A 72089-nucleotide genomic window follows, 5' to 3' on the forward strand; every position below is an offset into this window, starting at 1 on the left:
TCCATTGTTGTTTTCCAACCATGATGAAAAAGAGCCTCCATGTAAGACTTAGTAATAGTAGTAGAGGATATAGATAGAGAACAAGCCTTAAAGGGAAGAGACAAATGATCAAGAGAGACGAAGTTTGTTATAGGATGTTCAGTACTTGTGCGCTTACCTCTGTGAAGAGCAACAGGAAAATGAATAACAGAGTCAAGATGAGGAAGATATGGATCTGTAGACATTGAGGCTGATGGGGGAATGGATGGAATAGACTCCACATTCTCATGGGCAGGAGTAACAGAGACATTCCACGGGTAACGTCGAGAGACATTCCGTGGCTGATGAGAAACATAGACCTGAGAGATAGAAGGAAGACCAAGAACAATGGTGGGGATAACGGGTTCAATAGAAAAAGGTTCCTCTAACTGACCATCCACAGAAAAATAGTATGGACTTTCTTCAAAGAAGGTGACAAGTAGGATTGTAGCACCTATACCCTTTTTTAGTATGAGAATAACCGAGAAAAATCCATTTGTTTGCACGAGGATCATGTTTGTCCCGATTGGGACTAAGATTGTGAACAAAACAAATGCAACAAAACACTTTTAGGGGTAGTGAAAAAATATTTTTATCAGGAAACATTATTTGAAAAGGTGATTTTCCTTGCAAAATACGAGAGGGCATTCTATTTAAAAAATATGCTGCAATCAAGACGGCATCACCAATCATAAGAGAACGTGCAATAGCAAGAACATGCCTATTCTTTCTTTCAGCAATTTCATTTTGTTGAGGAGTATCAACACAAGATGTTGGAAGGTGCTGAGACGATATTCAAGAGCATTATCAGTCCGAAGGGAAAAAAGTTTATCATTAAATTGATTGGTTATTTCAGCATAGAAGGATTGAAAAATAGTGAATAATTGAGAGCGTTCTTTAAGCACATATAACCAAGTCAAACGAGAATGATCATCCATAAAAGTGACAAAATAACGTGCACCAAATAAGCTAGTAGTTCTAGAAGGTCCTCAAACAACTGAGTGAACAAGTTGAAAAGGATGTAAACAAGGTGCATTAGGTCGAAGCTTAAAAGAAGCACGGCAATGTTTACTAAGTTCACATGTATCACAATTAAACTTAGAGACAGAAGGTAAAAAAGGAATTAAATGCTGTAAATTGAGTGAGAATGGGTGCCCAAGACGACAATGCCACTTGTACAGGGAAACAGTAGATTGGAGAGCTAAATGAGTCGAGTTTAAAGATGGCTGAAAATAGAAAAGTCCATTATTCTTAAACTCCCCACCAATTGTCCTCTTCGTCTTTAGATTTTAAAAAACACAATGAGTGGGGTAAAAAGTTACTGAGCAATGGAGAAAATGGGTAAGCTTGAGCACAAATAATAATTTGAAAGGAAAGTGAGGCAGATATAACATAGAGGAAAAAGTAAGAGTAAGAGTCTGAACAGTACTAATTCCGGTAACCGGCGTTTTAGTACCATTAGCAATAGTAACAAAAGAGGGAGACGTAATGTGAGAGAAATTGGAAAGAAGCGACAAATTACCTATCATATGATCAGAGGCCCTTGAATCGATGACCTAAGGAACAACATAAGATAAGAGAAGACAGGTATTACCTGAGGCAACTAGATTGGCAGCGGACGAGGGGCATGGACACTCCGAAGCAAAGAATCATACTCGGATTTAGTCATAACAACTTGATCGTCAGAAGTGCCAGTTGGGTATACATCATCGACATAAGCCTGATTAGCCCAAGCGGGCTTACCATGAAGTTTATAGCAAAACTCAATAACGTTGTTATTTTGACCACAATGAATACCAGTCTTGGTACCACGCCCGCCCAACAGGGGCAGCCAGAGCAGAGCGATCATCCTTCGTAGAGCCAAGAGGATGAATAGTGTAACACCCCCAAAATAATATAATAAACCCAACTCATAAATGGGGGATAACAGAAATAAAATACTTTCATTCATTAGAGTTTGTATTACAAAAGATAACACATGCAATATACATTCATAAATGTACATCCTGAATCTATAACATATAATACCAATTAATGACCACAAAATAAATGCCCTACGGGCTTACATATTTCCAAGACATTGCTTGGTTACAACAAAAGAGAATCATAAGCTCTGTACATATAAAACCCTCAGCTTGAATGAACATTTAAGCACAAAATAACAAAATAGAGCTTCTAGCTCCTAGGTCCTTCCAAGTCACGTCCTTGGAGGAAGCATGTCACCGGTACCTAAAAATGGTTTCCCAAGTAGGGTAAGCCAAAGCCCTGTAGAAACATTCTATCACAATATATAAGGTTTAACGAAGATATAAGTGTCAAGTGTATTTTCAATATTCATGACAAAACACACATTCTCCACACAAACATACGGTACCGATATTCACATCTCAATCCATTCCTATCTATTCATTTCAAGATTATTTATTTCATTACAATTCATGGGCCAAGTTTATAATTCTCCGAATAACCCAATTGAGACTACAACTCAATGGTTCTCAAATCAACGCAATCATCATACAAACACTTCAATCTTGCCATTTTATAGAAATTTCATCCACGGGATCGGCACCCATGTATACATACGATTTCGGGATTTTCACCCTGGACACTCCGACCAACTTAATTTCAATGGAGTCCATCCCCTATCTCCTTCCAAAACATGGAGTACATCCCATTTCTCCTCCCAAAACGTTATACATATACAATGTATTTAAAAGTACTGTCATATTCAATGACTATCAATTATATATATTCAATGCCATAACATACCGTCATATTCAATGACACAATTAAAAGATTAGTTTCAATTCACTTAATCCTCATGCAATTTCTACAACAATTATAGCTATCCTCAACCGATAGTCTAATACAAATATTTCTAAATATATGTTCTATCTCAAGACAGATAATTTATTCAAATCTCCATAAATATGAGATAATGCATATTTAATTCCACTATTTTAACCAACATCCATCCAATTTCATGTTTGCAACCCCAATTTCATATATTTATGCAAAATGAATATTCGAACTATTTAGGGAAAAATTCTCCCTTTTTGAAATAGCAACCCCTTGTTGTCCAAATCAAGCATTTGGCCACAATAGAACCTTACAATTAACCCCATGGCCATCTATTTCACATTTCTCAAAACCCCTATTTTGATTTTATATCCCAAACCCTAGGTTTGTCTATAATACTCCCAAAACCCACCATTATTACACAATCACAAATAATTAAGTTAAAAATCATAAAAAAGTGTAGAAAGTTCCTACCTCAAAGAGAGAAGATGAGCCAAGCAAGGGTGGAACTTCAAAAATGCTCAATCCCAAGTCTATTCGGTTCAAAGTGTAGATCTTGAGATACTCCAACTTTTTAACAAAGGTGAATGGGTGGGGAAACCACTAGAACTAGGTGAAAATGTAGAGAGAGAGAAAGGGTCTCAACTTTAGGGTTTAGGATGAAAAGATCTGAAAAAGTGATGTAAAAAGTCATTTTTGCGATATGATATATGCACAGTCCGCTCGAGCAGAAGAGTTAACACTCAAGTGTCAAACACAAAAAGGGTTCTCTGCTCGAGCACAATAAAGGCTATTCGAGCGCCAAGACACAACGAACGCTCACTACTTGAGCGCAAGAATTCTCCGCTCGAGCATAGAAAACACACATTTAGAAGTTTTGCAGACAACAACCAACGCTCAAGCATAGAAAGGCCGCTCGAGCACCCACCCGCTCGAGCGTAGAAAACACTCTCCTAATAGTTTTGCAGACCTGCAAAGTACTAAGAGTTCGCAAAGCCCGCACGAGCGCGAGAAGTGCCGCTCGAGCGGAGGGGCAAAGATTATAAAGCCTGATCGAGCATAATATTGGCTGCTCGAGCGGAGGAGCAAAAATCTAGGCAACATAGGTTTGGAAAAACAAGCAACCAACCTGTTCTAAACGCACAACTACAATCCAAAAGCCAATTCTAAAGAGATACAAGGGGAACAAGAGGTAAACAATAATATGAAAGCATTAAACCCGAGTCCCGGATACCACAAGAGTCGGGTCAAAATTGGGATCGCTATAAATAGAAACACGTCGAACCCAAGCAAATGTCTCACTGACAGTAAGGATGTCTTTCCTAGAAAGAATCTGAGAACTAGTGGCAGCATGTTCCGGATTAAGTCCGGAAAGAAATTTAGTAACCCATAATTCCTTCTGGTGTTGTTGCTAAGTCTTCAAATCCGTGGTCAACGGCTGATAGATATTGAGTTCGTCCCACATACCTTTAAGGATAGAATGGTACTCTTCAATTGAACGATCAACTTGCTGAAGAGAAAAGATGTCCTGATAGAGTTAGTAGATGCGAGAAAGATTCTGTTCAGAGGAATATAACTCCTTAAGAGTATCCCAAATATCTTTAGAGGATTCCAGACAAGAAACATTAGTGAAAACCTCTGGTGCCAAACTATTCCACAACCAGGTCATGATTTGTGCATCTTCTTACTCCCATAAAACAACTTTGGTTGCATCAGAGGGTTTGGTGGCCGTAAGATAAGAGGCTTTGCCACGTGCCTTTAAAAAAACAATGATAGTATGAGACCATTGAAGGTAATTAGAACCCTTCAAGGTGGTATTAGTCATGGATCTGAAAACAAGTCTTTGAAGGTATCTGTGTTGACTGTAGAGTCACCTATAGTAGTGGAAAGTCATAGAGGAAAAAAAATTAATAAAATAAAAACATGAGGCTATGAAGATGAGGCTATGAAAAAAAATTTAGTCCTAAATTTTCTATTCTAATACCATGTCGAGAGAGTTGGGAAGGAAAAAAAGCTTTCTTCATTGTATTCATCTCATAAGCAGGAAACCTATTTATACATCAATTACAAGCTAAAATAGGAAATAAAAAATACGGACACAATATCCCACTGATTATGCTCTATCACACTAATTATGTTCTATCATAGCTATACAGTATATACTAAAATATTTACTATATCAACAGATCTCAGCACTCTAATTTAAGATTTGAATTCTTCGTTTTTATTCGTTCCTTTTATGAGCTCTGTTTGTTTTTATTTGTTCATTTTATGCTCTCTCTCTGATTCCTTTAACATTTTCACTTTTCTCCAATGGATTTATCTTCTTCTAAGCTTTCTGTTGATTACTTTCATCTCTAACATGTTCATATGATCTACTATGTATGCTTTGCTTCTGTTTTTCGATTTATATATATATATATACTATTTCGTTGTAATTACACTATAACGTGAACATGTTGTGTGTACATACATATATGAATCTTGTTGACTTAATAAGAGATTTCACAAACAGATTTCATTTCCACTTGCACAAGTTCATTGAAAATTTTTATTATAAATAAATACTTTTCATTTGATAAATATTTGATTATGAAATCTATTTGGATTTGATTTTGAAATTGGTGGAGTTGATTTGTTTGTGTTTGATTTAAACAGATAAAAAAAAGTAGTTGATCTATTTGTGTTTGTGTTTGATCTGTTTGTTTATGTTTCATTTAAATAGATTTGTTGATCTAAGCCTTTTGGAGTGCAAATATTTCCAGTAGTTAGAACCCTCCAACTATTTCAACAGATACAAAGGCGCTGTTTGGGAAAAACAAATTGAGGCTATTGTAGCCTCATTTGAAAAAAAAGCCAAAAAGCATGAACAGTGCACGCGTGGGTGCAGTTGGGTTACAAACAGGGGTGGAATTACCATTTTACCCTTTGACTATTTCAAAGGGTATGGGTTATACACATTTGAAAATTTTAATAATTTTTATACCCTTTGACTATGGTGCTGGTTTACCTTTTTTTGGTAATTTTTTAAATTTCTGACAAATTTAATAATTTTATAAGCTGATTTTTTTTTATTTGTAGAAAAACATAAAAATTCATATTTAATTTTTAACAAATTTGAACAAAATGTTTGAAATTTTTTTGTAAACATCAACTAAAGAAAAGACTTTGCGTTCAAGCAAAAAATATATTTGAATTTAATTTTTATTATTTATGACAATGGGACCATACACATTATAGTTGGAACAAAATTACTTGAATTTTTTTTTTATTTGGAAAAAAAAAATTTGAAAACAAAATGGTTGGAAAAAAAAATTACTTGAAAACAAATTATTGGAAGAAAAAAATTCAAACAAATGTAATGGACACAAAATTTATTTGAAAGAAAAAGTAATTGAAAAATTTTTTATTTGGAAAAAAAATTAATTGACAACAAAATAATTGAAGAAAAATACGTATTTGAAAAAAAAAAATTATAAACTAATGATTATTAATAATTTATAAATTTTAAAAAAATATAAATTATATTAATGGGTCAGGTTTAACAAATGGCTGAAGGTTTGTTAATATATGTAATTAATTGTGCATTTTTTTTTGTGTACATGTTAAAAATTACAATTCAATTAAAATAAATGACAATCCTTTTTATTTTTTTGTTACCCAGGTCTGTTTTTTTTTTTCAATTAAAAGTACAATCTTTTTTTTTTTTTTTTTTTTTCAGTTAATGACAACTTTCATGAAGGTTTGTGAACTTTTCACCAACAAAACTCACTAGAAAGTGTGACTTCTCACCAAATTATTTCAGAAAGTGTGAACTTTTCACCAACAAAAAACATTTACTAGATCTAATGCCTTATGCTCTCCTTAAATTGGATATATCATCAATTTTCTCTTAAATTAACCTAATTGTTATTTTTATTTTTTTAGATTACATACACAAAAAAATATTGCAAAAATCAAAATACAACTCGTTGTGGGTCTCACGCTCGGACAATACCTTTCCATGGACTAGATGGAAGTTAAACCCTATTAAATGCATTTTTTTTTTGTTTTTCTCTTTAAACAAAATAAATATAAATATATTTGCTATTCTTTTTTTTTTTTCAAAGAAAATAAAAGAATAAAAGTTTTTTTTTCTTTATATAGTAGAAAAGAATAGGATTCCTTCAGTTCAGATTTTGGATTGGAGAGCATTGTTTGTGTAACAACCAGCTCCTTAATTAAGTATGTTAATTCTCTGATTTACATTGATTATGTGTTTATGTGCTATTATGAGCCATGTGTGAAATGGAATGTGATATTGTGAATATATATGGTTAGGATATGAATTGAACCTGTCTGAATTAGTAAATTTATACTGGATAAAATTAAATAATTGGATAGGTAATTAGAGCCTAATCCATATTGGTATAATTAAGCTTAATCTAGTTTAGACTAAATTAGATTATGATTAAGTGAATTTGTTATGATAAAGTTTAAACTTATAAAGAAATAAGCTTAGGAATTAGAGATTAATTACATCTCTTAAACCATTCATCAACCTAATAAGGAAAGAGAGGAGAGAGAGAGAGAGAGAGAGAGAGAGAGAGAGAGAGAGAGAGAGAGAGAGAGAGAGAGAGAGAGAGAGAGAGAGAGAGTTGGTGCCGTATTCTTAGAGTTAAAAAGTTGAGAGAAAGAGAGGAACCCTAGAGAGCTCTAGACGAAGAAGGAAATGAGAGGGAAAAGAGGAACTAGGCAAGATTTCTACAATTTAACCCTTTAAGGTAAGAATTTCTTGCTAATCTCATGAAATTAAGTCACTCATCATCTTGAAAGATTGAAGCTTAAATTGAATAGATTCATGGTTATTGAAGAGTTTTAAAGATAAGTTTAGAGTTGAGAACTCACCCATATGAGCATAAAAGAGAGGAATGGTAGGAATTAGTGCAAGATTTGAGCATGCATGGCATAAGTTTATGAAATCATGATCACAAACTTGTTTTCTTGCATGGCCTCTCATGATTTCAAAATATAAGCTTGAGTTGAAGCTTTTAAAGTTATATTTCATGATTCTACATTTTTTTCCAAAGAATTTGATCTTTTGTATGGAAATTGAGGTTGGATTTGAGGTTATGATTGTTGTGTAAAGTTATATATGTTATATTCAAGATGTTTTTGAAGAGTTTTAGGTCTTGAAATGCATAAAATTGAAGTTTGTGGTTGCAAAACTCAACTCAAAAAATGAAGTAGATTTTCGGATTGAAATTTTACCCATATTACACGTGCGGCCTAAGGCCCCACACGTGCTGCCAACCTTCTCCTATTCCAGTTTTGCTTCTGCTTTAGTTGCACGTGCAGTGGTGGTTCACCTTGTGCGGCCAGTGCTCCCGTACGTGTAGTTTTTAGAGAAGACTCGATTTTGTTTTCTTTCCATTTTTTCTAACTCCCGGGTCTCCATTTGCATGGTTTTCGTGTGTATTTCACATTCATATGCATAGCATGAACATGAAAGAAATAAAGAACAAATAGAAATAACCAAGTGAATAAGTAACGAATGAACCGAATAGGTTTAAAGATCGACTGGATGAATTGAAGATGATTTAAGATGTTGTGCTTGAATGTATTTGTGTAGGTTAGGCATTGTATTTTGATCACATGATTTAGGGAGCCAACTGTGAGTAACAACCTTATAAAGATATGTTTGACTTATACATATTTTCTGACTTATACTATATTATATTTTCGAAATGATATTGTTTGTTTTAATGAATGATTGTCCTACTGGTGAAATGTATTCGTGGTATCCTTAGCTATTGTTATTGTTACTGCTATTGTTATAGAGATCTCTGTCAGTTCTAAATCTTGGAGCTACTGTTTACTGTATTGATGGTCATCATATATGGTTGTGCGGTCTTTTAAGACCTACTATACTGCTCTGTTAATGGATGTACTACGTATGACTTCTATATGAATTGATATGTTATGAGATATTGATTTACTGATGAAATTGACTATTTAAAATGACTGAAAGGACATTATTCATTACTCCTTTACATCGTTGTTATTTATTGGGCTCTAGCTCACTGTTTATATATGTACATAGGTGATCAAGTGTAAGATTGGACTTAGTGGCGTCGACCTGAACTCTGCTTTTTGTCAAGCCAACTCTCATGCCTCAATGTGAGGTTTCAACTGGATTAAGCTTCTAGGCTTCTTGGGTGATTCTATTTGTTCACCCATTTGAAATGTAATTAAGTGTTTTGAATGTGGTTATGTTTTGTTCTGCTTACAGGATTTAATCCCTAAGTTTTGTTTTGTTTTTGGTACTTCAACTTGACACAGACTTATGTGCCTATGTGTTTATATAAAGATTTGTTTTGTACATTTAAGTCTTCACAGCTCATTGGACGTTATATTTTATTATTTTCTAGCTTCTGCTAGCTCCTATTATAACTTATTACTGGCTGGTCACTTCTCTAATCTCTTGGTGCGGGGGTTGGATCGTGACAGTTTGGGTTCGTGTAGCCCACCAAAGGTCCCGTTTCGATAATTCGAACTGTTCATTTTGTTAGACACTTTATATATTTCATCTATAAAAAAAAATTAAGTCGATCTGATAATTGTAACTTGTTTAATTTATTGCGTTTGTCACTAAAAAAATATGTGATTTATTTTAAAAATTCAAAATTTTTGGTTAAAAACATGATAAATTGAATAAGTTATAGTTATCGAAATGACCTAATTTTTTTGTGTGAATGAAATACATAAAGTACCTGACAAAATGAACGGTTTGGATAATCAAAACGAGACCCTTAGTAGGCCCAAACAATGCCCTCCAGTTCAAAATTTGTATTGGATCTTGCAATGATTATGGCAAGGATGATAGTGTTTTGGGCTAAAAACATCTACTTAGGCCATATTTGTTTGGCTCTTTGGGAAGGGAGATTGAACTAATAGTCTGCGGGACCCATCTCAAGAGTGTTTTGTTTAGTACATAAGTGAGGGGATTAGTTATCCCATTAGACTAGTAATCTCTTCCATTGGTAGGACTACCAATCCCATGGAGGAGTTGAGATTAGAAATTGAGTGAGGGGATTAGTGAATTTTTAAAAGATTTTTAAGCAAAATTTATTTATTTTTTAGAACAAAAAATAAATAAATTTATACTATTAAAAAATACTAAAAAGAAAAAATATTAATTTTATATACTAATACTATCTATAGTATTACTAATCTGGTACTATACAATAAACACTCGTTATCCTACATCTTCAACTTAATATCACCACACTAATAATGTCCTCCTTACTCAATTCTACCTCCTCCATCTTATGGAGCCAAACAAACATGACCTTAGATTACTACTACTATGTTTTAGGCTTAAACTAAACTACTCACCTAATTCGTGTTAATGTAGACCAACCCAACTGTTGTAGTGGCCAGAATATTCATATCATGCCATTGCCATCTGGCAGGATATGCTTTCCATGGCCAAAATTTCTGCACTACATTCAATGGACATAGTAATTCACATATACCAATTCAAGTTGAATTGTCATTCATATAAAAAACATAAAAAAAATAAATAAAAAATTCAACTGTGATTAAGAACTCATAATAAAATATGAAATTCTTATGAGGAAGAGACAAATGGATCAAATCAAACCAAGCAGGCATAGCATAAGAACTTGAAAGGAAACAGCTAGGGATTGAGATTTATACTTGCTCTCCAAGCTAAATTCACTACCACACAAAAAACTCACTGTTTTCTTCTTTTTTCTGTGACTATAAATAAATTAAAATCTTAATTAAAATCTCATATCAATCATCACCTATAAGTTATTTAAAAGTGCCCATTCTTTCTTGTTTGCTCTGCCATTTTTGAGTTTTAAGTGCCAAAGCCAATGACTCTATTCTCAGCTATTTTCAGTTTCTGCAAGCAGTCATCGTCGACACGGGTCTCTGATGAGGCCGGCAGCAATAAACTGAAGGTGGCTTCCGCAAGGAAATCGGAAACCAAATCATCATCGAAATCTTCTGGAGTTTCGATTATAGTGTCACACTTCCCCATTAGCTTGCAGCCCTCTCGCTTTTAATGACTGGAGTAGAAGCAGCAAAGCGAATCAGTTCAAAGTGGTATGGATATGCAAAGCAATTGTTTCGACTCTTTCACGCACAATAATGTTACGTGCACAGAAATATTAATGTGTGGTGGCATATATTCAATTCTGGGTGCGGTGGTGAAAACACTCAAAATAAATTTAGACGACACATCAATTTTGCTGCGTTTGTGATCTGTTTGCATGTTAGTAGCATAATTTTTTTGGGTATAGCAGTTTGGGTGTAGCCCAACATAGAGGGTTGGGTTTACAGGCAAAATTTCAAATGTTATTTCAGAATTGAAGTTGCTGAGACAGTACAACAGTCTTGGATTTGTTCACTGAATGTCAATGAAGTTTTTTAGCTTAGTGGGTTTATATTATATAATGAAGGCTGCAAAAATTTCATTGTAAAAGAAGAGAAATAAAAGAATGAACACTACAAAAAATTTGACTTTTTGCGACGGCAAAATGCCGTCGCAAATACTCAAAATGCCGTCTCAAATACTTTTTTGCAACGGCAGCTGACCTTTAGCGACGGCAAGTGGGGGGTCGCAACAAAGAGCGTTGCTAAAAGGTTTTAGTGACGGCACAATGCCGTCGCCTTTTTTTGTGACGGAATGCTGCTGTCGGCATTACTATGTAAAAAATCTGAGATTTTTTGAGACGACACTATGTTGCCGTCGCTAAAAGTGTTATTTGTGATGGCAAAATGCCGTTGCGAAAGTGTTTTATTGCGACAGGTAACCTGCCGTCGCTAAAAGTTTATTTGAGACAGCATGACAACGCCGTCTCTAAAAGGTTATTTGCGACGACAAATAATACCGTCACGAAAGGTTTTTTCAATCGTTGCCAACATCCTTTGCGACAGCATTGCTTATGTCGCAAAAACAATTTGGTTCTAATGTTTTTTGAGATGGTGTGGTGCCGTGTCAAAAAAAAAAAAATTAAAAATATGAAAATTACCTGTATTAAATGAAAAATAACTAAAAATAAACCGATAATTACATAATAGTATAAAAATTTCAGTAGAAAAATAACAATTCATCCATAATAAAAATATTCTTCCATTCATAACAATACATCAGCAAAATTATCCCACTACATAATGTTGCATAATACATATACAATGTTTAAATATATAATGTTGTTCACAATTCAAAATAACGTAAATTAAAAACAAAAGTTTTCACCATTCTTCCGTGGGTAACAAAAAGAAAAGTTAATCGCAATCTTCATACGCCTGCATTCTACAAGAAACAAACTGCTACTGGGGAAATATCTGAAAACAAAAAATAAAAATAATTAATGACAATATAATTATGCGTTAATTTCTTTAAATATAATTATGTGTTAATTTCTGTGGTGTGGGGAAGAACTGAAAATTGGCATTTTTATTTTCTTTAAATACATAATTGGTTATTAACAATTTCACATCATCTTCCCCATTTGCACTCCTATAATAGGTGGATTTCCCTAAAAGAGGTCCACTAGGGTATGAAAATATAAAATAAGAAAGACATCCAGTAAATTCAAGAAAAAAACATACAAGAAAGATACTATGTACAGAGTTGTAGCTGATCCTACCTTGGGTAGAGGAACCTCCCATTTTCCAGCTTTATATTTTCTTTTTTGCTTTACAGTGTTGCTAAGAACCTACAGACAGCATTATATGATAATCAGTAATGGTACATGGCCAACATATATTTACACTTAACATCCATAAAATGGAGAACTGTATAAAAAGTATTATCACCTTTGCCCGTGTCGTCGTTTCACGATCAAGCAGATAGGCAGGAATAGCTCCTTCCTGAACATCATCATCCACCTTTCGCCTGGATGATGATTCTTCATGCATAGCCAACCTGTAGACATGGTGGAAAATTAGCCAAAAGGTTGTTTATTCAAACCATAATGCATTAAACAAGTATAAATGACAGCAATCTACAATTGGAAAATAAGAAGAATGATATATATATACACACACAAAAGAAGAATGATATATATATACACACACACAAACAAACAAAGATATTAAGAAAATGTTTAAGTAAAGGAATGAAATAACTAAAATCACATGATTGACTTCAGAAATGTGTACTCGGGAAAACATTGGATAATTCTCAATTCCTTTTGAAATTTGGAATCACAAAAATAGTCCTCCATTTTTCATGAGTCCTAAACCCCAGACTAACAGGGGTGGCAATGGCTCCTGTGCTTTGGGGCTGTGTTTGATAAACTGGTTAATATTTATTCCTTCATACAAAAAAGAAGATTGTAAAGTTTCCACAATCTTCAAGATAAAAATATCTATCAAACAAATGTATTGACCACAAAAATATGCCAGCTGCTCTTCAAACTCATACAGAACCATCTAGATGAAAAGACTATCCCAGTGAATGCTGGAAACTTTCTTGCATTTGACTAAAATGGAGGGTAAGCTTGCTCAGAACTCATTAAGAAAGATGAGATGTTTTTTCCTCAAAAGATACTGTTAATTTCATCAAAGACAAAAAGAAACAAACTTATTTCCAAAAGCTGACAATTCTAATTCTAAACACCGCTACAGTTTACGGATCAATGCATCAATATTAAAATTCAGGATTCAAAAACAAGTATAGAATCAAAATCTTAATTAAATAAAATGAAAATACATGTAAATGTATAAAAAAAAATAAAAAGAAACAAAACATTCACGTTTTCTTCATTTGGACCTTCTCAGCATAGCGTTTCTTAGCAAACATCTTACCCTTGATACCCAAAGACTGCTCAATTCAAATTGAAGCACAAAATTAGAACTTCCACACAAAACTCCATAAATACGTACATGAGAAAAGTGAAGAAACTGAACCTTCTAAGCAATCTGAGATCGCTTGTGGACTTCATGAGCCTCTTTCTTTCGTTTGCGCTTGAAATGATCATGGCGATAGCCATTTCTCTTTCTGTGAAGCTCTATGTAATCTCCTTGAGGCTTAACAAATCATTTATCAAACAAAAAAACAACAATCAAATCAGTTCACGTTCAATTGAGATCGATATCAGAAATATACAATTATCAAACACACAAACAACAAAAAAACAAAGATTTAAGCTTTATCTTGGAAACGAACCATGGCGCTCAACGATTGTCCCCAATTTTCTAGAGAGAGAGAGAGAGAGAGAGAGATGGACAGAAACCCTAGCTTTAGACTGTACTAGGGTTTTAAACTCCTCTTAAGAGATTAGGGATTTTTGGTTTTGGCCGGGGGGGGGGAACAATGCAGGAATGGAAAAAAAAGAGGGGGGGGGGAAACAGAGCGGGAATAAAATAAAAAAAAATCAAATTTTTTTTTTGGGTCACAAATGAAATTTAAACCAAAAAATAACGCCGTTTAGCTCTTTTTTTTTTTTCTTTTTTTTTTTTTTTGCGACGGGGGTTGCCGTCGCCAAAAGACTTTATTTTTTGTTAAAATAATTTTTTTTTTGTATTTAATGAATTTTTTTTTAAAAATTCATTCTTTTTTAGTTACTAAGATTGAAAATTTATTTGTTCCATTTTATTTTAATGAAAAAAAAATTATTATTATTTTTTATTTGGTAGAAGTAGGGGTAATATTTTAATGAAAAATATTTTCCACTAAAATGAAAGTTAATTTTCTGTGGTCAATGAAAAATATTTTTCTACGGCCTTTTTTTTTTTGGTTACTAAAAATCATTAACTAATTTTTTGTGGTAGAGGGAAGGGAGCGGCAGTAGTGGTGAAGGTGGTGGATAAGAGATGATGGTGGTGGTGGTGGTGGTGATGGCGAAGGAGATTAGTGGGGAAGTTGTGGTAGTGGTAGAGTAGATGGTGTGGCAGGGGTGAAGAAGAGGTAATGGTAGTAGTAGTGGCAGTGGTGGTAGTGGAGTGGTGGCGATGGTAGTAGTAATGGTAGTCGTAGAGGCGAAGTGACGACAGTGGAAGTAGGACAGAGAGATGAGCGAGAGAGAGACAAAGTGGTCGCTAAAAGTGCATTTTCTTGTAGTGGATCGATAAATCGAGAGGGAGTTCAGTAAATAGAAAAGACGAGAGGGAGAGAATGAGCAACGCAAACACAGTGAGAGAGAGAGAGAGAGAGAGAGAGAGAGAGAAAGAGATAGAGAGTGAGAGACAGAAAAAGAGACAGAGAGAGAAGAGAGATGAACGAGAGACACAGAGAGAGATATAAAGAGAAGATTGATGAGCGAGAGAGACATAAAGACAAGAGAGATGAACGAGAGAGACAGAGAGAAAGATAGCGAGAAGAAAGATGAGCGAGAGAGATAGAGAAAGATGAGAGAGATAGAGAGAAGATAGATGAGCGAGAGAGATAAAGAGAAGAGAGATGAGCGAAAGAGACAGAGAGAGAAAAGAGATGAGAGAAGAGACAGATAAGTGAGAGACATAGAGAGAGAGACAGATAGACAGACAAATAGAGAGAGAAGAGTGATGAGTAAGAGAGAGAGAAAGAGAAGAGAGAGAGAGGAAGATGAAAAAATAGATGAAAAGATATAGACAAAGAGAGAGAGAGAAAAAAAGAGCAAAAAGAGATAAACGAGAGAGAGACAGAGAGAGATGAGCGAGAGAGCGAGAGAGATAAAGAGAAAAGAAAGAGAAGAGAGACAGAGAGAGAAGAGAGATGAGAGAGATAGAGAGAAGAAAAATGGATGAAAGACACATAGAGAAAGAAAGAGACAGACAGACAGACAGACAGAGAAGAGTAATGAGTCAGAGAGAGAAAGAGAAGAGAGACAGAGACAGAGACACAAAAAGAAAGAGACACTACTAAAAAAAACACTTTTTGCGACCTCTATAAATCGCTGCAAATAATAAAAAATAGTCGCAAAAGACTTTTTGTGACGGCCCATGCGATGGCAAATAGGGGTCGCGAATGTGGGGGTGGCAAAAACTTTTTGCAACGGCAAAACAACGGTCGCAAATTATTTGCGACCGCCTAAACTACTTATGGCGACCACTATTTTGCTGTCGCAAAAAACAAAAAAAAAAACACTAACATGATTTTTGGCGACCATCTTGTTACCACCGCAAAAATAAAATAAAATAAAAATAAATAAATAAATAAAAGTGTAGCGTTAAGCACTCTAGAAATAGCAATGACAAGAATTTAGACAGTATAGCATTATAGTTTAATTGAACATTCCATTTGAGTCTCAAAATTTGAGCCATATGTGAAAGTTATTACAACTAAAAACTTGGAAAAAGTTCTTTTATGAAAAAACTACAATCCAAAACTGGCCAATCTTCTCATCAATTTTCATGCTCGGGTGTTTCTCCACTCTATCGATGAACTGGCCAATCTTCTCATCAGTTTTCTTTCCAAGTTCCACATCACCACATTGCACCTATGCAACAAAAATTTTAGGCATTAATGATAAAAATTATATGCTGCCAAAATAAAAATTATCTTTGCATATCTTTGCCCAAATCACAATTTGAATGCCAAAATTTTGGCCTTTGTATGAAGACACCCTCACAATTTTTAAATCTGTTACTATTTTGGATGATGCTTTGCATACTTACCAGTCAAGAGCATGCACAAATTACACATGGCATCCCAGCAATAGACATGATATACACTGACTAGCAGTTACTGATCCTAATTGACTAATCACACTAGTTTGATTAGCCAACCTAACAGAAAATAACAAGAAAACTAGCATTGATTAATTTGGTGGCTAACCATAAATCAATTCAACAATTACCCTATAAGGCCTTATTGAGATATACAATCAAGGATTCTATTATATACATGTACAGTACATGTTTTCCATCATGCCTAAAAGTCTATTATTAACAATCCTGCTATTATATTGCTCCTTAAAAGCCTACTTCAATATACTTATTAAATTAGGTAATAAGGCACTTTGAACTTGGCAAAAATCTCTTTCCAAAACAAATTCAGTAGCAGAACATTGTTGAATGATTTGATTCAGGCAACCTTTTAACATTTGGTCATTATGCATTTATCACAAATTACCTAGATCTAAGGAGAGAGTCAAATCATCTAGATGGCAATGAACTTCTTATAATCATTGTAGAATAATTGCGTTGATTCGCTTTTTATGACACAGAGGAACCTTTAAGCCATGTGTCAGAGGATATTATGATTGCAATAAGCTTGGCCCATTCGGACAACCACAATTCTCAGCAACTCCAATTGGATGAATCTACTGGCACTCTAATGACTAACAGAGAAAAAAAATGTATAAATGAAAACAACAACAAAGTTAACCACACATATCAACTGGCAAAACCAGACCATATCGAATTGAAATCAACTCATTATAGATCAAATTCCCACTTAAACCTAGAAATGAGTAGCAACTTCATCAGTGGACTAGAGGTAAAGGTTTTGACTAGACCAAGCACTAGATTCGCAAATTTCAATTAAGAAAACATGTTTGATACTATATAAAATTCTTTTTCAGTTAGTTATTCTGAACCGCACACCTCAAATTCACTCACATTCTCCACAATGCAACTCAGAAAACAAAAAATCATCAGCAATTCACTTAAATCTAGAGAAAAAGTATCTAAAAACAAGGAAAATCGTAACAATACCTCTTGGGTGCCTTTATCAATCTGCACGATTCTCAGATGTTCCAGAAGCAGGTGAATCCATTTACGTCTACATCAATATATATATTGATCTCTTTCCCTTTTCATTTCTGAATCTGAATATGCCCTAATAAAATCTGTCAACTAGCATGGCTTAGATTTCAAATTACGATTCTAAAATCATATTTATCTATACAATGAAGATTTTTTACGGCTTTTGTTATTGGGTAGGAGTGCCCAAATCATTCTTTATTGTTTTGATGTGTAGCTTTTTATTTTTATTTTTATTATTTTTAAAAAGGGTGTAAATTTCATGCATGCACCATGAGATGTGGTCTATGCACTACCTAGTTCAAAACAAAAACAAAAACAAAAACAAAAACAAAAAAAAACTAGAAATAGAATTAATCAATGATTGTTGGTTGGAAGTGATGTATGCTAGTAATATCCATCATCCATGGAAGACATACGGAAAAACTGTTTAATTTATGAACTTTTGAAGTTGCTGCTATAGGTACACTCACTCTGTGTCTTTGACATGTTATTAAACACAATGCTTTCCACAACACCATAGAGATCACGATGTGTGACTTGGTAAGGGACATGTGTTCAGTCTCATTGAACTACATTGGGGAATAACACTTAGCAAATGTCTCTACCTTACACTATGGAAAGAGATGTGATGAGCAACCTTCTTGGCATCCCGCTTGAGCTATAACTATTAAGTCACCAATTTTTCAAAAAACTTAAACTATGTACTTGTTTTTAGGAATTTAGTTTTTTCTTGATTTTCAAACTTACTCGAAAACATTTCTATATTTTGTTTCTTCACTTGATTTTGCTTTCTGATTTCTTAGCTATGGTGTGGGACAAAAATATGGATTCAGGTTACAATAGTGACTTTCCAGGTTCATGACTATCTAAGACCTAAGGTGAAGTTTCTTATCCTATCTCTTCATGGAGTCCAGAATAGTTACAGCTTTTGTTGTCCGTGACATGAATTATTTTAGTTATTTGATCTCAACTCTGTGATTCATATGAAAATGGTTCTATCTCCGACAAGTTTGGGTTTTGTCTGTGTCGGAGATGGATTGTGAGTGGCAACTGGGTTCCTAGAGGTTTGCTTTTGAATCTATGGCCCTTGACTTGTTATTCTTGTTGAAAACCTTATCCATGTTAGCTTCACCTGAACTTTAGATATAACTATTTTGCCTGTGATCCAGCAATATGTTTCATGTGTTTAGTTGTTTTGAGGGCAGCACAGAAGCTACAAATCTAATACGACATAATACATGGTCCATATGATATGCTCTAGGGATAAATTTCAAACCTAATACGACATAATACATGGGGAAATATAGTGATATCCTTCAAGAACTTCATACCCAACAAATTTCATAAATACATGCAGGAATATAAGGGAAAAGAGAAGTATTCCAAAGAGATATTCAGATAAATAGGCAACCTAATTCATAATAAGCTGAAAAATTCATTAAAAGCAGAGAAATGCACCTATTCATTTTCTTTTGAAGCTTGTTGCCCACTAAATGCATCTGACACCTACAATATATTAGGCCACATGTTACACCAATGCAGACGGAAGTTACAGAAGAAAAGAAATAAGTTCCATGTATAAAAAGTTACTCTACTTAGAAAATACTAGCCATTACAAGTAGATCACAAATTTTTTAACAACAAAACATTACTGAACAATGTTGAGGTAATGATCTGATTCTGAATGTGAGAAAACCATAAATTCAAATTAGAATTCCAGAATTTGATCCACAAACAATGAAGACAAGTAGACAATGAAATTCATATCTAGCTTGCAACACTAGAGAAATTAATTCTATATGTAGAAACAAATCATTTCAGATTCAAACTCTCTAGATCATAATTCGGATATGAGTTACAGGAAAATTCAATGATAAATTACTGAACAAAACAGAATCCAGATTCAACGTACTATGACTTATTCAAAGCAATGATCTGATTTTGAATATGAGACAACCATAAGTTCAAATTATAATTCTAGAATTCGATCCACAAAAATGAAGATAAGTAGACAGTGAAATTTATATATAGGTTGCTATGATCATCTGTAAATGAAAATCAAAAACTGAACTGTACCAGTAGAATCGAGTCCTGCTCGATTATCTCCGATTTCTTCACTTTCTGTACAACAACCTGATCGATCGAGAAGATTGGAGTGAGATTAGTGGATAAGCAACAAGTTAATGAAGAAGGCATGAAGATGAACAAGAAGTGAATGCTTCGAAGAGATTTCCCTGATCTCACCATGTTTATTAATCTCACAGAGAAACTGAGACAAGAGAGAGAGCAATTCAGAGCACACTTTGTAATAACCCTCGTCACTGTTTACCGAATAACCATTGATTACCGTTAAACTGAACTGATTATGAACTGATTATGACTGATAAGTGAACTGAATAAACTACTGAATTGACTGACTGAAATTGAAACTGAATTGACTGAGTATATCTGTTCAATTGTATGTCTATCTGTTTGATTGATTGATTATCTGTTCGAGTTTTTATGTTTAAACTATTAATTGAAGGCCTTATCGGCGGCCGAACCGGAAATCGATTAGTGTTTTATGATCATCGTAATTTATGTGATTTTATAGCGTATTTATCTAAAAACTGATTAGGTATGATTAAATTAGATTAAAATGAGTTAAATTACAATAGTTGCCTTATTTACCACATTGCCATAGTAGTGGCCCACTACTTTACATATATTGAGCCTTGTATACATTGAGCAAACCTTCTCCTTTAGCCCTTTTTCTTGAGCCTTAGCCGACCAAGAGAGAAGAGAGGGAGAGAGTGAGAGAAATTGGATTCCATCTTGAGTTTTGCTTGCTAATTGAAGAATTGAAGGTTGATTGTTAAATTGAGCTTGTACATCTTGAACTACAAGACCTAAGGTAGATTCATTGCCTCTTATGTATGTTTTGAATTGATTCTTGCATGGTTTTGAGCAAGTTGAAGTCTAGAGCCAAGTTATGGCTCTTAATGGTTGAATTTTAGCTTAATTCATGCATGCATGTCTATACTATTGAATTTTGAGTTGATTCCATGGAGAATTGTCACATGCATGCTCATAGTTATGGTAAGTCCATGTTTCCATCATGTTTTAGAAAGAATTGGCTCCTTAGAGCATCAAAATGAAGCTTTGAAATGATTTAAATCCATGCATGTCATGTTCCTTGCATGCTCATGAAATTGGTTTGAAATTGGGTTTGAATTAAACACCCTTGGGCTTTGATTTCTCAAATTGAGTTTTGAACCATGTTTAACTATGAGTTTATAAGAGTTTTCCAGAAAATGGGCCCAAGAGGATCGGTTTTGATGCATTTAAACTTGAGTTTGAGCTTGGAGGTGCAATCTGGAATTTCCAGATTTTGCACTCCCGCTCGAGCGGGGAGAGTGACGCTCGAGCGTGGAATCCGAGCATCCAGTATCTCTGCACTGTTTTACAGTCCGCTTGAGCGGAGTATTGGGCACTCGAGCAGAGTCATGTGTCTCAAGCTCGAGCGGGCGTCGAGCGTCCGTCGAGCGGAGATTTCACCCATCCAGTACTTTTACAGTACGCTCGAGCGGGGGATTTGCCGCTCGAGCGTGTACCTTTGTTGCATGTCCGCTCGAGCGGGGAAACCTGAGCTCGAGCGGGACTCTGTTTTTCTGAAAATCCTGAAACTGTTTTCTGATTACATCTTTGCATCCTCATTCCATCCTAGGCATTCTTAGGTCTAGTTTAAGGCATCTTAATGAGGATATAGCTGTAGAACACACCGAGGCACATTAGGGATTAAGTTATTATCTCTTCCGACTGTGTAGCTTAGTGTGTGTTCAATCTGTTAACTGTGTAGGGTTGGCGAGGAGACACGCTCTAGCTTACTGTAGCCCAGAACTCTGTGAGTAACAACTGTGTAAAGATATGTTCGAAATGATTATCTTCTGAACAACTGAACTGTACTGCTTTCTGAACTGATTGCTGTTAATTGAACGAATGTATGTCCTATATTCTAAACTGTATTGTGGCATCCTTAGCAACTACTGTTTACTGTTACTATTACAGAGATCTCTGTCAGTTCCCTCGTTGGAGCCACTATTGTTTACTGACTGATGGCCATCATTTACTGTTCGATCTTTTAAGACCTACTGTTTACTGTACTGCTATGCTAAGGAATGTACCACATATGACTGTACTGACTGAACGACTGAAATACTGATTAAATGAACTGTTTTCGGTAATGTAAGGACATTCATTCTTAACCCCTTTACGCATTGTGTTATTCACTGGGCTTTAGCTCACTGCTTATATATATATGTAGGTGTACAGGCACCTGACCGCGGCTAGAAGCGTCGAGATAGACTCCAGTTTTGTCAAGCCAACCTATATGCCTCACCGCGAGGTTCCGAACCTGCCATGCTTTGGCTTAGGGGTCTTTTTATCTCCGCTTCTGTACTGTTTTGAGAACTGAATAGAACGTACTGTACTGTACTGTCAATAGGGATTGAGTCCCTATTCTGAATGATTGTAAATATTGTACATACTGTTTTGTTACTGACTGCTTATATATATAAAAAGTCTTTTTGCATACAGACTATCACAGCTCATTGGGCACTGTTTATGTACTGTATTGGCTTCCGCCAGGCCCTGTACTCTGTTTTATTGTATTACTGTTAAGCAGGCCTTCGGTAATCTCGGATTACTGGCCGGTTACGGTGCTAAACCCATAGGGCCGGGTTTGGGTCTTGACAAAGTGGTATCAGAGCGATACTTACCACGAGTTGTACCGCACACACGTGTCCAAATGAGCTATAGGATGTCCTAGAAAAGTGATTAGGGCATTTCATGAGCATGATAAGTGTGTGATATGACTGATTGAGTATCTGCTAAAGTGACTTACTGAACATGTTAATCTGTTTAAACAAATGAATGCCTATGTTGATAACTGTTATAACTGCTTATAGTGAGATGGATAATGCAAGAACTGCAAATGAAACTGAATCCTCATCCTCTGAGGCCAGAATGGCCAAACTGGAACGAATGATGGAACTGATAACTGAAAGGTTAGACCAACAACGGAATCAACAGCCCTTACCTCCTCTTCCGGCTGTACCGGAACAGAATGTGAATGTAAATGATGGGGATATAATTGCCCTGACCCAGAAGTTCAGCAAAATGAAACCGCCATCCTTTCAGGGAGGCCTTGAACCGTTAAAGGCTGAAGCATGGGTTCTTGAGACCGAAAAATTATTTGAGGTGTTTCCGTGCTCTGAAGCACACAAAGTACTGTTAGCTACCTTTACACTTCAAGAAGAGGCTAGAAGGTGGTGGATGCTTGTTCGTGATGACAACATTATTATGACTTGGGCTCAGTTCAAAGGAGCCTTCTTTGAAAAGTACTTCCCTCAGTGTGTCAGGGATAGAAAAGTAACTGAATTTGAATAGCTGAAACAGGGCACCATGTCCGTTGCCGAATATGAAACAAAGTTTACTGAACTTGCCCGTTATGCACCACACATGGTGGACACTGATTATAAGAAGACCAAAAAGTTCGAAGGCGGCCTTAATGTTGCGATTCTTGACAGAATAAATGTTTTGAAATTACTGAATTATGTAAATGTTCTTGACCGAGCCTTGATGGCCGAATCGAACATCGAAGCACTGAAAACTGAAACACCATCGTCTGAATGGCAGGGTAAAAGACAGGGTTTCAAGTTTAAGAAAGGCAAGCATAATCCAGTGAATAAGAAACAGAATACGGGGTCAACGACTACTTCCAGTCAAGGAAACCGTTCAATACCGCCCTGTTCTGAATGTGGTAAAAATCACAAGGGAGTTTGTTACAAAATATCTGGAGCTTGCTATAGGTGTGGCAAGATAGGCCACACAGTTAAAGACTGCCCCTCTGCTCCACAAGCCAGTAGTAAAGTTACGCCGAGTGTAGCAGTATCAACTGTTGCCCCAAAACCGAACCCTGGAGCTACCGGAAAAGAGGCTATGAGGCAGGGCCGAGTGTTCGCCTTAGTACCGGGAGATGTGCAGAATACCGAGACTGTTGTGTCAGGTATTCTCTCTATTTGTACTCAAAATGCTTATGTACTGATTGATTCGGGGTCTACGCATTCATATGTGTCGCATGCTTTTTCGCGAAAATTGAATAGACCCTTAGAACCTATGAACTATCTGTTAGCTGTATCTTCACCCGTTGGGGGATCTATGACCTGTGCATATATGTATCCTGCTTGTGAAATTATTGTTGGAGATGCACATCTATTTATTGATTTGCTGCCACTGAACATTGACCATTTTGATGTTATATTGGGGATGGACTGGTTAACGAAATATCATGCCACCATAGACTGTGTAACGAAACAAGTAGTTTTCCGTCCACCTGGTTTGCCTGAATTTGTATTTAATGGGGTTGGAGTAGTACCTCCCCCGTATTTGATTTCATCTGTGAAAGCTGTTAAATTGATTAGAAAGGGATGTAAAGGATATCTGTGTTCTGTATTGACTGTATCTACTGATGATAACGCTAATGTGAATTGTATTCCTATAGTCAGAGAATTCCCAGATATTTTTCCAGACAATTTGCCAGGGGATTTGATTGACAGGGAGATTGAATTTACTGTTGATGTGATTCCCGGAACACAGCCAGTTTCTAAAGCTCCTTACCGAATGGCTCCATCTGAACTGAAAGAATTGAAAGTGCAATTGCAGGAACTGTTAGATAAGAAGTTCATTAGACCTAGCACTTCGCCTTGGGGCGCTCCTGTTTTATTTGTGAAGAAGAAAGACGGCTCACTGAGACTGTGCATTGACTACCGCGAACTGAACAAGGTAATTGTGAAAAATAAATACCCATTGCCACGTATTGATGACCTGTTTGATCAGTTATAGGGTGCACAAGTGTTTTCTAAGATCGATCTCAGATCCGGATACCATCAGTTGAAAGTTAAACCAGAAGACATAGACAAAACTGCTTTTCGAACGAGGTATGGACATTATGAATTTTTAGTTATGCCTTTCGGAGTTACCAATGCGCCTGCTGCATTTATGGACCTAATGAACAGAATCTTTAAACCGTACCTTGATGACTTTATTGTTGTATTTATTGATGACATACTGATTTACTCCAAAAGTGCAGAAGAACATGAATATCATCTGAGACTTGACCTACAGACCTTAAGAGAACAGAAACTTTATGCTAAACTGTCTAAATGTGAATTCTGGCTCGATCATGTTATGTTTTTGGGGCATGTTGTTAGCAAAGATGGAATTTCCGTTGATCCACAGAAAATTGAAGCTGTAGTAAACTGGCCTAGACCAACAAATGTAACAGAAATCCAAAGCTTTTTGGGATTAGCCGGGAATTACAGAAGATTCGTCAAAGATTTCTCCAAAATTGCCTTACCATTGACTCAACTGACACAGAAGGGGATATCATTTGACTGGACTGACCAAAGGGATTCTGCTTTCCAAGAGTTGAAAACTCGATTAGTGACTGCACCTGTTCTGACCTTACCTTCAGGTACGGATGGTTATACTGTATTTAGTGATGCTTCTCATAAGGGTTTGGGATGTGTTTTAATGCAGAATGGGAGAGTTATTGCTTATGCTTCCCGAAAACTGAGACCGCATGAAAAGAACTACCCGACCCATGATCTGGAACTTGCTGCAGTAGTATTTGCACTGAAAATCTGGCGTCATTATCTGTATGGGGCAACATGTGAAGTATATACCGACCATAAGAGTTTGAAATATTTCTTCACACAGAAAGAACTGAACATGAGACAGCGGAGATGGCTAGAACTGATTAAAGACTATGACCTACAGATTTTGTACCATTCGGGAAAAGCCAACATCGTTGCCGATGCACTGAGCCGGAAATCGATTGAAAATTTAGCCTATTTGCTCACCGGCACTACTACAAATACAGATAAAGATCACACTTTTTTTGTGTGATGTATATTTTTTAATCACACTTTTTAATTTTTATGAAAGTGTGGTATTTGAGAGTGCGATTAAAAATGGTCATTTTTAATCACACTTTTTAAGTGTCATTAAAAAATGCTTTTAATCACACTTTTTAAGTGTCATTAAAAAATGATTTCATCACTTCTTTTAAGTGTGATTAATAATATTTAGATCACACCTTTTAAGTGTGATTAAAAACATTTAGATCACACTTTTTAAAGTGTGATTAATAATATTTAGATCACACCTTTTAAATGTGATTAAAAATATTTAGATCACATTAGATCACATCTTTTAAGTGTGATTAAAAACATTTAGATCACACATTTTAAGTGTGATTAAAAATATTTATATCACATCTTTTAAGTGTGATTAATAACTAATAAAACCTGTGATAAAATAAAAAAAAAAAATCGACATATTTGAAAAATAATCAATACTATTTTTGTACGCGCATTTGAAGAATGTAATACACACTATATACTATATTTTGAATCACAACCATATATTGAATGAAATAACATCATATATTTCATAAATGAAAGTTAAATTTTCAAAAGTATATACAAAGAAATTAATAAAAAAAATTTAACTGTGATTACATATATTAAAAAATTTAAAAAAAACTTTAAAAAATTAAGTGCTTGAATGCTTTCAAAGCCATGTGGTTCGGCTCGTCAAAAGGTAAGTATCCAGCCATAAGAACAAACAGAATGACCCCACAAGACCATACATCAGCTGCTATACCATCATAACCTTTAGCAGTGAGCACCTGATAGAAAGGGGAAAAAAAAAGAAAGAAAGAAGTATCACAAATGCAAGAAACTAATAAGAAAAGGAAAAAAAATTTGCATCAAAGCGACCATCCATTTCCATGACATCATAATTGATACCTCAGGAGCAACATAATTTGGGGTTCCACGGGCAGTGTGAAACAGCACGTCTTCCTACAGTAAAAAAGGTAGTCAGTCTTTGATTAAGCAAAGCCACAACACCAACTTATATTGATGAATGAGGGTTAGGTTTAAGGCAATCCACAACTTATGTGTCTGAATGATATTGAGATCATATAACCTCAATGCGGATTAGATCAAGTCTTAAAAAATGGTCACTGAATGTTTTCAAAGTGTCGAAATCTAGATGATGCATAATACAGAATCTTATGAAGAAGTCAACTAACAAAACTAAACAGCCTCCTTGATTTGGGGAAACTAATATAAAAAGAGGGAAAGGAAAGACACAAATCATAAAAAAAAGTTCATTTCCAAATTAATAGAAACAAGAAATAAACAAGCTACTGAAGGACAGAAGAAAAACTAATGGCCACATTATTCCTGAGGAATTCCTTTCAGAGCAGGGCACTGCTCCTGGCCGGAAAGGTAGTTTCTGGACTACGTGATTTTAGTAAACCAAATAGGCTGCAAAATTGACTCAGTGCTACTACCACTTTTAAAAATTTGACGTTCAATTTATTAAACACCCACCTACTAAAAATCTGCTCTCAGATGAGGAAATTGTTGCAAACTCACATAATACTTACCTGCACTTGCTGGGAAAATGCACTCAATCCAAAGTCTAAAACCTTGAGAACACCAAATGAGTCTAGAAGCAGATTTTTGGGCTGCAAAAGATGCAATGTAGGGTAATGCAAATTTAAGAGTCATGGTCGAATAAATAGCCAAAGAAACCAAATTACTGTTAGATAATAAATTCTTTTTTATTGGAAAAAATTAGAATAAATACATTAATTAATCAATGAAACATGTAAGAAAGTTTGTTAAACCTTTAAGTCTCTATGGTACATGCCCCTACTGTGGCAGTAGTCTACAGCATTGATGAGCTGCTGAAAATATCTCCTAGATTCATCCTCTTTAAGTCTTCCTAGTTTGGCCTAGTTATAAAAGGGTCAATAAGGGAATATTATCAGACAAATACAAGACTCGGTACCTACATTGATTTACATAAATGAGCCTCAATATAACACACATTACCATAACAAAATGGTAAGCATGACATGAGCAAATGCCTAAATTAAGATGTAATGCATTACACAATTGATTATATTATGAATGAAATTATAGGTGCTCAGAGAGTAGAAGCTCAAAAAACAATGCCTTACTATTTTGTCAAAAAGCTCACCCTCACCAACATACTCGAGCACAATGTAGATCTTTGTCTTGCTTGCCATAACCTATTTTCAAGCATAGAAAAAGGATGCTTTAACATGTAAAACATGAAGCACCTAGACCATCATATTTCTAGTAGTGCGAAGAGCATTCAATTCCTTTTAAATGCTGCTCATAAATATCAAAAAAACTCAAAAAAATGTTGCAACAAATAGACATATAGGATAGGCTACTAGTAGCTAGTTAGTTACCTTGGCATAGCAATTGACTCTTCTTAATCTGGCTTTCCTGTAAGATGGGCGCACATTAAGGGCAGCAGTCCAGTCCTTGATTACTTTCTCAAATTGACCAAGTTTGGACTTGCAAGTGGCTCTGCTGCACAACAACACCGAGTTGTAGGGGTCATGGTCGAGTCCCTCTCCATATGCAACACAAGCATCTGAGTATCTTTATCCCCTGAACAAATCGTTACTGTTGGACTGAGCCATTGCCACCGCCCGTGTCCTCCTAACCACCATGTTCACTTCCTTGTTGCTTAAGTCCAGCCGTGCTACTCTTTGAGCCGCTGCCACTGCACCATCAAATCTGTCAACATAAATACACGGCTTCCCACTCATTAATTTTTTTTTTTTATAATCAAAGGTGTTGGATAGTTGTTTTGTTATACCAACAAAACACAATTCAACAAATGAAAAACTAAAAAACAAGAGAGAAACATACTATGTTAACAAACATCACACCAAGAATGACAGCATTAGCAAAACCAAAACTCAAAACGTGCATGAAAGAGCATGTGCATCGATATTGTGTTATGAAACATTTATAACTCGTGTATTTAGTTATTTATTATTTATTTATTTTATTTTTTTATCACTTTGTGTGTTATCTAAAACTAATTGCAAAGTCCAAAGGCATGTTTTTGCTAGCCCCCCTTAATTTGTCCAAACAAGTCTCATGCACACAACATGTTAATGAAATGCTTCAACAGTTTTCTTGTCTTCCCTAAATTGCAATGCTAGTCCATTATCTTCCACTTAACTTCCAAAAAGTTGATTACAAATAGCACATATATACATACATATAAATACACACTATTTGTAATTTACGAATAAAAAATATGAAATAAAGGTTGTTGAGTTTTAAAATATTGAATCAGTTAATGCAAAGAGTGTGACAAATAATTCACACTAAACAACTTGTATACTTTATATATAGGACAAGTGGTGTGAGTGGTGTTCTGAATTTTTGAATAGTTTGATGATTGAGTAAACTGATTAGCCATTTATAGTTTGATGAAGGTACAAAATTATTGTAATAGTTATTGGATATGATAGGTACATGATGAAAAATTGGTGGTAATTGCGAGTAAGATTTAGAGAAGAAAGAAACCTCTCAAAATTATTGACCAGTTGACTGCCTTAGCAAAAGCATGATAACAAATGCAAACTTATTTCAATAAAAAAGATTATATTCATATAGTCATTCACACATTTGTCAATAGCAGTAAATTTAAAGCATAAATCAAACCAAACTAAGCATTATGTCCCAATATATTAAAAATTAGCATCTATTATGAAATGGTCTATTCTCTCTTAAATATATCCTTTTATGCTTGATTTTTGTTCAGTTGGACTAAATTGGCAATTTGTAAAAAATTAAAGAACAAAATACAATTGGAACTAGAGGTGAGGGTGCAACTTGGGTTTTTTTTTTGTTGGCAATTAAAGAACAAAATACAATTGGAACTAAATTGGCAATTTGGGCATGAGTTTTCATAACTCAAGTAACCCTAGCAACCTAAATTTTTTTGTTGATACATAGAAATTATATATATGACACTATGAAATATTATAATTAAACTATTTTTTTTTAGTAAGGCTAATTACTGAATAATACCAAGATTTATATATCAATCTAAATGGAGTATTTTTTAGTAAGAACTAAAAATGAATAAATTAAAATCCAGGTAAGAACAACTTTATAGATGTCAAGATAAACAAACATTACATAGGACTTTAAATTTTTTTTCCTCCCCACCAAACAGTACATAGGAGAGATTACAATTCTTGTCTACCACCAAATGAACACTAGATTCCCATTTCAAATAAACAAACAATGCTTTCATCAATGAAGTCTGTTATGGAAATCATTTTCATTTCCACATCCTTGGAATTGAAAATCCCACCCCATCCATTCAAAAGCATCCTCTTTTGGGTCATATGATGATTGAACCTCAGAGCATTTTAACATGCTTCTCTGAGTCTGTCCCTTGGGTTGTGTTTTTTGTTACTTTTTTTTACTAATAAAGCTTTCTATCCAAAAGAGAATTCAATAATTCATGCTCAGAGACCCCACTGCAATGCTGCAATCAGCTACTGCACTTCTTGTTTCCAAAAAGCTACCTTTTAACTTGAGAAAACTACTATAGATTTACTGTGAAATGTTCTATCAAATTTGATAAAATGTTTCTAAAAACTGATTTTAAACACTTTTTTTATAAATAAAAAAAAACTGCTGAAGTTTGGCTCTAATTTTGTTGAAATTTATCCTACAACAAAAACTTTTAAAGAGCAACTATAGACTCAAATTTTGTTAATTTGGTCCCCAAATTAGAACTTATGAATTTAAAATCTCTTCACAAGGTTGCCTAAAGCATCATAACTATAGCACCAATATAATATATATATATATATATATATTATAAAAAAGTTATGGGCATTAGTCTCATATTTATAGGCCTTCATGACTATTTGATCCTGAGGCAGTTTTGGTATTATTTTCAACTTACGGCTTCAGAAACCACCTAAAGAGATGAAAGGTGATATACATAGCCTTCGTTTGGGAAGTGGGTTAGCTTTTTGGCTTTTTTGGCTATTTTAACCTGGTCTAAAAAGCTTGGTTTGGGAAGGCACCATACATAACTAATCAATTAGAGCACCAGCATGCAAAGATACTTAGTAAACAACCAAATTTAAATATTGAAACAAACCCATTCAAAAGACTAATAAGTAAAGATCACAACCTAGATAAGTAACAAAGAACTGATGAACTTTCAGCTCAAACTAATACTACAACTCCATTGATCTGCTTTCACGCACATTCACTTGACAATGATTACTTTGATAGTCAAGATGAACAAACCAAGCAAAAACTAATAAATCAAAGAGCAAGAAGTAAAATTATGACAAAGAACCATTAACGAGGGGAGAGAAAAAAAAAAGTAGTTTGAGCTGACTCTGACACTAAAACTCAATTGGACCCACTCAATTAGCCAATACTCTTTCACAAGTGCAATATCTGTAAATTACATATATCTTAGACTAGAAAGTGAGACTTAAAAAATTTGATAATTGAGGATAAAAACCAAATATTCTTAACAGGAAAATGTACTCAATGTCAGTACCCTCTACCGTAAAAAATTCAGAATAAAGAGCACTCAAATAATAATTGTACCTGAATCACAAACTAGCAGACAATTGGAGACTAGAAGGATTAAAACTTCAATCAATACAGACATTAATATGAAAACAATTACCTCAAATAAGCCCATTAATTCTTACATAAATAATAATTGTATTTGAATAAAAAAAACTAGCAGACAATTGCGCCACCCATGTTCAAATTTACAAAATACCCTACTGAAAAGAAAAACAAAACATATTGCATAAAACATGAAATCCCACCCTCATAAGACAATTCATTATAGAAGAAACCATAAAATAATTAGTAGATACTTGGTTCCTGTTGATCTGACTGTCGGTCAGTTTGTGTATGTGGTGCGAAAGAGGATTAAGCTCAGTCCTGAAGAGGCTATCTTCATTTTGTTGAAGAATATTTTGCCTCCCACTGGTGAGATTTAACATCTATCTTTTAGAAATATTATTCTTCCCATCCCTGTTTTTCTTGAGTTTTCTCAACGGAAAAAAATGAAATCTGAAGTAATGTTTGAGTTGTTGCAGCGGCTATGATGTCAGCCATTTATGAGGAAAATAAGAAAAACAACGGAATCACCAAAACCAAGGAAATTTTGCATTATAGGTTCTATTTAGCAGTGTTTTTAAAGGCTCAAGGTGCACTAAGGCGCCGAAGGTCTCTTGGAGCCTAGGCGCAAGGCGCAAGGCGAGGCACGGGCTTTATTGAAGTAAGGCGCACAGTATTCGTAAAAAATAGAAAAATTAATATAGACTAATCATTCATAGTACTACGACAATTTTTTAAAAAATAAAAAGTAATCAAGATTCAAGACAAAATATAGAATAATTCTCAAAGCCATGAAAGTGCATAACATTTCAATTTTTAAAGATCAAATAATCCACATTCAATAAAATAAAAACATAAACACTAAACATCCAAAACATAAATATCCAACAAATACTAATATATGTCTTAACACTTAAAAACATCAATATCAAAAGAAAGGGTAGGTTAGGTCGGTGTCAGTCAATCATCATCCTCAACATCAATGGCAAGCAAACTATCATCTTCTTCTCCATCAGTTGATTTGTATCTCTCAACATCTTCCTCCTCTGTGTCATCTGAGCCCGCTTCCTCTTCATCTATTAATTGAAGTGGAGTCAATGTTGATGATTTAGATATCCTCGGTTGTGCCTTTGAGCGTGAACTTGTTGCTCTACTTGCATGGCTACTTTCTTCTACTCCAGAAGCTCTAGCAACAGTGGCCCACGTCAAGCCATCATTAAACACAGGCTCATTATCTTCATCTGATTCTCCATCCATCCTCACAAGCAACCACTCATTGCTTTCATCAATATTTTGCAAAGATATGGGATCAAGAGTGTTGCGCATGTCATACCTAAATCTCAATGTTCTATTGTATTTGACATACACTAAATCATTGAGACGTTGTTGTTCCAAACTATTTCTTTTCTTGCTATGAAGCTGCAATTATTAAAAAGATATTAAATTCTATATAATTAATGAGAATAAAAAATATTTGAATTGAACAAAAAATTAGTTAGAATGTTAAATACTCACATGTTCGAATACACTCCAATTTCGTTCACAACCCGATGAACTACATGTTAGGCTAAGGACTTTTATGGCAAAAGTTTGCAAGTTTGGAGTATAAGAACGATATGATGCCCACCAATCAGCTACGATAATCCACTAGTTAGAAATAATTGTTACCAAGTATTAAGTTTTACTAAAAGTATTACTAAAAAGAAACTCTATGAGTCTATAATATATTACCTGGTGCTCTTGTATTTCTTTGCCTAATCGCAACAGGCTTGCCAAAAAGACTCTCAGCCTTCATATAAATACTCATCTCATTAGTGATCAAATCTTGAACAGTGACATCCGGGACCAACCTTTGCATGCATTCATAAAACCCATTCATCACTTCATGATCTCTTTGCACCTTTAACGCTTTTGGGTAAAAGAATTCTGGGTTAAGAAAATGTGCAACTGCATGTAAAGGTTGATGCAATTGAACATCCTATCTTTTAGGGGTGAGCAGCGGATGTATCGATCCGCCAAAACCGACCGAACCGAACCGAACCGATCCGCCGCATTTTGGACGGATGCGTGATGACGAGCGGACGGTTGCGGATTGATTTTCTCCAATCCGCCAATCTGGCGGACGGATGGCGGATTTGAGATTCCTTTGGCCGCAACCGAACCGCCAAACCGCGAGCACCTCTAGTAATTTATAAGACTTTGTGTTTTTAGTTTGTTTAAATATTCTGTTTGTGTTTTCAATTAAAAAAGAGTTTAAATATTCTGTTGAAAAAAAGTTTTCAACTTGAATATCTTTTTGGAATTGAAAAAAATAAATGTATTATTTATCTATATTTTTTAGTTTTTAAATCTATCTCTAAAAATAATAAATAGAAAATATGATATATGCTGGTTGATTTTTCTTTTCAAAAACAGATATAGATGTAACAATACAGAGACATACAATCTCTACTACTACTATGTTTATGGTTTTGGTGGTTTGAATTATTTTTATATTTTAAGAACCACAGATTGTAATACTTTATGTGGATGAGGCATGCGGTGATTATGATATTCTAAAGTTTCAAACTTTCTTACTTTGGATGAGGCATGCAATGATTGTAATATTTTTTTAAGTCATTGATTGTAATACTTTCTTCTTTTTTTTTTTTTTTTTGAGGAAGTGCAAAAGTTGAATTATGTTAAAAATTTATAAAATTTTAAACCGCCAAACCGATTCGCATCCATCCGCCAAACTGCCAATCCGCTCAATCCACATCCGCCGGATTGGCGGACGGATGCGGATTGATTTTCTCCAATCCGCCAATCTGGCGGACGGATGGCGGATTAGAGGTTCCGTGGCCGCAACCGACCCGCGCCCACCCCTACTATCTTTTGTCAATGATTTCAAAAATTTCATTATACTTCTCTTCTTTATGATCAAATGAACTTGCAATGCATTCTTTAGCCCTATCCATTGCCTCATAAATGTATCCCATGGGAGGTTTCTTCTCGGTATCAACCAATCTAAGCACTTTGACAAGAGGACCCGAGACCTTAAGGGCAAACACAACAGTATTCCAAAATGAAGGCATCGACAAAGTTTGTGCCATTCTTTTACCTTGTGGCTCCTTTGCCCATTTGCTTGAGGTCCAGTCTTCGGAGGTGACCATCTTTCTCAAATTGTTTTTTTGTTGATGCATCCTAGACAAAGTCAAAAAGGCGGTTGCAAATCTAGTTTTTGCAGGCTTGATCAAATTCTTTAAATTTGTAAAGCGCCTCATCATGTTTAGCAACGTAGGCCGATTGTAAATGTAGCCATGTGCTGCAATACCCCTTTCAAATGTCTTTTTCAATCTAGGTATCTTGAAAATGTCTTCTAACATCAAGTCCAAACAATGAGCAGCACATGGTGTCCAATACAAGTGTTCATACTTAGCTTCCAAAAACCTCCCTATAATGTAACAATAATGAAGAATTATTATTTTCAAGTTTTTAAATTTTAAATACAAAACAAACTATGAGTAAACAATTTTGATGTAAGGAATGAGGAAATATTCTTACCCGCCAACACATTAGCTGCAGCACTATCAGTGATAACTTGCACCACATTCTCTTTTCCAACTTTCTCCACAAACTTGTCTAGTAATTCAAATAGCTTTTGCCCATCCTTTGAATAGCTAGAAGCATCAACCGACTCAACAAACATGGTTCCTCTTGGACAATTAACTAAAAAGTTAATCAATGTCCTTCCTCTCTTATCAGTCCAACCATCTGCCATTATGGAACACCCGTATTTTGCACAATCCTCTTTATGATACTTCATCAAATCTTCAGTATGTTTCACTTCTTTTTTGAGTTGGGTAACCCGCACTTCATGGTATGTCGGTGGCTTCATACCAGGACCATATTGGCCAATGGCTTCAATCATTGGTCCAAAACTCTCATAATTTACTGCATTAAAAGGGATGCCAGCATCATACATCCACCTTGCAAATCTTTGTAGTGCCCGAGCTCTCATTTCTTTTTTATAAGGGTCATTTGCATCAATTTTGGTTTGTTTCCCTTTTGCTTGGTCTTTTCGATTTTTCACCACTGATTCAGGATTGGGTGTGAAGTAAACATCCATAGGCCCTTTTCTCTTTGGCGTTTTTGATTTGGATTTGGATTTGGATGAACCTTGGCTACTACTTGTCAACTTGCGGTGTTGATTGACATTGATCTCAACGACATCATCATCTTCATCTTCATCTTCCATGTCCATGTCATTGAAATCAGGCAACATGTTCATTTCTTCTTTTTGAGTCTTTTTTTTGGACATGAACTCCCTAATCTCTTCTCTTACATGAGAAGGACACTTCGGGCAAGCAGTGACATTCCTATAACCTCCCGCAAGGTGTTGTTTCACCCGATAAACACCTCCATTTGATACTTTACCACAAAAATTGCATTCAAACTTGTTTAAATTATTCTCCTCCACCAAATGGGCATATTGCCACGCCGGATCTTTTCTATTACTTCCCGATGTCATTTTCTACTTAGTACTTACTACACAACACAAAAAATAAATAACAAAAAAATAATTTCAGTATAATGAATGTAATGCATGTTATGTGATGAATTAATTAATGAATGTAATGTATGAATCAATTTTCTATTTTTTTAATTAATGATGAATTAATTTATTAATGTACATTCCATTACATTTATTCCTATGTTACATTCAATTTTCTATTAATGTATGAATTAATTAATGTATGTAATTTAATGTATGTAATGTATGAATTAATTAATGTTATGAATCAATTTTCTATTTTTTTAATTAATGGTGAATTAATTAATTTCAGTATAATGATGAATCAATTTCAGTATAATCATAATAAATGTAATATATCTATTTTTTTATTTATGTATGTATGTATGTATGTATGAATTTATTTATTTATTTATTTGTTTATGTAATAATCAGGGTTATGAAAGTCAAATAATTGAAATTTTTTTTTATTTATTTATTTATCATAATCAATTTATTTATTTATTTATTTATTTATGAATTAATTAATTTATCATAATCAATTAATTAAGTTATTTATGAATTTATTTATTTATTTATCATAATCAAAAGAAAAGAAAAGAAAAGAAAAAAAATAAAAAATAAAAAAAATAAAAACAGATCAGCTTCGTTAGACGAAGGAAAAAAAGAAAAAGAAAAAAAAGAGCATCGAAGATGAAGAAGAAGAAGAAGGAGAAGGGGAGAAAGTCGAACCTGCGAAGCCGATCGAAGTCGTTCGAAGTCGAACTCGAGCCTGCGAAGTCGATCGAGAACCTGCGAAGTCGAACCTGCGAGAAGTCGATCGAAGTCGAGTCGTAGAGGGAGAGGAAGAGACGACTTCTTTCTTTGAACACAGGTTCGTAATCGATCGATTAGGGTTATCTGAGTCCTATTTGTCTCATATGGTACATGGGTCGTAATCCTCTATGATTACGAGCCATTCGAAAGGTTATCTGAGTCGTTAGATCTGATCTACGACTTGAACACTGAGTCGCGCCTAGGCGATCGCCTTGCGCCTCTCTCGCCTTGATCAAGTCGCGCCTAAGGTGAGCGACTGGTTCAATTCGCCTCGCCTGGTACCTGTACAGGCGCAAATGCTAAACCTCGACTCGCCTTGCGCCTAGGCGTGCGCCTAGGCGCGCCTTTGACAACACTGCTATTTAGTTATGTCCTGTTAAAATACTTAGCCATATAAAAGATTACCATTAGAGTTATTTGAGAGAGGATTGAGGTTTTCTAAGGTCTTCAATAATGAGGAAATCTTAAATTCGAATTTTCAATTTCTTTTCCCAATCTGTTTTCTGAAATCAAACAAAGCAAGGGAACAAATCAAATTCCCTCAGGCTTTCCACCATATAATAGATAAGGAAAAAGTAAACACATTTAGAAACAAATTGGACTCAAATTGTAGGCAAAAGCAAAATCTAAAGATAATAAACAAAAGAAAATAAAGGCCAATTTTTTTTTTCTCATTTATTTATATATTTATTTATAGTTTGTTTTGAATAACAAGCATGCGCCATCATTTTCAGGAAACTAATAAAAACGACATTACTTCTTCAGCACCCTTTTACTGACCAATCAAATAACATCTCCCAAACTTATCCATGGTCTATTTGGTTATCCAGAAACCACAAGAAAAGAAGCAAATACACTGGAGTTCAGGCTTCAAGAAACAGTTAATAAGAAATATTCTTCTTATTTTAATAAGCTTATACAAATCTTCATGAATATCAGTATCAAAGCATTCAAATTCAAGATTTGGAATTATAGATGTCTGTTTCCAGCAGCTATAGCCAGAACCAGTATCAGAGGATTCAGGTTTTTACAGTGTATGAAAATCACAATCACAATCTCAAGATTCATGTTTTTACAGACCTAACAACACTTCAGAATCTCTTTTTCTTCCTAGATCAAGAATTTACACAATAGCCATTGATTCATTTGATGAACAAAAAAAAAAAAAAAAAAAAAAAACAGAATCAGAGAGACATAGATCTGAATGCCCACAAAAAATCAGAGAGAGAGAGAGAGAGAGAGAGAGAGACACATACATAAGAGTTGCTGGAGAAAGATTCGATCTTACGAGGTCGATTGGTGCGATGAGAGAGTGAGTCGATCGGTCGATCTTGTGATGAGAGAAAGTCGATCTTTTGCGAGGTTGATCGGTCCAGATGAAAAACGAGAGAGAGACTGATGAGATGAGAGAGAGAGTGAGAGCTGCGCTGTGTTTTGAGTTTGAGAGATTAGATTCATCAGGGTTTTTGTTTGTTTGGGTGTAGAAGAAGATGAAAGGTCGAACGGTCCAGATTATTCGCCCAAAAAAAAAAGACGGTCCAATTTTGAAATATTTAAAATAAAATAAAAAAATTGTTAATGTGGGTGGGTTGGGCGGGTGCGGTTCAAACCCGAAATCCGCCCAGAACCTGAAAATCAGTTAAAATTCAAATCGCATCCGACTCTAATGTATTTGTGAAACCGCCCATATATGTGCGGATCGGATTGGGTAGGGTGGTTTGGACGGGTCAGATAACCCAATGCCCAGCTCTAGCTGAGAGTAATGGAAGAAAAAAAGGCACCAGTTTGGGATATATTATTATATAAAAACAATATATTCAAAACAATCTACAATCACATTAATTAAAAGGTGTGAATAAAATATATATATATAATCACATTTAATTTAAAAATGAAATAAAAAATAAATATTATTACATTCAATCAAATTAAGTATTATTAAAATATCAATCTAATTTGTTTTTATCACACTTTCAATAAAAGTGAGATATTTTTATTTGTCAAAGTGTGATCTTTAACTATTTTTGTAGTAGTGATATAATCACACTTTAATTAGAAGGTGTGATTAAAAAAAATATATATATAATCACACTTATTTAAAAAGTATGATTAAAAAGTAGTAGTGTATATATAATCACACTTTAATTAGAATGTGTAATTAAAAAATATATATATATTCACACTTGTTTAAAAAGTGTGATTAAAAAGTAATAGTGTATATATAATCACACTTTAATTAGAATGTGTGATTAAAAAATATATAAATAATCACACTTTAATTAGAATGTGTGATTAAAAAATATATATATAATCACACTTGTTTAAAAAGTGTGATTAAAAAGTAGTTGTGTATATATAATCACACTTTTAATTAGAAGGTGTGGTTAAAACATATATATATATATATATATATATATATATATATATATATATAATCACACTTAATTGAAAAGTGACATAAAAAATAAATATTATCACACTCAATAAAATTAAGTGTGATTAAAATATCAATCTAATTTTTTTTATCACACTTCCAACAAAGTGAGATCTTTTTTTTTTTGTCAAAGTGTGATCTTTAACTATTTTTGTAGTAGTGCGGGCAGAAGGAATTGCTTTGTGACCTTGAAAAATCTGAAATTGAAATTGTTTTGCGAAAACAAGGTGGAACCTTAGCTGCTATTTCTGCCCAACCAGCCTTGATTGAAGAGATTAAAGAGAAACAGCAACTAGATGACTTCTTGAAGAAGATCATCGAAGAAAGGGAAACTAAACCCAGACCGAGTTTTAAATTTGAAAATAACGTATTGAAATTTCAAGAAAGACTGTGTGTACCAAATGATACTGAATTGAAAAGAAGAGTTCTGCAAGAGGGCCACAATTCAAAATTTTCTATCCATCTGTAGACGCGCCCGCGGAGGGGGACCTCGCTACTACAGTTCGAACTCGATTTGTATCACGGTTCTTAATCTGAACCAAAGAGTCCAAATCCAGCAAATCGTTTTGAGAAACAGATTTTTTGAAAAGAAGTGCCAAACATGGACTGCTTTGCCAGATACAGAGTCGCCACCTAAATATTTTAAAATGGGGAAATTTAGGAAACCCTGACTCGGTGCCGAAGGCCACGTGTCCGTCATCACCAAAGTTGCCTCGGCTCGGGAACTTGGGTACGATCGGGGAAGGTCAGCTATGAGCACGCCTCTCGGCCGGTCTGAAGACCGGCCTCTACTAACCGTGATATCCAATTTTGAAAACGTTATGTGTTCTTAATCCGGTTATTAGCCTAGAATTACTATGTTGTGCGCGCAGCAAACAAGTATAGACCAAATTGCCCAAATTGGAACAAAACATTTCATGTTTGTTTTGAAAATGGTTTGCTACTCGCAAGTAGGCTAAAATGCAGATTTTGCCACCCTCAAGTGGGCTTTTAGAAAAGATGATTTTGCCACTATCTAGTGGGCTTAAAACTCACAGTTTTAATGCATTATTCCAATTTAGGTAATTCAACCTCCATCCACAGGCATTCAAGCAGTTATATCACATAAGCAGCTAGCCTCATGGTAATCATACTGTCATGGCAACACTCACACGCATGCGATATGCTAAAGCATAAAAGCTTACCTAGTACTCCGAGCCAACACAGAAACTAGTCAGTAATCATATGCATGATCCTAGTTCATGTTAAAAATGGCTAATGCAACACATGCAAAGATGCACTCTAAACAGGCTCGGCTATCCTAAAGATGGCATGTGAAATGCTGCAACTAACAAGTACGTACTCAACTTGGAATTGAAATACAAGTGCAGTTAGCATGATGTGCCGAGCCCGGTGCATGTAAGACAAATGTATGGATGCACGCATGCTATCATACTGTTATGCGAATTTAAATATGCCCTAGTCTACCATCATAAGCGGGTAAATAAAAGGGAGAAAGAAGTGGGGGTTGGAAGACATGCACAACGCACCCACACTTATTACACAATTGCCCTCAGTCGGAGGGTCCAAATAAATATTACAGTCCGAATAAATAACTAACCACATTAATTATTACAGAATTTCTAATTACTGAACAAAATGAATGCAAAAAGAAGAAAGGTGGCCACAGCCCCCGCCCCCGCCTCGGGATGCGCGAACGATGCAAGCTTGAACCCGTCTCGCCCGAAAAGTCCGTACCATACCACTGCCGCCTCGGTTTACACAGCCCTGCTTCTCTGAACAGTGCCAAAGTACTGGGACAGGCTTGTTGCATACTGCAGAGTGCCACCGGCTGGGGGAAATGCCTACCGGCAGTGCATAATTTCCATCGGCAGATGATGTAATTATCGGCCAGCCACCAATTGCCGGTCGGCACTAAATGATGCCGGTCGGCAGAAACTCCCTGCAGAAGACAGTTTTTGACAGCAACAAGAACAGACAGTGTATGGCATGGAATTTCAAGCAAGTGTATGCATGGCCACTCTCCCAATCATGTAATGGACTCAAGGGAGTATGCCCCTCGACCCTCGGGCCATCAATTACGCATGATGGCCTAAGAGGCCAAGTTTTGCAATTCAATGTAAGAATGCAATGCACACAAAACATACATGAGACCCAACCTCAATCATGGTTGGTCAAGAGGCGAGGCAATGCACAACAATGCACATGCAACCTAAGCATGCAAGCAAACATACAAACATGCAATATAACTACATGGCACACACAACGCTAACAACATAACATGCACAACGCATTGAAACATGGCATACACAATGCAAGATGGACTTACACCAATGTGAATGGACCTCAGCCGCACCCACATCAGTGGCCATAAGATGAAAATGAAGTGCCTCGAAATGCGTGAACACGGGCACGCAAACCGAGGCAATGGCATATGCAATGTAATGGCTAAAATGGCATATAGAATGCAACATGGACTTATACTAACATGAGAGAGCCTCAGCAACACTCACATAAGAGGCCGATGGATGAAAATGAAGTGCCTCGAAATGCGTGCACACGGGCACGCAAACCGAGGCAATGGCATATGTGATGCAATGGCATGGAAAATGATATGCAAACATGGTAATGGGATTTCAGCACTGAAATGTGGGGGAAAACAGCCCCGAAATGAGGCGAAAGTACGCCCGATGCATGGAATAGTCCCGAAACATGAATTTTGGCACCCGAAATGGCCTATAGCTATACCAAACATGCACAATATGGACATGCAATGAATAGACAGTAGCAAGGCAGCCCCAAAATAAGCATTTTTCCAGTTCAAATCATGGCCAAACAGCAAACATAAATAGGGCGAAACTAGTATGCAAAAATGGCCCTAAATATGAGATTATGAAGAAACTCACAGCTGCTGACTCCAAACAGGTTAGGGCCCTTCAACAACATTGAAGAGGGGCCCAAAATATGCACATTTACAGAACTGTAAAAACCCCAAAAACAAACATAGGTATGGCTAAGTTCTTATGCAAGAAATGGGCCAAAAGGTGGCCAAAGAAGCAAGTATACAAAACATTCATCAAATAGCCGAAGACCCTTAATGAAACATGACAAGGGGGGAAAAATATGGCTGTTTTCAGTTCGGACCAAAGTCCAAAAACAGCAACATCAGGGGCTTCCAAGGCATGCAAAAATGGGACCAAAAAAAGAATATAAAGGCAAGCATAACATGGAGGTCCCAAAAAGTGTTGAAGCCTTCTTCAATGTTGAAGAGGGGCTCAAAATAAGCCTATTTTCAGTTTACATCAGGCTCTAAAACAGATCATACACAGGCCAAAAAATACATGCAAGATTATGGCATTTAAGGACAATGAAGCAAGTGCAAGAGGGGGGGCTCAAACAGTGTTGAGCCCTTAATGAAACATGAAAAATGGCTCAAAATGAGCTTAACTTCAGTTAGGGTCGGAGCCCAAAGATGTAAGCACAAGGAGCTAAGATATAGGCCAAAAAAATGCACAAAAGAGGGAAAATGGGACTCACCCTTGTAGAACCAATCTTTAGCAACCTTTGGACCGAGTTTGGGAGCTTTTAACCTCTGGAGGACAGCCTCAAGCTGCTGGAATGGGCGTTGGAGGTATTGTGCTATGGCTTGGTGTGTAAATGGCCAAGGATAATGAACTTTGGAGCTTGGAAGAGAGGGTTGAATGCATAGATATAGGGTTGTATGTATAATGGTGCCTCAGCTGGTTTTTTTCCTAACCTAGTATAAGGAAGAGGAGAGCTTCCTTTATAGAGCCAAGGGAGTAAGACTTCTCTTAGAAGCTTCAAAACCAAGAGCCAAGATCCTCCATACACGTGTATGGAGGATCCAGTCTGTGCCCTCCAGCTGGCACAACTGGAATCCACTCAATCTGCAGAATGCTCCGGAAGGTCGTCGGCTAGCAAAAATGATCGGTCGGCTACTTTAATCTGCTGGTCGGCAATCTATTTGGCCGGTCGGCCATCTGTTCTGGCCGGTCGGCCATCTATTTGGCCGGTCGGCATAATGTTTGGCCGGCCGGCAGGAAAAATCTGCTCTGTAGGTCCAACTTCAAACGGGCATAACTTCTTCATATGAACTTCTTTTCAGGTCAATCTTGTGTCCAAATTGAAGCCCCGGAAGTAAGATTTCCAATGGCACCAGCCGTGCATCAAACTTCCAACTGTGCAAAAAGTTATGCTTGTTTTTGTGAAGGCTGCTCAGTTTCAGCTCAACCGGGATGATGCCCAACTTTAACCAATCATATCTCCGCCCTCCGGACTCGGATTTAAGAGATTCTTGAGTGAAAAATGAAGCCCTGGAAGTCTTCTTTCTAATGGTGGTGACCGCATAACTAAAATTCAAGTGTACAGATAGATAAGCCCGATTCAGCGAGGGCTGCTCGACTTGCTTCTACCTGAATTCATGCCGAACTTCTCCCAAACTAGTTTTCTCCTCTCCTTTCCTCTCTTCTTCAAATCCAAACCCCTAAACAAAGTGTTTTGAAGGATTTGACTCTCTCCTTGCCGAAGAAACTAAACATTTGCCCTGCACACCTTTTTCCGCCAAGCAAAACATCAGTGGTGCCCAAGTCTTAAAGGCGGTCAAAAATGGGTTGTCTACAGTTGCCCCTCTTTGACAGAACTCGAAAGTCATAACAATGACGGGAGTGAATGTCAAAGCCCAGAGACGACCCATTTTTGACAAGGCCGAAGACTTGGACAAACAAACAAAATACCGATAAATAAATGGTTGTGCCCACAGGCTTCCTACGTATCCCTTTGCAAGGAATCAAACCAGCGTCGTTCAGGGGCAGGATGCAAATGATATGCAGGAAGACTTTGATAATTGGACTTATACGCCACGCGAAGCCAGTTTGCACTCAAAACAATGCAATGTACTAACAAGTACAAGTGAGGTGCGCAAAATAGCGCGAATGTAAACTGCACAAAACAGTGCGATGCGCAAAATAGCGCGAATGTTGCACTGCACAAAACAGTGCGATGCGCAAAATAGCGCGAATGTAGCTGCGATGAAGCAATTATGCAAAATAAATGCAACATTTTAAGCGAATGCTATGCCAGCAAGTAGACATGAACCAAACTACATCTCATGCAGAAAGGATGTAAGAGAATTATGCAATTCTGACGAACATGTGCGTTAGATACACAAAAGTGAACGAAGTGTGATAGATACACTAAGTGGACAAACATGCGTGATAGATACACAAAAGTGAAGAGAGTGTGATGGATACACTAGGTAAGCGTAGTGTGATGGATACACTAAAGGTGAACACAAAGCGTGGTAGATGCACCTAGTGAACAAGTATGATAGATATACTGAAAGCGAACGCGAAGTGTGATAGATGCACTTAGTGAGCAAGTATGATAGATATACTAAAAGGGAACACAAAGTGTGATAGATGCACTATGTGAACAGAGTGTGATTGATACACTAAAAGCGAACACAAAGTGTGATAGATGCACAGTGTGAACAAAGTATGATTGATATACTGAAAATGAACACAAAGTGTGATAGATGCACTATGTGAACAGAGTGTGATTGATACACTAAAAGTGAACACGAAGTGTGATAGATGCACTTAGTGAACAAGTATGATAGATATACTGAAAGCGAACACGAAGTGTGATAGATGCACTTAGTGAGCAAGTATGATAGATATACTAAAAGGGAACACAAAGTGTGATAGATGCACTGTGTGAACAGAGTGTGATTGATACACTAAAAGCGAACACAAAGTGTGATAGATGCACAGTGTGAACAAAGTATGATTGATATACTGAAAATGAACACAAAGTGTGATAGATGCACTATGTGAACAGAGTGTGACTGATACACTAAAAGTGAACACGAAGTGTGATAGATGCACTTAGTGAACAGAGTGTGATTGATACACTAAAGGTGAACACGAAGTGTGATAGATGCACTCAGTGAACAAGTATGATTGATATACTAAAGGTGAACACGAAGTGTGATAGATGCACTTAGTGAGCAAGTATGATTGATATACTAAAGGTGAACACAAAGTGTGATAGATGCACTTAGTGAACAAGTATGATTGATATACTAAATCAATCAAGTGTGATACAGAGAACGAGAATGTGTGTGATAGATACACAAAATGAAAGAAGTGTGATTGATACACTAAGTGAGAGTGCAATAGACACAAAAGCGAATATCTGCGTGATAGATACACAAAATGAGAATGTGTGTGATAGATACACAAAATGAAAGAAATGTGATTGATACACTAAGTGAAGAGAGTGTGATTGATACACTAAATGAGAATGTGGGTGATAGATACTCAAAGCGAGTAAAGTGTGATTGATACACTAAGGCAAATGAAGTGTGATTGATACGCTATATGAATAAGAGCGTAACTGAAGCGTGATTGATACACTAAGTAGATTAGAGTATAATTGAAATTAGAGTGTAATTGATACACTAAGTGAATGAAGTGTGATTGATACACTAAGCGAATGAAGTGTGATTGATACACTAAAGTGAGTGTGTGTGATTGATACACAAAAGTGAATGACATTAAAACGGAACTTCTTTGAATGAACCATGCATACAATATCGTGCATGACTGAGGAAGAAACTTGATAGGTATAATGCATTACAATGCAAGTGAAGTGGGTGCATAACAATGTAAGTGGAAGAGTGTATAACCTTGAAGCAGGATTGATCTTGTGCCTGAGGTAGAGGTACACTCATATTTCGGAGCATTGACAAGGCCCTGAAGAGGTACGTCCGGAGTACAATCACGGAATTTTCTGAAGTTGACACAAACTCAGATACTTCGATTTTCGCTCTTTTGTCTTTGCTTTGTAGTTTGGAACCATCATAGCTTCAGATAGGTCCTGGTTTCACCGTTCACACTTATCGGGGGTGGACCCTGCCGTTTTATGGAAAAAAGAATCTGGTTTTGCACAAACGTGAAGGATGGCACAGCACTCTGAGCACAAAACGATTTATTTTTGAAATTGAGAGATGAGTTTTCGACCAGGTATTGAGCCTACGACTGAACACAGCGAGAAAGACTCAACAACGGAAAACAAAAGGTAAACAACCTAAACACGTCGAGACACGCTCGGGACGACTCAAACAAAACAGAAGACACGACACACAGACGTGCACAGGGAGCCTGTTTCACCGGGTATTATTCCCACCCTTTCTTATTTGTGATTCTCACATCACTCGGCTCTCAAGCTCGGTTTTTTTCTCAAAACCCTTTTCTCGCTTTTCTCTCAGCGCACATCTCTCTATTCTTTAATCTCTCGTTTTTCATCCCTCCCCTGGGTGGTTGATGGATAAGCTGGAAATTGTGGGCTCTTACCCCTGGTATTTTACCAGACTCTTGTTCACAACAGTAAGTTTCTCCCATAGAGGGGTTGTGCTACAACTGGGTGTGTAGCAAATCTGCAGCTAACATTGGTTGATGATGCCCTGCTGGGGAGTTCGGACGTGATTAGATCTGTCCAAACAAAGGAGTGGAATATCTTGATCCGTTCCCGTCCGTGCTTCGCACTTGGCTTGATACCTCGTTGCGTGGAGGATGTGAGAGCCTTCTGCCCTTTTGCGGTTAGCTTTAGAGGTGCCCTTTTCTGGCAGGTGCCCTTTCTGGCAGATGCATTGACAACGGGGGAAAGACAGGAAGCCTGACTCAACTGTGCCCCTAGTTCATCATTTTGACCATTTTTTGTTTTGGTTTTCTACTAAAACAATTTTGACCAATATGAGAGTTAGATTAACATACTTGTTCGATTTTTGATTTGAAATCATGCAAGTCAGGCTATGAGCACTGAAAATTTTCCTTTTTTTTTTTGGGTCCAAGAAATGGTCCAGTTTTTTGAAAAGATAGAACAATTTTCGAGAAAAATCAGTCAACCTCAGTAAAAATTCTCAAAAACTATTTTTGCAAACGGCCGATGCTTAACAAGCGCGGAACTTACTCTTGAGACGTACAACCTCGGATCTGGACCTTGCTGGAGGGAAGCTGCATGGAAACGGAGAGTTGCCCCTTGTTTGAACGGCACCGCAGCGCATTGAATGGCAACGGAAAGTTGCCCCTTGTTTGAATGGCACCGCAGCGCATTGAATGGCAACGGAAAGTTGCCCCTTGTTTGAATGACACCGCGGTGCATTGAATAGCAACAGAAAGTTGCCCCTTGTCTGAATGGCACCGTAGTGTATTGTAATCAATCCTCAGAGCGATGATTGCAACCGAACTCCCAGATACAGAAAAGACAAAGATGACTAGAACCATTACATGGACACAGTTGAATTTGAAGTGTTTTACGGCTGGACTTCGGAATGAAGTTGCCTACGTATCCCAAAGATGGGAATCAAGCCTTACGTAGTTCGGGGTTAAGGTACACTCGGGTATTTAACCTCTCCTTTTTAGGCTCTAACTTTTGCCAAGGCGTCCGATGCGGGTTTTCGACCTTGCGAGCTTTGTTTTTCTTTTCTTTTCAATTCTTTTCATTTCTTTTCTTTTCATTTCTTTTCATTTCATTTCCTTTTTTTATTTTCTTTTTTGTTCTTTTCTTTGCATTTTTTTTTCATTTTTTTTCATTTTTTTATTTTTCTCTTGCTCTAACTTTTGCCTGGGTCGCCCTTCCGGGTTTTTGGCCCAGCAAGCCTCTCAAAGGGTAAAAGCGTAATTTGGTCCATGCCAAATGGTTGTAGGAGTTTGAAGCCATCCATATCCAGGAGAGTGGCTGTTGATTTGCAAGAGGACTCATCTTCGGCTCTTCGAGCACGTCTGACATCTTTGCCCCTAGTTTGAAGGGTACTTCTGTTCTAGCTTTGCAAGCTTCTTCTGATGAGGTCTAATCTTCTTGATCTGACTTTCTTGCCTCTTGTCCGAGGGCTGCTTCGAATCTGGCCACACAGGCCTCATATGGCGGTTGACCATTGAACATTCTGAATTTAAGTCCGAGGTTTGAAAACAAATGGACAGAATCTTGAGGCTGAGAGCGATCCTCGGCTGCACAATCTCAAGGGCGATTCCACACAAGTCTTCACAGTACTGCGCAAAACATTTTTCGAAAGTTTTTAAGAAAGCGACAAATCGCTTGCGCTGAAGACAGTGTGGGACCAATCTGGATCAGGCCAGGATCCTTCTCAGTACTCACATTAACAAACATGATCTCATTCATTAAGGGCTTAGCACGCCTCTCTTTCCCTCAGTTTGATCAAATTTTGCAAAATCTGAGGAATTCCTTCCTCTTCATTTTTATCACCGCGGTGTTCAAAAAGGTTTTGAAAAGCTTAGGTCATTACAATGACTTCAAGGCACAGAAAAAGGCACAGCTTCTGGTCAAATATTGCCATCTCATTTAGAATTTCTAGCACAACTGGCACAAGGTAGAAACAAATACAAGAGTGTGAAAATCACTGCTGTTCATTCAAATCTGTTGGCACAACTGGCTCCCTGGAAGAAACAGCCTCAAAAGGACAAACACAAAGAAAAATAGTGATATCCGAAGTAACACCCCTGGAATCACTCGACTTCTGTACAATAGGACTGACTCGATACAACAAGACAGACCCTTAATTGAAAAGACTGACTCAAAACAAAGAGACAGACTCAAAACAAAACCACAAAACTGACTCAACACCCAAGTCAGAAGCTACAAAAAACCAGCATTCGCAAATGCTCAAAACAGTGCGTGCCACACGCCACATTTGGAGTAAACTGAGTGCCGCCCATAGGTGGTTCATCCCTTGATCACATATTCGTACTATCCCCCGAGTTCACTGATCCAGTGGTGATAGACTTTACTGAGCTGGTGCGACAATGACCTTGTTGTCAAACAAATCCTGTACATCATGGCGCAGACGAAAGCAGCTATCGGTCTCATGACCGGTTTGTTGGTGGTACGCACAGTCCTTAGTCTGGTCATACCTCGCAGGGATAGGATCGGGTAGGGGCCATTGTTCCAACGGTTTCAGTTGTCCTTTCCGGAGTAAGACCTCTAGAGCCTTTGATAAAGGCATATGAAGTGGAGTGAAGACCCTCTTGACTCGAGGTGGATATTTGGTTTTTTGTGAGCTACTTCCGGATGCACCGGTGAATGGGGTAGCTGTTTTTGATGCAGTGGTGGTAACCATGTCTACTTCAGAAGATCTTACACTTGCATCACCGCTAGTGGTCGCATTCGAACTGCGGGAAAACGCCCTCCTAGGCTGCTCCCTCTCCTGGTCAATGAGGCCCTGCTTCATAGCATCCTCAATTTGTACCCCTATCTCATGTAAATCTGAAAAGGTGGGGAAGGGAAGAACGATCATCTTCTGCATGAGCTTGGGCTGGAGATTGTGCACAATCATCTGAATCTGATCTTTGTCAGTGGGCCTAGTGGTCATCATCGAGGCCTTGGCCCTCCACCGGGTTACAAAATCGGAGAAACCCTCATTTGGCTTCTGCCTCGTCGTCTCGAGATCACGAGTTGTAATCTCGATTTGTGTATTGTAGGAGTGTTGATCGATGAAAGCCCCGGCCATCTCATCCCAATTCCTCTTAACATCGTCTTCCAATTTTGCATACCAGATGGCCGCTACACCTGACAAGGTCCGGCCGAATAAAGAAAGCTTCTGTAGTCTGGTGAGGCCCATCGGTCTTAGTATGTCTGAAAACAGCCGCAGGTGCACCATGGGATCCCCAGATCCATCAAATCGGTCGATGCGCGGCATCTTAAATCTGTCCGGCAGCGTCACAGCCGAGTCTGTATACCCATCTTCAATGTCAGGAGTGGATTTCATGCCTTGAGCCTTCTTGAACAACCTTTCAAGCTTGCTCATCTTTAGCGCCGTTGGATCCGTCTCTAACTCAAAAGGGGAGTCCGGTAGGTTGATGGGTGTCTTGGATAGCTGGGGTAGAACCGGGGGCGGAGCTGGCCTGATTGGAATATCCGTATCATCCTGGACGTGGGTTGCCTCCCCGAGTATGGAAACTCTTGGTGGGGGAGGAGCCTGGTGCGAAGTAGATACTCCAGTTTGTTGCTCCAATCTGGCAATTGTCTTTGCCTGTTGGGTTATGGCCACAGCCTGTTGTTTGGCGAATTCCGCTTGACGGACAGCGTCTTGCTGCATGGCTTTCATACTATCCTGGAGTTGGCGCACCATCTCTTCCAGACTCGACATATTGTTCTAATCTAACTGAACAACCGGTATATCTGTGTCGGTAGCAGACTTGGAAATCTCAGCCCGACTGCTCAAAGCTGGTAGCTGTTGTACAGGTGGTCTGTGCCTGACTAGCCTTCTCTGGCTCTGATTATCCTTGAACTGAGTCTCTGACCTGACAAAGTCTATCAGTACAAATCCAATGAACCTCGGGGGATATTGGAGCCCTATGAAGCTATAGTTCCACGACTACCTTGCAAAAGAGAAAACAGACAGTATCTCAGCTTGATTTCACCAGAACAGGTATGCACATAGCTGAACGACTGTGCTCTCTACTAAATTCTGCCCAAAATTCTGCCGGTAAACTGATACCCTCAGGTAAACTGAATCCCAAAATACTGAACTGGTGCCCGCAGGCCTGATGCTCAAACTTGCAAACTGATACACGCATTCCCTGTAGAGACGCACTCTAAAGCACATAGCAGATAAGTGAGAGCCAAAACACCCCTATGTTGGGGTAGGGTTTCCCTGTCCTATTTTGTCAGGAGCTAGGGTTTCACTACGCACACAGCGGTTTCAAACAACCTAACATCGGGTGAGCAACCTGTCCTAATTTGGAATGGTCACTATGGATTTCAATATGCACTAGGTCGAATGGTCAAAAAGGGTGCCCCAGTAAAACCGGGGTTTGTGTTCCCATGCTGTCAGAGCCCATAACCGGTTAGCCTTATGGTCATGCCTTGAAAAGACAAGCCTCCGGCAAACCGTTCAGGAATGGCAGATGGCAAACACGGTGTCCTAAGCGCACCAATGCACATGCAATGCAAATAAACACATAAGTGTAATCAAAACAGGATATCACGAGTTCGAGTCAAGCTCTCTAAAATTCCCCAGCAGAGTCGCAAAAAACTGTAGACGCGCCCGCGGAGGGGGACCTCGCTACTACAGTTCGGACTCGATTTGTATCACGGTTCTTAATCTGAACCAAAGAGTCCAAATCCGGCAAATCGTTTTGAGAAACAGATTTTTTGAAAAGAAGTGCCAAATATGGACTGCTTTGCCAGATACAGAGTCGCCACCTAAATATTTTAAAATGGAGAAATTTAGGAAACCCTGACTCGGTGCCGAAGGCCACGTGTCCGTCATCACCAAAGTTGCCTCGGCTCGGGAACTTGGGTACGATCGGGGAAGGTCAGCTATGAGCACGCCTCTCGGCCGGTCTGAAGACCGGCCTCTATTAACCGTGATATCCAATTTTGAAAACGTTATGTGTTCTTAATCCGGTTATTAGCCTAGAATTACTATGTTGTGCGCGCAGCAAACAAGTATAGACCAAATCGCCCAAATTGGAACAAAACATTTCATGTTTGTTTTGAAAATGGTTTGCTACTCGCAAGTAGGCTAAAATGCAGATTTTGCCACCCTTAAGTGGGCTTTTAGAAAAGATGATTTTGCCACTATCTAGTGGGCTTAAAACTCACAGTTTTAATGCATTATTCCAATTTAGGTAATTCAACCTCCATCCACAGGCATTCAAGCAGTTATATCACATAAGCAGCTAGCCTCATGGTAATCATACTGTCATGGCAACACTCACACGCATGCGATATGCTAAAGCATAAAAGCTTACCTAGTACTCCGAGCCAAAACAGAAACTAGTCAGTAATCATATGCATGATCCTAGTTCATGTTAAAAATGGCTAATGCAACACATGCAAAGATGCACTCTAAACAGGCTCGGCTATCCTAAAGATGGCATGTGAAATGCTGCAAGTAACAAGTACTCAACTTGGAATTGAAATACAAGTGCAGTTAGCATGATGTGCCGAGCCCGGTGCATGTAAGACAAATGTATGGATGTACGCATGCTATCATACTGTTATGCGAATTTAAATATGCCCTAGTCTACCATCATAAGCGGGTAAATAAAAGGGAGAAAGAAGTGGGGGTTGGAAGACATGCACAACGCACCCACACTTATTACACAATTGCCCTCAGTCGGAGGGTCCAAATAAATATTACAGTCCGAATAAATAACTAACCACATTAATTATTACAGAATTTCTAATTACTGAACAAAATGAATGCAAAAAGAAGAAAGGTGGCCACAGCCCCCGCCCCCCGCCTCGGGATGTGCGAACGATGCAAGCTTGAACCCGTCTCGCCCGGAAAGTCCGTACCATACCACTGCCGCCTCGGTTTACACTACCCTGCTTCTCTGAACAGTGCCAAAGTACTGGGACAGGCTTGTTGCATACTGCAGAGTGCCACCGGCTGGGGGAAATGCCTACCGGCAGTGCATAATTTCCATCGGCAGATGATGTAATTATCGGCCAGCCACCAATTGCCGGTCAGCACTAAATGATGCCGGTCGGCAGAAACTCCCTGCAGAAGATAGTTTTTGACAACAACAAGAATAGACAGTGTATGGCATGGAATTTCAAGCAAGTGTATGCATGGCCACTCTCCCAATCATGTAATGGACTCAAGGGAGTATGCCCCTCGACCCTCGGGCCATCAATTACGCATGATGGCCTAACAGGCCAAGTTTTGCAATTCAATGTAAAAATGCAATGCACACAAAACATACAAGAGACCCAACCTCAATCATGGTTGGTCAAGAGGCGAGGCAATGCACAACAATGCACATGCAACCTAAGCATGCAAGCAAACATACAAACATGCAATATAACTACATGGCACACACAACGCTAACAACATAACATGCACAACGCATTGAAACATGGCATACACAATGCAAGATGGACTTACACCAATGTGAATGGACCTCAGCTGCACCCACATCAGTGGCCATAAGATGAAAATGAAGTGCCTCGAAATGCGTGCACACGGGCACGCAAACCGAGGCAATGGCATATGCAATGTAATGGCTAAAATGGCATATAGAATGCAACATGGACTTATACTAACATGAGAGAGCCTCAGCCACACTCACATAAGAGGCCGATGGATGAAAATGAAGTGCCTCGAAATGCGTACACACGGGCACGCAAACCGAGGCAATGGCATATGTGATGCAACGGCATGGAAAATGATATGCAAACATGCTAATGGGATTTCAACACTAAAATGTGGGGGAAAACAGCGCCGAAATGAGGCGAAAGTACGCCCGATGCATGGAATAGTCCCGAAACATGAATTTTGGCACCCGAAATGGCCTATAGCTATACCAAACATGCACAATATGGACATGCAATGAATAGACAGTAGCAAGGCAGCCCCAAAATAAGCATTTTTCCAGTTCAAATCATGGCCAAACAGCAAACATAAATAGGGCGAAACTAGTATGCAAAAATGGCCCTAAATATGAGATTATGAAGCAACTCACAGCTGCTGACTCCAAACAGGTTAGGGCCCTTCAACAACATTGAAGAGGGGCCCAAAATATGCACATTTACAGAACTATAAAAACCCCAAAAACAAACATAGGTATGGCTAAGTTCTTATGCAAGAAATGGGTCAAATGGTGGCCAAAGAAGCAAGTATACAAAACATTCATCAAACAGCCAAAGACCCTTAATGAAACATGACAAGGGGGGAAAAATATGGCTGTTTTCAGTTCGGACCAAAGTCCAAAAACAGCAACATCAGGGGCTGCCAAGGCATGCAAAAAGGGGACCAAAAAAAGAATATAAAGGCAAGCATAACATGGAGGTCCCAAACAGTGTTACGACCTTCTTCAATGTTGAAGAGGGGCTCAAAATAAGTCTATTTTCAGTTTACATCAGGCTCTAAAACAGATCATACACAGGCCACAAAATACATGCAAGATTATGGCATTTAAGAAGGACAATGAAGCAAGTGCAAGAGGGGGGGCTCAAACAGTGTTGAGCCCTTAATGAAACATGAAAAATGGCTCAAAATGAGCTTAACTTCAGTTAGGGTCGGAGCCCAAAGATGTAAGCACAAGGAGCTAAGATATAGGCCAAAAAAATGCACAAAAGAGGGAAAATGGGACTCACCCTTGTAGAACCAATCTTTAGCAACCTTTGGACCGAGTTTGGGAGCTTTTAACCTCTGGAGGACAGCCTCAAGCTGCTGGAATGGGCGTTGGAGGTATTGTGCTATGGCTTGGTGTGTAAATGGCCAAGGATAATGAACTTTGGAGCTTGGAAGAGAGGGTTGAATGCATAGATATAGGGTTGTATGTATAATGGTGCCTCAGCTGGTTTTTTTCCTAACCTAGTATAAGGAAGAGGAGAGCTTCCTTTATAGAGCCAAGGGAGTAAGACTTCTCTTAGAAGCTTCAAAACCAAGAGCCAAGATCCTCCATACATGTGTATGGAGGATCCAGTCTGTGCCCTCCAGCTGGCACAACTGGAATCCACTCAATCTGCAGAATGCTCCGGAAGGTCGTCGGCTAGCAAAAATGATCGGTCGGCTACTTTAATCTGCCGGTCGGCAATCTATTTGGCCGGTCAGCTATCTGTTCTGGCCGGTCGGCCATCTATTTGGCCGGTCGGCATAATGTTTGGCCGGCCGGCAGGAAAAATCTGCTCTGCAGGTCCAACTTCAAACGGGCATAACCTCTTCATATGAACTCCTTTTCAGGTCAATCTTGTGTCCAAATTAAAGCCCCAGAAGTAAGCGTTCCAATGGAACCAGCCTTGCATCAAAATTCCAACTGTGCAAAAAGTTATGCTTGTTTTTGGTGAAGGCTGCTCTGTTTCGGCTCAACCGGGATGATGCCCAACTTCAACCAATCATATCTCTGCCCTCCGGACTCGGATTTAAGAGATTTTTGAGTGAAAAATGAAGCCCCGGAAGTCTTCTTTCCAATGGTGGTGACTTAATAACTAAAATCCAAGTGTACAGATAGATAAGCCCGATTCAGCGAAGGCTGCTCGACTTGCTTCTACCCGGATTCATGCCGAACTTCTCCCAAACTAGTTTTCTCCTCTCCTTTCCTCTCTTCTTCAACTCCAAACCCCTAAACAAAGTGTTTTGAAGGATTTTCCTCTCTCCTTGCCGAAGAAACAGAACATTTGCCCTGCACACCTTTCTCCGCCAAGCAAAACATCAGTGGTGCCCAAGTCTTAAGGGCGGTTAAAAATGGGGTGTCTACACCATCCAGGGAATACGAAAATGTACCAAAACCTGAAACTGAATTTCTGGTGGCCGGGAATGAAAAAAGAAATTGCTGATTTTGTATCGAAATGTTTTCATTGCCAACAAGTTAAAGCCGAACATCAACGACCCGCAGGCTTATTACAGCCCTTACCTATACCGGAGTGGAAATGGGAACATATTACCATGGACTTTATTGTTGGATTACCTCGCTCTAGTAAAGGTATGGACTCAATTTGGGTTATTGTTGATAGGCTGACTAAATCTGCTCACTTCTTACCTGTTAAGACAATTTATAATGCGGACAAATTGGCTATACTCTATATTGATGAAATTGTTAGACTGCATGGAGTGCCTGTGTCCATTGTTTCTGACAGGGATTCGAAGTTTACATCGAGATTTTGGCAAAGCCTACATACTGCATTGGGTGCTGAATTGAGACTGAGTAGTGCCTATCATCCTCAGACGGATGGCCAGTCAGAAAGGACCATCCAGACTCTGGAGGACTTACTGAGAATGCGTGTCTTTGATTTTCAGGGAAACTGGGAAAGCCATTTGCCCTTAGCCGAATTCGCCTACAACAACAGCTATCATTCAAGTATTGGCATGGCGCCTTTCGAGGCATTATATGGCAGAAAATGTAGATCTCCGATTTGCTGGGCAGAAGTTGGAGATGGGCCTTTGCTTGGGCCCGAGATTGTATATGAAACAACTGAGAAAGTGAAACTGATACAACAGAGACTGAAAACTGCGCAGAGTAGACAGAAAAGCTATGCAGATGTCAGAAGACGAGACAGAGAGTATGAAGTGGGTGATCACGTTTTTGTGAAAGTGACACCGATGAAAGGCCAGACTCGTTTTGGAGTCAAAGGCAAGTTAGCGCCAAGATATGTCGGATTGTACGAAATTATCGAGAAAATCAATCCGGTGGCGTATCAAGTTGCGCTTCCTCCTAAAATGGAGCATATGCACAACGTCTTCCACATTTCTATGTTGAGGGACTACCTCCGGGATCCTTTCTATGTAATAGAGCCAACTCGTGTAGTGCTGAGTGACGACTACACTTACAAGGAACGACCTATTCAGATTGTAAACAGACGGATCAAGAAATTGAGAAACAAAGAGATTCCATTGGTGAAAGTTGATTGGCAAAACCACGGTGGCGTGTATGCCACTTGGGAAAGGGAAGATGACATGGCCAAAAGATACCCTGAACTGTTTCCACTGAATCCTGTTTTCTTCCAGAACGAAGGTAACTCGAGTTTAGAGGACTAAACTCTTTATAAGGAGGGGAGACTGCAATAACCCTCGTCACTGTTTACCGAATAACCACTGATTACCGTTAAACTGAACTGATTATGAACTGATTATGACTGATAAGTGAACTGAATAAACTACTGAACTGACTGACTGAAATTGAAACTGAATTGACTGAGTATATCTGTTCAATTGTATGTCTATCTGTTTGATTGATTGATTATCTGTTCGAGTTTTTATGTTTAAACTATTAATTGAAGGCCTTATCGGCGGCCGAACCGGAAATCGATTAGTGTTTTATGATCATCGTAATTTATGTGATTTTATAGCGTATTTATCTGAAAATTGATTAGGTATGATTAAATTAGATTAAAATGAGTTAAATTACAATAGTTGCCTTATTTACCACATTGCCATAGTAGTGGCCCACTACTTTACATATATTGAGCCTTGTATACATTGAGCAAACCTTCTCCTTCAGCCCTTTTTCTTGAGCCTTAGCCGACCAAGAGAGAAGCGAGGGAGAGAGTGAGAGAAATTGGATTCCATCTTGAGTTTTGCTTGCTAATTGAAGAATTGAAGGTTGATTGTTAAATTGAGCTTGTACATCTTGAACTACAAGACCTAAGGTAGATTCATTGCCTCTTATGTATGTTTTGAATTGATTCTTGCATGGTTTTGAGCAAGTTGAAGTCTAGAGCCAAGTTATGGCTCTTAATGGTTGAATTTTAGCTTAATTCATGCATGCATGTCTATACTATTGAATTTTGAGTTGATTCCATGGAGAATTGTCACATGCATGCTCATAGTTATGTTAAGTCCATGTTTTCATCATGTTTTGGAAAGAATTGGCTCCTTAGAGCATCAAAATGAAGCTTTGAAATGATTTAAATCCATGCATGTCATGTTCCTTGCATGTTCATGAAATTGGTTTGAAGTTGGGTTTGAATTAAACACCCTTGGGCTTTGATTTCTCAAATTGAGTTTTGAACCATGTTTAACTATGAGTTTATAAGAGTCTTCCAGAAAATGGGCCCAAGAGGATCGGTTTTGATGCATTTAAACTTGAGTTTGAGCTTGGAGGTGCAATATGGAATTTCCAGATTTTGCACTCCCACTCGAGCGGGGAGAGTGACGCTCGAGCGTGGAATCCGAGCATCCAGTATCTCTGCACTGTTTTACAGTCCGCTTGAGCGGAGTATTGGGCGCTCGAGCGGAGTCATGTGTCTCAAGCTTGAGCGGGCGTCGAGCGTCCGTCGAGCGGAGATTTCACCCATCCAGTACTTTTACAGTACGCTCGAGCGGGGGATTTGCCGCTCGAGCGTGTACCTTTGTTGCATGTCCGCTCGAGCGGGGAAACCTGAGCTCGAGCGGGACTCTGTTTTTCTGAAAATCCTGAAACTGTTTTCTGATTACATCTTTGCATCCTCATCCCATCCTAGGCATTCTTAGGCCTAGTTTAAGGCATCTTAATGAGGATATAGCTGTAGAACACACCGAGGCACATTAGGGATTAAGTTATTATCTCTTCCGACTGTGTAGCTTAGTGTGTGTTCAATCTGTTAACTGTGTAGGGTTGGCGAGGAGACGCGCTCTAGCTTACTGTAGCCCAGAACTCTGTGAGTAACAACTGTGTAAAGATATGTTCGAAATGATTATCTTCTGAACAACTGAACTGTACTGCTTTCTGAACTGATTACTGTTAATTGAATGAATATATGTCCTATATTCTAAACTGTATTGTGGCATCCTTAGCAACTACTGTTTACTGTTACTGTTACAGAGATCTCTGTCGGTTCCCTCGTTGGAACCACTACTGTTTACTGACCGATGGCCATCATTTACTGTTCGGTCTTTTAAGACCTACTGTTTACTGTACTGCTATGCTAAGGAATGTACCACATATGACTGTACTGACTGAACGACTGAAATACTGATTAAATGAACTATTTTCATTAATGTAAGGACATTCATTCTTAACCCCTTTACGCATTGTGTTATTCACTGGGCTTTAGCTCACTGCTTATATATATATGTAGTTGTATAGGCACCAGACCGCGGCTAGAAGCGTCGAGATAGACTCCAGTTTTGTCAAGCCAACCTATGTGCCTCACCGCGAGGTTCCGAACCTGCCATGCTTTGGCTTAGGGGTCTTTTTATCTCCCATTCTGTACTGTTTTGAGAACTGAATAGAACGTACTGTACTGTACTGTCAATAGGGATTGAGTCCCTATTCTGAATGATTGTAAATATTGTACATACTGTTTTGTTACTGACTGCTTATATATATAAAAAGTCTTTTTGCATACAGACTATCACAGCTCATTGGGCACTGTTTATGTACTGTATTGGCTTCCGCCAGGCCTTGTACTCTGTTTTACTGTATTACTGTTAAGTTGGCCTTCGGTAATCTCAGATTACTGGCCGGTTACGGTGCTAAACCCATAGGGCCGGGTTTATAGAGAGAGTTGAATCGATGAAGATGTGTTTAGGCTTACCGATTATGAAATCTTCAACAATTGTGGACTTGAGAAGTTGAATCGATTAACAGATTCGAGCGAGAGAGACAGTGAGATTTGAGCGAAAGTCGAGCAAGAGACAGATTTTGAGAGGGAGAGAGAGAGAGAGTTCAAATTTGGAAAATAAGAAAAAAAAGGGAATTGAGAGGGAGAGAAAGAGAGAGTCAAGTTTTACTGATTTTTATTTATTTATATTTTTTTAAGAACACGATTGGGTCAAGAAAATGAGATGGTAAAATGAGATTTTGATGTCCAAAAATGATTTTTTGTGACGGTCAAATAATCAGATGCAAAAAATCATATTTTTAGTAGTGAAAGAGACAGACAAAGAAGAGTGATGAGTGAGAGAGAGAGAGAGAGAGAGAGAGAGAGAGACAGAGACAGAGACAGAGACACATGGAGAAAGAGACAGACAGACAGACAAAGAAGAGTGATGAGTGAGAGAGAGAAAGAGAAGAGAGACAGAGATAGAGACAGAGACAAAGAGATAGAAAGATGAAAAAATGGGTGAAAAGAGAAATGTTCAAAAGAGTAAGACGACGTTGTTTTTTTTTTTTTTTTTATGATAGAAAAATGCCGTTACATTTATTTAAACTATTTTGTGACTATATATATGAAGCCGTCTCAAAGGCACAATACATATATATTTAACTTTTTTTTGGCAACGGTATGTATTACAATTGCAAAAAATTCTTCTTTTTTTTTTTTTTTTTGCGACTGCAGCTGGTACCGTTGCAAAAACTCTATTTTTTTGCGACAACAATCTCTACCATCGCAAATACTCTTTTTTTTTTTGCGATAGCAATTTTTGCCGTCACAAATACTCTCTTTTTTTGTGGCGACATTTTATGCCATCGCAAATATTCTATTTTTTGTGACGGCAAGTTGTGCCACCTCAAAAAAGTCACATTTTTTGCGATAGCAAGTTGTGCCGTCTAAAAAAAAAAGTCATTTTTTGCGATGACAAATGTGCCGTCGCAAAAGTTCCGTCTTATAAGCCCACTTTTCTTGTAGTGGAAGGAAAAATAGTTGTAAATTTACTTATCTAATGAAGATGATTTTTTCCTTTTTTTTTTTTTTGGGGATCAGAAGATGATTTTGTTTACACAAAAAAAAAAAAAAAATGTGCACTCTGGTGATTTTGGCTGAATTAAACTTTGCATGATTGACCTTGAAATCCTAGAGAAACAGAATTTGGTTAAGTCTTGCTTGGTGTGAAATTTTGGGATGAGTACATGAGGCATGCCAAGCCTAAATATCATTGTAGGATCATGATGACTTACTGAAAATATTATATATTGTTAAGGCTAAACATGAATTTTTTCATTATCCACAAATATCTTTGAATGCAATCGGTCAGGGGAGGGTTGGAAAATGGGCTGCGAGAGGTGGAGGAGAGGGGGTAGCTGGGAAAGGGTTGTTGGAGTTGGGGGGTGGTTGTGGTGGGACTACTGGAGGAAGGGGATGGCTGAGATGGGGGTTTATAGAACGAAGGGAATAATTGAGATTATGGTGGTGGATGTTCAAAGAAAAATGGTGGGAATCAATTTTAGTGTTAGGGGTTTCAAAAGTATATGGTGGGGGCATTAAGTAACACTACAAATATATCACCTTACATTGTTAATTACTCCATAAATTTTTTTTGTTAAAATTTTATCCTTAACTAAAATTATCAAAGAGTGCCCAAACCCTACAAAATTAAAAATCATAATTTTTGTTACACTCACCCTCCGTCCCCTACCAACATTGTTGCCTCTTTGCCACCATTGCTCCCTACCTCTTCGAATGCCAATGCCACATCTCCTTGTCTGCCCCACCATGTCAACCCCTAGCCTCACCCTACCCTACCACAATCGGTTCCCGCTACCCCCAATTTCTTTTAGTCCTACCTTGATACCCCTTAACCCCTCATTTGCCCAGCCCCTATAGCCACCCTCATCATCCTTTTCCCTTTCCAGATCTGAAATCTCTCTCTCTCTCTTGCATAGGTTTTTGTAGGAGTAAGGCTAAGAGGGGGATTGCGAGGGGAGCAGAAGGCCATGAGGGGGATCACAAGGGTAGGGTAGCTGCGGGGTGGTCGTGATAGTGAATGGTTGAAAGAGGATAGTAGCTGTGGGGACATATTTTGGGGTAGTCCACGTGGCCGAGGTTGTTAGCCAAGGTACCACGTGGATGGACCATGATGCCGAGATATGGTGCAATAATACCGGAATCTGAGATATTTGGATAGAGGACTAGAGTCCTAGATGACATCAAACTACCTATTTGGATAGAGATGAGACACTTGAGAAAGTTCATCTTAATCTGAATAGTGTGAGTTGTGATAGATGTTATCCTTGTAAAGGATAGAGTCCCATGAAGTACGACTTTTAGGGGAAGTTGGACACTGACCACTATAAAAGTGAGGCACCCCCATGGGTCTAAGGTATTCTTTTTATGTTATGTCTAGTGAGTTAAGCACTATTTGTTATCTTTGAGAGATATTGATTACTGACTTGATCGTCAGAGTGCCCCCGAGTGGACGAACCACCGCCGGATTCTTATTTTTCTGTGACAGGTTGTTCGGGCTTAATCTATTCTGCCGGTGCTCTCTAGCTGAGTTTCCTCTTTGGTTGTGTGGTCGGAAATCAACACCCATAGCAGCAATGGTGAATGGGCTAAGGAGGGAGGGTCATGGTGGTGCGGGGCCAAAAGTGGATTTCAGTGGTAAAGAGGGGGTTGTTAGTGAGGGAAGGAGATGGAGAGGAGGGTTGTAGTGGCTTGGGGAGGCGATTGTAGTAGGAGAGGGTTGGGGGTTGGTGATCGGAGGTAGAGAAGGTGAGTTGTTTTTTATTTTCATGTTCACATCTTAATTTTAGGGAATTTGAGGAGTTTGTGAAGCCCATTACATGCTTTGTTTCAATAAAAGTTCTTTTTGTAGGTCTTTCTATATATATAATCCATGAAAAAAAAAATTATATCGATTTGATAATCGTAATATTTTTATTTTATCATCATTTTTTTTCCAAAAAAATGATGATATATATATATATATATATATTTAAAAATAGACTATTCATCTTTTTTTAAAAAAAAACACGATAAAATAAAAAGTTGTGATTATTGGATTAACCCAATTTTTTTCATAGATGATATATACAGATAACCTTATAATATGAATGATTTAAAATATCAAAATAAAAATCATAGTGAGTCTCATAAACCCCTCAAGTTCTTTCAAGTTCACATATACCAACCTTAATGAAATTGGGTTTACAATGGCTCTAATTTGATGGGAAAAACTATATTACGCAACTGGCCACAACAAAATCTGAAAAATTTCAAGTTGGAAGTTGCTCAGGAAGCAAAGAATGTAAGCAGATATGATTTGGCATCCAATAGGAGATGGCTTCCATCCATATTACTATCTTTTATATTTTATTATAGTTTATTTTATGTGTTTCATTCCGATTCCATAATGATAATTAAAATTGCTTATCTTGTAAATCTCATAATAAAAATTATCTGTACAAAAAATCAGTTTTATCGATATCGATGAATAAATGAACAAATCACATTTTACAAAATTGGTGGTTTAAATTTAACGGCAATGCTACGTAGCTCAAATTTTGTGACTCAAAAGTGGCTCAAATTGCCAAAACGACGTCGTTTTAGCCATTTGAGCCACTTTTGAGCCACAAAATTTGAGCTACGAGACATTTTCCTAAATTTAAACTCATAATTGTTATCCAGTTAAAATATATATAATTTATTCAAGTGTTTAGTGATATCCAATGAAACTGATCACAGATGATTTTTAATATGAGATTTGAATGATTTGGATTATTATTGTGGACTCGGAATGGGGACCATACAGGATTCGTTGGGGAAGTGGGTTGGCTTTTTTATTTTTTATCTTTTTTTGGCAATTTTAGCCTGGGGCTAAAAGGCCTGATTTGGGAAGGGCTTTTGGCTTTTTTGACTTTTTTGTGAGAGATGTGATATTTTGTCTTATTACGTTAAAAAATCTATTTTGTTTTTTGTAGTTAAAATAGTCAAAAAAACCTGACTTTTGGCTTCCCAAACGAAGTCACAGCAGAGTATGGTGAAATATGTAGGATAATGATGTGAAGAAGTTCCATTCCCATGTTTTTAAAGCTTTGATGCTATTTCATGTCCTGTTTTTTATTGATGTAATTTTTTGCACTCCTTGTACTCCATTTTACATCAACATTTCCTTTTGCGAATTAAAAGAAGAAGAAGAAGAAGGAATTTGTAATTTGTTGGAGTTGTGTTGTAGTGATATACCCAATATTTCATTGTAACAAAATTAAAACAATAAATAAATAAATAAATAAAATATTTGTAAATTTACTTATACCTAATGCACTAATAACGATTTGTAGGAATTCACCAGAGAATTTGTTCAAGTTTCTTTTTGATTGGGAAATATTAACATAAAGGGTAAATTACACTGGCTTCCGTGAAATTTCGTAAAAAAATAGTAAGCCTCACAAGTTAAAATAATTACATTGAACTTTTTCTAAAATTTAATTTTACATAACACTCGATTCTTTTTTTTCAAAAATTTATTAGTTATATGAACATAAAAATAATATTGTTATCACTTTTAAATTAAAATGCATATTGCACACTGCTTATCTTTATTTCTTTATACTATTTGCATTAATTTTAATCTTTTTAATCTTATTATAAGATAAGTTAATATAATTATTTTAAAATTTTAAAATTTATTATATCTACAATACACGTCAGGGAGGTTAGTGTAATTTACCTAACATAAATGTGTTTGTCGACTCTCCAACGGGAGCTTCTATCTACACACACCAAATCCCCTCTATACACACATTTAATGATATGTATTTTTATTAAAATTTTATCCCAAAGTGTAATTACTATTTTAGACATCTACCCAATTCAAAACGTCGCAATGCACACATCCATCCAGACTTCACGTTGAAGCTCCAAGTTCAGCTTCTTCCATTGAGCTAGAAGTGAAAGCACTAATTCATTAAGCTCCAAGTTCAGCTTCTTCCATTAAGGTCCAAGTTCGTAGCTTCTCAACCTTCCTCATTCGTAGTTGTTATGGAGGATTTGTTTTCTGAAAATCAGCAAATAAATGTTTATGAGAAACATAGCGAAGGAAATGTGAGTTTCTCTTCTTCTTCTTTTTCCAGCGTCGTTCGGATAACTAGAGTCGAATTATATTATTTTGTTCGGAAATCTACTACCGAAATAAGTATTTATTTTCAGAAGTTGTTGTCTGAACAAAGTAATTAATTTTGGAAGTTGTTGTCCGAACAAAGTATTTAATTTTGGAAGTTGTTGTCCGAAATAAGTTAACTTTTACAACATTCAACTTCTGAAATTTTAAAATAAATTCGAAAAACTACTTCCGAATGAAGTAAATTTTTTTCCCATTTTATATTCCAAATTTGCAAACTGCATACCAAATTTACAGTTTCGAATTGCAAATTAATCTTTATAATGCCATTAAAAATTTGTAATGTTATACAAAACATGTAGGAATATGTGTCAACTCAAGGAAGTTAGGTTTGCGCGGATTTTGTGTTGGATTACACTACTCAATTCATAACTGAACAGGTTCACTCTACGAAATTATAATGATTATGTTTCGAATTGCTCAACAAATGTAAATGTTTGATAATATTTATTTGACTTCGTAGGTATTCAAAAGTAAGGATGAATTGCTCAACTGGGCACGTGAAGTTGGAAAAAGAAATGGTTTGGTCATTGTAATCAAAACATCAGACAATGGTGGAGGGAAAAAAAGACCCAGGATGTATCTTGCTTGTGAGAGGAGTGGCCAATATAGAGCGACAAAGAAGTTAAAACATGATGACAACAATACATCAAGAATAACCGATACGAAGAAGTGTGGTTGTCCTTTTGATATGAGGGCTCACAGGTTTACCACACATGATGAATGGACATTGACCGTAGTATGCGGATTACATAATCATCCACCTGCGGAGCACCTTTAGGGACATTCATATGCGGGGAGGCTATCAAAGGTTGAGAAAGCATTGTTAATGGATATGTCAAAGAGCATGGTTCGGCCAAAAGAAATCCTAGTAACCTTGAAACGGCGAGATGCCCTCAATGTAAGCACACTTAAAACCATTTACAATATACGCCATCAAAATAGGGTGGTACAGAGAGCTGGAAGATCACAGATGCAACACTTATTGGGTGAATTGGCCAAGTATAATTACATTGAGCACCATCGGTCTGAAGAGTCCACGATGACTGTGACAGACTTGTTTTGGGCACATCCTACCAGTTTGGACTTATTTCAGTCTTTCCCACGTATATTAATTTTGGATTGCACATATAAAACCAACAAATATCGTCTTCCTCTTCTTGAAATTGCGGGAGTGACATCACCTGAAATGACTTTCTCTGTAGCTTTCGCATACTTACAGTATGAGAGGGTCGATAACTATGCGTGGGTGTTAGCTACATTGCGTGATGTCATGGATGGTTTTGTTGTGCTAACAATTATTATTACTGACAGAGAGCTAGCCTTGATGAATGCCATACATAAGATATTCCCGAGTGACAGACATTTATTATGTCGTTGGCATATCAGTAAGAATGTATTGACCAAATGCAAGAAAATGTTTGAGACACAATAGAAATGGGAGAAATTCAACCATGAGTGGAACTCTTTAGTGTATTCATCTTCTGAAATTCAATACGATGAGTGTCTTAAATCATTACTTAAGGTATTCAGTAGTTATCCTGATGCAGTCAAATACGTCATAGATACTTGGTTGGTTCCTTACAAGGACAAATTTGTGGCGGCATGGACAGACACGTGTATGCATTGTGGCAATGTTACAACGAACCGATAAGATTACTTTTATTCAATATGTTATTAATAAGTGCCATGTACTTGATTTTAATTTGACTTACATTGAATTGAACAGGGCTGAGAGTGCACATGCAAAACTTAAAAGACAATTGGGTTCATGTCAAGTCTCATTTCAGGCATCATTTAAGAAAATACACAGTCTGCTTGAGTTGCAACACACTGATATCAAGGCTTCATTTGAGAAAAGTCTAACTGTTGTGCAACATCAATTTAAACCTTCTCAGTTCAGAGAGCTACGGGTTAATGTGTCTGTCTCTGCATTGAAGTATTTGCTTGTAGAGAGTAAGAGAGCCAATTCCATTGGTATTGATGTTGAAGCTTGTGGATGCGTCCTTCGCCACACTCATGATTTACCTTGTGCCGATGAGATTGCTGACTACATCAGACAAGATCGTCCTATACCACTTGCTACCATACACTCACAGTGGAGGCAACTTCATATCTCCATATGCAAGAAAGAAGAGGAAACAGAGGTGAGTTGTCATGCAGAAGTAGAGTTGTTTGCGAACAAGTTTAATGAAAGTGATAGAACCATGCAGTTGGAGCTTTTGAAGAAGTTAAAAGAGATTGTATATTCAGGAAACACTTTTCTTGTTGAGCCGGAGGTGAAGCCCAAAACACGTCCTCGGGATCATAAGAAGATCAATGTTTCTACCCGTCGTGACCCGTGTGCATTTGAGTTGGTGCAATCTGGACATGATTCCTTCTCACCTTGGGACACTCAAATCACTACATTAGCTTCTACTCTGGAAACCAAGAAGAAGCGTCCTGTTAAGAGAAAGGAGAAGGCGAATGCGAAAGGGAAGGTATACATTACTAGAACAGTGAAACCTGGTGCATATGTTGATGCTTTCCCTTCTGGGTTGAAACCATACATTAAGTTTGTCAAGGATGTAGCTGCAGATGGGAATTGTGGTTTCAGGGCTATAGCTGCTTCAATTGGTCATACAGAAGATGATTGGGTTCAGGTTAGGCATGATTTGTTGGATGACCTGCACACACACAAAGAAGAATACATTACACTTTATGGGTTCTACGAAAGGTTTGAAGAATTCACAAGCATATTGTCATACTTTGAAGACAATACTGGATACTCACATTGGATGACTATGCCAGACATGGGCCATCTTGTTGCATCGTGCTACAATCTTGTGTTATCCCACTTGTCATTACAGCAATGTCTCACCTTTTTACCTCTTAGAACAGTGCCAGTACCTCAACTTGATAGACCTGAGATTTTGGGGTTTGTCAACGGAAATCATTTCGTCCAGGTATAACAAAAACTTATCAATTGGGTTTGTGCATGTACAAGAAGTTATGAGATATGACCACTAACTCAATTGATATTTGGTGCAGGTTTTCTTGCATCCAGGCCATCCAGTTCCTCTTATAGCCACTAATTGGTGAAAATACCGATACCCTTGCGCTGTCGACTGGGATGATGCATATGTGCATCGCATTCAACATTTCAAGGACATTATTCATGATAATGTAACTACTCGAGCGACATTTGATGTTGTTGATGTCGCATGGCACATGTATGCATTTGACAATGTTAGAATTATAGAAGAAATTAATGGATGTGTTTTTGATGTTGATGTTGATGTTGATGTTACCATTCTATTGTAATAAGAAAATATCATTTACAAAATCAACGACCATTGTTACCATTCCATTATAATAATAAAATGTCATTACAACAATATCATCTAATAAGAAAATATTAACCACTGTTACCATTACAACAATATCATCTTACAAAAAACACCACAAAAAATTCATCAACTAATAAATAACATGTCACGAATTAGCTGTATGCCTACGCCTAGGCCTACGACTATATGTCAATGTCGGTGATGAAAAGCGACCTCTAGTATAACTAGGTCCAGCTTCGTCAATGTGTTGACCTTCAAGGACATGCGTCATACTCTCAATAGCCTAGTAAAGTCGATAAGGATGTCGAATCCCCTCCTCATAACCAGTGTCAATAATAGGATGTGAAATCTGCAGTGCATGTGCAATACGTTGCATTTGAAAAGAATATCACATTTTAGGGAACATATCAGAAAATAAAAAGTAAGTTACAAATGCATAAAAGAGGATAATATATTACATCGGCATGTTGGCTGAAATCCTGATGGTCATGGACACGCGGTTCATCAGTGTGCTCAACATATAGGTGCGTAATATTCTTATACCAATCCATGTAACCCGGTACACATTTCCAAGGCTGACGAACTGGTGTGCTCTTCCGTTGCTCAGATGACATGTGGTTATCCCAAGCCTCCCAGATCCTATCCAAGTATCTATACATGACTGTAGATCGTGCAGAAATGTTGCCTCGAACACCGCGACTAGGAGCTAGCGGTGCATCTCGGATGGTTTGAACCCTGCCAAACTGCCTTAGAACTCTATCTGGATGATAGGGTTCGACCACATCTAACCACTTTAAGCATCCATGGTAGAACGTAACCGGGTTACATGGATGCCGGTCTATGTAGCTGTGGTATGGATCTCAAATAACCTGTAAACGTAAAGTGTTTTTGAATTAAAGTATATAAAGGGTAAGATAAATGAAATGTGTTAAAATTATCTCAGGACGAGTAAACTTACATCAGTCGCTACCAAACTGTCAAGCTCGGCTCGAAAAGATTTCAAATGATCAACGGAGGAACCCGCCTTTCTCCTAGATGCAAAATGGTACACGTGTGGCATGTCTTCATTGTAGCCCATGTTCTAGTGAGGTCAGAATGCTCGGAAGTGATCATAAATCCACGCCTCCAAAAGAGTCATATAACCACCCATCTGCTTAACCCCGGACCGGCTAGCATACCCCAACTGTCTGTATAAAAAAGCTAATGCAACAGCACCCCAGGCGAAAGTATGAATGGATCCCAAATCCATTAATAAGCCAAGGTAAACAACAGGAACCCTGCCGCCACTCTTGTCACTGAAGAGTGTATATCCCAACAGAAACAACAAATAAGCTCTAGTAGCGCACTGTATAGCCTCCTCGGGGTCTGAATCTGTGACACCAGCAAACTGACTTCGCAACCACTCAAGCATGACTGAATTGCCACAAGCAGTAGAAATCTCTTCATGTGCTACACGTTCAGTAATCCCCAAGCCAGAAACTAGTAGTGTAACTCCATGATGATCCGTCACATCTAGTACGCTGACTGATCTGCCTACAATGGGAAGGCTAAGAATATTGCCAACATCATCCAAAGTCAACGTCATCTCACCAACTGTCATGTGAAATGTGTTCGTCTCAGGTTGCCATCTCTCAACAAAACTAGAGATTAGAAGCTTGTTGACAAACCGATAAGTGCAACGAGCTAATTGTGACAGCCCAGACTGCTCAATAATGGCTTTGAATCTGGTGTTGTTGTCTACTGACCACCATGGCCATGCAAGGATCTTTGAAGAGTGATTATGACACTTTAGGGGCCCTCGTTCCTATAACACAAATGATATCTCATTAGAAACTACCATACAACACACACACACACACACAAAAAAAACTCATATACAAATGAATTTCACTTCTACTCAGGAATGTTTACCTCCCCGTGCCAAATAGCTGCAGCGACATGCTATTGAAACTCCACAGTATTAATGGATCTACCAGTCCACCTGGAAAAGCATGAATAAGGTGCTCTTCTTGGATAGTAGGAGAATCGGGTAAAGAGGCGTCCTCTACAGCAATGTCAGGCATATCATCACCTTGAACTCGTCTTTGGCTTCGGCTTCGACTTTGACTGGCACCGGGGATATCATATTCTACCGAAACTGGATCACGACCTTAACCACGACCTCGACCTCGTCCTCGCCCACGCCCTCGTCTCCGTTCATAGTCAACATCCAATTCACGTCGTCGTCTATTTGAAGCAGTAGGTGGGATACGTTGTTGATATTCAAAATCCATATTATCTGCAAAAATTAATATGTTTGATGACCATCATCTTGATCAAACATAATACTATAATAATCTCATAATATATATAATTATAAACACATTAAGTATCACATTGTTAAAAATAAAATTAAAAGAAAAATAATCGATCCTAGTGCATTACTAATGCTCTTATTCCCTAATTCTATCCCCAAAGAAAGCTATACCATTTTTCAATTCTGTGTTAGTACCCATTGAAGCTCAAACAAGTTTTGAAGAGGTGATCTCAAATAGAATATGTAGTGATTGGTTCATAGAGGTATAAATTATGTTACAATAATTATAATTTTAATGCATTTTATGAAATTATTTATCAATCAATAAGATATTACCACAAATGTAAAAAGAATATACCAAAGAAGGGAGAGAAAAAAAAAATTGTTCGGAAGTTGAAAACGAAAGTATATATACTGTTCGAAAGTTGAAAACCGAAATAAAAAATTAATTTCGGAAGTTGATTGTTGTCCGAATTTAAAATATTCGGAAGTTGACTGCTGAAATAATTAAAAAATTTCGGAAACCTACTGTTGAAATAAATCACTAATTCCGAATTCCTACTTCCGAACAAATTCCTTAATTTCGGAAAACCAGTTCCGAACGATTTGTTTACACTCTGTGGGTCTTCGTTCATTTTCAAAATGATAAAAACAAAACTCTACATTGCAAATTAAATAGGAATGAGGATTGAAAAGTAAACTCACCTAAATACGAATGAGGATTGAAAATGTGTTGGAATGCTTCAATGTGATGTCTTGATGGATGCAGCTTTGGGAATGAAAGCTGTGTGAAGCTTCTACTATGGGGTAATGTCTTCAACACGGTAAGCTTCAGCTATGGGGTAATGTCCTCAACACAGTAAGCTTCAAGATTGAAGATGTAGCTTCAGCTTCAGTGGGTGTGTGTATTTGCACCGTCGGGAGAGCTGGGTTTGGGGTCGGGGGTGTGTGTGTGTGTGTGTGTGAGGGTAGATATGGAATGAACCGTGTGTGTAGTGAGTAACTAATTAGGAATTAATTTTTTTGGTGTGTGTAGTGAGAAGGATGTGCAAAGAGGGTATTTGGTGTGTGTAAATAGATGCTCCCCTCTCTAACCCATACCAGACACATTTTTCCCCAGCTTCAACCTGGACCTTGACTTGGACAATTATGGTCCTCCCTTGCCCATGTCCCATCCAATATTTCTTTTAAAATCAAATAACTAATATTTAATTAAATCATTTTTCCAAACAAACATAACCAACATGTCATGTACTCATCCCACATTTATTATTATTTTTGTCCAGGCTAAGATTTTTATGTATTTATTTATTCTTATAACACTACTAAAAAAAAATTCTTTTTGCGACCGTTACAAGCCGTCGCAAATAATAAAAAAACTGCGACGGGCCATGCAACGGGCCATGTGACGGCAAATGAGAGTCGCGAATGTGGAGGTGGCAAATACTTTTTGCAACCGCAAAATAGTAGTCGCAAACTATTTGTGACCGCGTAACCTACTTATAGCGACTGATATTTTGCCGTTGCAAAAGAGTTTAAAAAAGGCCTACAATGTATTAGCGACCATCTTCTTACTGTCGCAAAAAAAAAAAAAAAACCTACAATCATATATATATTCAAATATTATATACAATAAACGTAAAAACATATTTGCAAAAATCTCAAAATTCATGTATTATTTTGCATTTCTTCCCTTAATAAAATTCTCTTTTCTTCAAAAAAAAAAAAAAAAAAGTATGCGACAATAACAAGGAGTTCCTGAAAGAATCCTACAAAGGAAATTTTTGATAGAGTTATTCCATAGATAAATGAGAACTTTTACTTTTGGAGATTATATGGCAGCCCAAATCCAAGCACTCAAAACAGACAATAAGTCTCTCGAAAGGGAAAAATACAAACATGTAGAGGATATTGCATTAGACAAATTGATTTCAACTGCTCCAGTGAGGTCTTCCAAGTAGAAATGGCCATCCTCTAACTGAGATATAACGCCCATGACCCATCTTCTCCCTGTTAGCCCAACGAGACTTTGAATTGGAGATATCTGCCCAACATATACACATAAATAAGAACACTTTGTTTAATTAACACGTGCCTCCAATTTCGATACGTTTATGTGCAAGACAGAGAGACGGGTTACCTCATAGCTGCTGAACTGAGACCTTTCAATATCAAATGCAGGCTTAGAAAAATGCTGATCACGAGAAAGCCTCTAGAGCAACAAGAAAAATCTATCCCTATATAAAGTGGCTTTGGTAAAAGCATCACCATGAATTGGAATCTTTCCTGTATGCCTACAATTCAAAAAATAAAAATGGCATAACTAACACCACCTAATCAAATGTTCAAATTAATCAT

At 37.4% G+C, this 72089-nt stretch overlaps 3 protein-coding genes and 1 long non-coding RNA gene across 15 annotated transcripts; 1 reads left to right on the forward strand and 3 right to left on the reverse strand.

The window, feature by feature from the left end:
- Positions 1-11899: 11899 nt before the first annotated feature.
- Positions 11900-14212, reverse strand: LOC114287432 (uncharacterized). 2 transcript variants are annotated; one of them, XR_014360494.1, is made up of 4 exons: positions 14006-14212; positions 13593-13866; positions 12652-12760; positions 11900-12551 (listed from the first exon to the last, which is right to left on the reverse strand). It is a non-coding gene; the product is annotated as an uncharacterized LOC114287432 (long non-coding RNA). The 2 variants fall into 2 exon arrangements; XR_014360493.1 differs by having other exon boundaries at positions 12652-13386.
- Positions 14213-25993: 11781 nt separating this feature from the next.
- On the reverse strand, positions 25994-37942 carry LOC114301249 (CBL-interacting serine/threonine-protein kinase 9). Of its 11 annotated transcripts, XM_082916029.1 has the most exons (8): positions 37677-37907; positions 36337-36804; positions 27863-28182; positions 27605-27676; positions 27269-27376; positions 27026-27106; positions 26379-26432; positions 25994-26257 (listed from the first exon to the last, which is right to left on the reverse strand). In XM_082916029.1, the coding sequence occupies exons 4-8, from the start codon at positions 27671-27673 to the stop codon at positions 26114-26116; spliced, it is 456 nt and encodes a 151-aa protein (XP_082772155.1). In that variant the 5' UTR covers positions 27674-27676; positions 27863-28182; positions 36337-36804; positions 37677-37907; the 3' UTR covers positions 25994-26113. The 11 variants fall into 11 exon arrangements, with proteins under 11 accessions (XP_082772155.1, XP_082772159.1, XP_082772153.1 ...); XM_082916033.1 differs by lacking the exon at positions 36337-36804 and having other exon boundaries at positions 27625-27676; positions 37709-37942; XM_082916027.1 differs by lacking the exon at positions 36337-36804 and having other exon boundaries at positions 37677-37942.
- Positions 31869-33296, reverse strand: LOC114303262 (uncharacterized). Its single transcript, XM_028246177.2, has 3 exons — positions 32823-33296; positions 32607-32725; positions 31869-32510 (listed from the first exon to the last, which is right to left on the reverse strand). The coding sequence occupies exons 1-3, from the start codon at positions 32968-32970 to the stop codon at positions 32052-32054; spliced, it is 726 nt and encodes a 241-aa protein (XP_028101978.2). The 5' UTR covers positions 32971-33296; the 3' UTR covers positions 31869-32051.
- Positions 37943-63967: 26025 nt separating the features above from the next.
- On the forward strand, positions 63968-67187 carry LOC145789213 (uncharacterized). The gene is made up of 5 exons (XM_082913174.1): positions 63968-64030; positions 64570-64811; positions 65657-65725; positions 65836-67051; positions 67137-67187. Exons 1-5 carry the CDS (start codon positions 63968-63970, stop codon positions 67185-67187), a joined length of 1641 nt encoding a protein of 546 aa, XP_082769300.1.
- The last annotated feature ends 4902 nt before the right edge of the window (positions 67188-72089 follow it).

This window comes from Camellia sinensis, chromosome 2 (genome assembly GCF_055761805.1).
Source record: "Camellia sinensis isolate YWXY chromosome 2, ASM5576180v1, whole genome shotgun sequence".
NCBI lineage: Eukaryota > Viridiplantae > Streptophyta > Magnoliopsida > Ericales > Theaceae > Camellia > Camellia sinensis.

Excerpts from the sequence above, each read along its gene's own strand:
- LOC114303262 (XM_028246177.2), bottom strand. The coding sequence starts at position 32,970 with ATGAATGGGTTTTATGAATGCATGCAAAGGTTGGTCCCGGATGTCACT. Across the intron at positions 32,726-32,822 it reads AAGAAATACAAGAGCACCAG|CTGATTGGTGGGCATCATAT; the intron begins GTAATATATTAT and ends GGATTATCGTAG. Across the intron at positions 32,511-32,606 it reads ATTGGAGTGTATTCGAACAT|CTTCATAGCAAGAAAAGAAA; the intron begins GTGAGTATTTAA and ends TAATAATTGCAG.
- LOC114301249 (XM_082916026.1), bottom strand. The coding sequence starts at position 35,601 with ATGACATCGGGAAGTAATAGAAAAGATCCGGCGTGGCAATATGCCCAT. Across the intron at positions 34,525-34,634 it reads TGCAGCTAATGTGTTGGCGG|GGAGGTTTTTGGAAGCTAAG; the intron begins GTAAGAATATTT and ends GTTACATTATAG.
- LOC145789213 (XM_082913174.1), top strand. The coding sequence starts at position 63,968 with ATGGAGGATTTGTTTTCTGAAAATCAGCAAATAAATGTTTATGAGAAA. Across the intron at positions 64,031-64,569 it reads AGAAACATAGCGAAGGAAAT|GTATTCAAAAGTAAGGATGA; the intron begins GTGAGTTTCTCT and ends TTGACTTCGTAG. Across the intron at positions 65,726-65,835 it reads GGCGGCATGGACAGACACGT|GGCTGAGAGTGCACATGCAA; the intron begins GTATGCATTGTG and ends TGAATTGAACAG.